Raw genomic sequence first — 67,065 nt, 5'->3', positions numbered from 1 at the left:
TAAGAGGATGGGAGGATTGGAGGGTCCGCTGCTGGAGCCAGGCCTCCCTCCCTCCCTCCCAGAACTGTGCAGCCTTATCTGCCCACAGGGAAACTTGCTCCTGACAATAAAGTTAAAGGGGAAAGAGGGGAGGCAGAGAGGCCATTAAGGAGGCAAAGGTCGGGGCGGGGGGGGGGGGAGTGAGGAGGAGGGAGAGGAGAGCCGGAGGAGGTCTTGAGGAGGTAAGATGAGTGATGGGTGGGGGACAAGGTGCTGTCCAGGAAGTCATGCGAGTTTCTGGCTGGGGGCATTCACAGACAGGACTGGATACACAGCAGATAACGGCGCTGCTGCCCATAGCCGCAAACTCGGCTCCCTTCCCGGCAGGCCACAGCCCACAGCCCACAGGCACGTGGCGGGTGAGGTCATGGATAGCAGAAGATGGCCCAGCCCCAGCCATTCAGCCATCTGGGGAGTAAATCAACAGGAAAAAGTCTCTTTCTCTCTCTCTCTCTCTCTCTCTCCCTCTCTCCTCTCACTCTGCCTTTCGTAAAAGTAAGAAAAAGAATAAAAAAGAAAAAAAAGTAAGTACATAAATAAATAAATAAATAAATAATTTTTTTTAAAAGATGATGAGAATGTTCTCTTTTTTGGTTCACTCCTGGCCCAACAGCCAGGGCTGGGCCAGGCTGAAGCCAGGAGCCAGGAGCTTCTTCCATGTGCCTGACATGGGTGCAGGGGTCCAAGCACTTGGGCTGTCTTTCCCTGCTTTCCCAGGCGCATTAGCAGAGAGCTGGATCAGAAATGTAGCAGCTGGGACACGAACCTTAACCTACTACACTACAGTGCCGGCCCCTCCTCCTCCTCCTTCTTTTTAAGATACAGGGCTGGCGCCGCGGCTCACTAGGCTAATCCTCCGCCTAGCGGCGCCAGCACACCGGGTTCTAGTCCCGATTGGGGCGCCGGATTCTGTCCCGGTTGCCCCCTTCCAGGCCAGCTCCTGCTGTGGCCAGGGAGTGCAGTGGAGGATGGCCCAGGTGCTTGGGCCCTGCACCCCATGGGAGACCAGGAAAAGCACCTGGCTCCTGGCTCCTGCCATCGGATCAGCATGGTATGCCAGCCGCAGCGCACCGGCCACAGCGGCCATTGGAGGGTGAACCAACGGCAAAAGGAAGACCTTTCTCTCTGTCTCTCTCTCTCACTGTCCACTCTGCCTGTCAAAAAAAAAAGATATTTATTTATTTATTTGAAAGGCAGAAATACAGAGAGAGAGAAAGAGGCCTTTGATAAACATGCCCATGGCCCTTGCACATCCGTCTCTGGACTCACCCTAAGTATTCCAACCCAAAGCCCCCCGCAATCTCTGTTATCAGTCCTTCAATCACGCTTCAAGTCTTGCTCATCTGAGTGGAGCCTTCTCGGCTTCCCAGGAGTCACAGAGCAGGAAGTTCTTTCCTCTACGGGCTGTCAGGGCCACCTGGGAAGGGCTGTTCCCAGACAGGGCGGACCCCCCACGCTCCAGCCCCCCAGATGGGACTGTGAACTGAACTGGGAGGTGGGGCCGGACCAGAGCGCAGGTGATAGAGAAAATGGAGAGGAGAAGGCAAAGTCTGCAGGACCCAGAGATGAACTGAACCTGGGGTGGAAGGAGAGGCCACTCTCACAGGTAACTTCAAGCTTTGTCCTTGGATGACCGGGTAACCGCGGGTGTCACCTGTGGATGGAAGGCCATCCCCACCAGCTGACCACGCACCTCACCCGGTGCCCTGCTGAGCGTCACCGAGAGGCGGGAGCTGACACCAGGCAAGCGGACAAGATTGCTCAAGAGGGCTGTGAGGAGCGGGAGAGGAGGGCCAGGAATAGAACTTGGAGGGGCACCAGCAACTCAGGCCGGGGTGGGGGAGGAAGGGCAGTGAAGAGGACCAAGGGGGAGGGTCAGAGACAGAGAGGTCGAATGGGGTCGTCAGAACGCGGTCAGATGATGTCAGGACATGGAGGGGGGACAGTCCGATGGAGGAGGCAGGCAGTCCGATGGAGGAGGCAGGGATCCAGGCACAGGGCTGAAGGCGAGCATCCAGCTGAACCCCAGCAAGAGCCTCCTGCCGGCCCCCTCCCCATCTCTGATGGTTGTAAACTGGGGGCGGAGGAGCAGGGAGCCACGCTGGAGCAGCTGCTGGATGTCCCCTTGCCCCCTCCCCCACCCCAGCCTCTGCCCCTTTATTAGCCCAGGGAAATGGGAGACGTGGGTGACTCATTGCCTGCGGCATCAAGGCCAAGGAAGCAGAAATAGGAAGCCAGGAGAGCTGCGGTGAGAGGCAGCTGCTGCAGGGGGTTTGCTGCCTGCCTGCGTCCGCAGTCCCGTGTCATCACACTGACCTAACCAGGCAACCCCAGTCAGTGCTGTCTTTGTTGGTTTGTTTAAGGTTGAACTTATTTACTTGAAAGGCAGAGTTACAGAGGGGCAGAAGGAGAGGGAGAGAGCGAGCGAGCGAGAGCGAGAGCTATTCCATGTGCTGGTTCACTCCCCAAATGGCCATGACCACCAGAACTGGGCAGATCTGAAGCCAGGAGCTTTTTCCGGGTCTCCCACATGGGTGCAGGGGCCCAAGGACTTGGGCCATCCTCTGCTGTTTTCCCAGGCCATAGCAGAGAGCTGGATCAGAAGTGGAGCAGCCAGGCAAACCAGTGCCCATATGGGATGCCAGCACTGCAGGCGGAGGATTAACCTGCTACGATGGCCCACAGTGCTGTCTTCTAAAGCACCCACACATTCATTGGTGGATTTTTTTTTACCTAGAAAACTTTTATTTAAGGTATATAAATTCCATGCATTTCATATATACAGATTTAGGAAACATAGCATTTCTTCCCATTCTACCCTCCCTCCTGCCTGCACTCCCATCCTTCTTCCTCCCTCTCCTATTCCCATTCTTATTTTTTACAAAGATCTATTTTCAATTAAATTTATACACGTAAGATTAACCCTACACTAAGTAAAGAGATCAATACATAGTATGAAAAAAACACAACTGGTCCTCAACAGTCATAGACAAGGACTGTTCAAAATCATCGCATCTCAAGGTGCCAATCATTTCTATAGATTACCTTTTAGGGACTCTGTTAGTTCCCACATATCAGGCAGAACATCTGGTATTTGTCTTCTGGGAACTGGCTTATTTTACTAAGTATAATGGTTTCCAGGTGCATCTATTTTGTTGCAAATGACAGGATTTTTTTTTTAACCGCTGCTTGTAGCATTCCGTCATCTGTGGACACTTCACTCCCTCGGCCATGGCCTTAGGCAAAGACCCAGAGCCTTTCCCACAGGCTCCTGTGCATTCTCCGGTCTCCGAGGCACCCTTGCTTAAAGCCCTTCTTCCTCCTCCTCATCTTCCTCTTCTTCAAACGTTTCCATCTGCTGGTTCACTCCGCAAATGCCCACAGCAGCTGGGGCTGGGTCAGGCGAAGCCGGGAGCTTGGAACTCCGTCTGAGTCTCTCATGTAAGAAAAGGGACTCAAGCACTTGAGTTGTATCATCTGTTGCCTCCTGCATGTTAGCAGGAAGCTAGATCAGAAGCAGAGTAGCTGGGACTGGAAACAGCCAGGGTCGCAAGCGGTTGTTTAGCCCACAAAACACCGGCCCCTTAAACTGCTTCTCATCTCTCAACTCCTTGTAAGACCAACACAAGGGTCTGGCACTGTGGTGTAGGGTTGAAGCTGCCACCTGCAGCACCGGCAACCCATATGGGCACCGGTTCAAGTCCTGGCTGCTCCATTTCCAATCCAGCTCTCTGCTATGGCCTGGGAAAGCAGTGGAAGATGGTCCAGGTGCTTGGGACCCTGCACCCACGTGGAAGATACTCCTGGCTCCTAGCTTCGGAGAGGCACAGCTCCGGTCATTGTGGCCAACTGAGGAGTAGACCAGTGGATGGAAGACCTCTCTCTCTCTGCCTCCTTCTCTCTCTGTGTGTGTAACTCTGACTTTCAAGTAAATAAATAAATCTTAAAAAAAAAAAAAAAGACCAACACAAGACTCTGGGGTACCAGGGACACCAAGCACCAAGGCCGTCTTCAGGGTCCTGCCTACCTGGAGGTCACCCACCCCCGCTCCCCATATTAACGTGGAGCTTCTTTTAATCCCTTGAGAGGTTCCTGTGGGGCCGGGAAAGCCTTATTATCTAGCTAATTCCCCTAGTAAGTCACAACTAGGTTAAGCATCATGTAAGCTTCCTCTGGCTCCCGAAGTCCCTGCGACCTTGTGACGGGGTAAATGAATAATTTCTTAAAAATCAGATGGGTTGAAGTTCAAGAGGTGTGGAAGGGAATGCAGCCTGCCGTTCTGTCTCTGCTTCTCCCCCTAGTTCCGTCCTGGGAGAAATCCATGCTTCCGGTTTCTCAGGGGCCCTCCCACCCTCTCCCACCCTCTCCCACCCTCTCCCACCCTCTCCCTGTCTCACACCAGTGGTGGCACGCACGTGCTATTTGGATCTTCGGTCGGGATGTCTTTTTGATTTTCCCTGGCTGGATTTCACTTGTATTTCTGCCCACGTGTTGAGCCAATTGCTTGTCATTGACACTGACATAGGTCATTGGTTTAACCGTCAATAGTTCTCATTTTAAAAATCTTCTATTTACTTATTTGAAAGGCAGAGAGACAGAGACAGAGAGATACTATCTGTCCACCAGCTCACTCCCCATATGGCCACAAAGGCACAACAGCCAGGACAGGACTGGTCCAGGCCAAATACAGAGGATAGAACTCCATCCTGGTCTCCCAAGTGGTAGCAGGGGCCCAAGTACTTGGGCCATCTTCCACTGCCTTCCCAGGCTCATTAGCAGGGAGCTGGATTGGAAGCAGAGCAGCTAGGACTTGAATCAGCGCTGTGACGTGGGACGCCAGCGTCGCAAGCAACTTAACACCCTGTGCCACGTCAGCCTCTGTCGTCACGATGTCAGTTTCCTCCAGAGTAGGGAAGCGATCAAGCCTCTTTTTGCTGTGTGATTCCTATACCCAGAACTCGGTTGTTGCTCCAGGACCGGAAGTTAAACGATCTTGTGTTTTATCCCTTACAGGCCAACCGTGCACTGGGCACGTTATATAAATACATGACCTCACCCACAAATGAAAAAACAAAGAGATCAAGAGTGGACAATGCTGGGAAGCCAGCAGATGGGAGAGGCCCGGGGAGATACAGACCTGGCTTCTCAGGGGATCCTGCATGCTAGCACACTGCCCTCTGCTGGTGGTGCTGGTCAGGGACAACCCACCGTCGGTGCTCCCCTTGGAAAACGCCATGCCCAGGGTCCTTTGGCGGGAAGGGATGGCTGGGATTGTTCGGAGGAGAGGGAGAGGTTCACCTCTAAGCTGCTGGAGGCAGAGAGAGAAAGGAGGCATCCGAGAAGCTGGAGTTAGGAGAACAACAACTGGAGAGGGCCATGAGCTATGATCGAGTTTGTAGGCTGTGACTGTCAAGAGCCAATGCCCCCAGCAGCACAAAACCCTTTATTGTGACTCATTTCTATTTCAAAGCCCTAGAAGCCCCTGATGTTCTCCAGGGCCCTGCGGGTTTTCAGTCAGGTTCCAGGGAGAGCAGCAATCACCAGGCACCCACGCCTGGCCAGGCCCTCCTGAGCTTGCCCATAGCCCAGGTGGGTCAGTGTCTGAAGCTCACCGGCTGCTTCGTTTTAATGCTGAGATTTCTGTGGCGGGAGGACCACAACATGCGGGCTATGCTGGGGCATGCTCTGAACCAGGCCTGCATGAACTTGAACCAGCCCTGTAGGCAAGGACAAGAAGGTCCCCTCCTGCAAGTTCATTTCCCTCTAAGCTGAAAGGTACCCATTTCCCCGGGCCTGGGGAATCGCGGCTATGGAAACGGCTTCCCGGCTGTGGAGGTGATTTCCCGCGCTCTCTTATTTCCTGATGATAAATGACTGTGTGTGACAGCACCTTCCACTGCTTTTCTTGGAACCCATCAGGAACCGGGCCCACAATTGTGGGTGGTTAGCAACTTTTATGAAATAAAAATACATAGCAAACATCAGAGTGTACTTTTGTACGTATAAGGGTGAACACTGTTCAACTTTTGTCACATCTTTGCATGTGTGTGTGTATGTGTGCACATGTGTGTAAACTGATCTGGGATATAAAATAAATACCTCACTGAGGGCCTTGGTACAAACGAATCAACAGAAAATGGCAAAAGCCACTGCCAAAATGCTGAAAAGCCCAAGTGAGTCAAGTCCTGAGCTGGGAGTGAGGGTTTGCAGCGGAATCAAATCGCAGGGTGGAGGCTGGGGACCTTGAGAGGGGACCCATCTCCATCTGAGAGCAGAAGTGTTCCGGCTCCCCAACGAGGGTCTCTGAGCCTCCCTGGACGCCGTGGGGGCAGCAGAAGCCCACCTCTCTCAAGCCTGCTGTTGCTGGGATCCTCAGAAGGCTCTAACTTGTCCCCTGAGAAGTCTCCTTCTCCAGACTTCGCACAAAAATGAAGCAGGCAAAAAATGAAGATGGGGTGGAGTGTGGCACAGCAGGCTAGCCTGGTGCGGGGGATGCTGGCATCCCTTCCTGGAGCACTGGTTCAAGTCCTGGCTGCTCCGTTCCTAACCCAGCTCCTACCAATGCTCCTGGGAAGGGAACGAAGATGGGCCACATGCTTGGGCCCCCACCATCCACGTGGGAGACTCTGATGGAGCTCCTGGCTCCTGGCTTTGGCCTGGCCCAGTCCCAGCCACCGTGAGCATTTGAGGAGTGAACCTGCTCGCTCACTCGCTCTCTCACTGAAATAAAACTAAGTAAACTTAAAAAAAATTAAGATCGCTGTCTTGCGCCCTGTTTTTATTTAAAGTGCCAAGGACCAGAAAGAGATGTAAGGACTTTCCGCTTCTGTTTTACTCATTCGCACCACACTGCTGTCCAAAAGGCGCTATTGTTGTCTTTTGCAGAACAGCTGATCTGCTTACCCAGATGCTCCAGCCGTCCTGGGAGGGTGGAATTCATCGCTGTGGGACACCTAGAACTGAAGCTGGCCCTGGGATGCGATTCTGATGGCTCAGATCCTGGATCTTTCTCCTGGCTCCCTCTTTGCAGACAAACTTTTTATCTCAGATTCCTCAACCGGAAGCAGGGCAGAACCCGTCTCAAGATAGGTACTACGTGTGACCTTCTTAACCAAGAAACGCAACTCCCATACGGAGTAATGCATAGTCATAAGTGTACATTTTTTGGGTAAAGATTTATTTATTCACTTCAAAGTCAGAGTTACAGAGAGAGATCGATCTTACATCCACTGGTTCATTCCCCAGATGGTCGCAACGGCCAGGCTAAATAAGTGCCAAGAGCTTCATCTGGGTCTCCTATGTGGGGACAGGGGCCCAAGCACTTGGGTCATCTCCACTGCTTTCCCAGGCTATTAACAGGGAGCTGGATTGGAAGTGCAGCAGGCAGGACTTGAACCGGTACCCATATGGGATGCTGGAGTCACAGGTGCACGCACAGCTGCAGCCACCACTATGCCACAGTGCCAGTCCCGCAGGTGCACATTTTAACTTATTTTTGTAAAGCAAACATCTATGCAGCCGGCACTAAAGACAGAAACAGAAGAGCACAGTACCCCTAGGGGACTGTTGCTGGCCCCCGACCCTACCATGGCCCATTCCCTTCTGAGATATCTGGTGTTTCGATTTACATGCGGACACAGATTCTTTGTTTAGGCACACTTTAGTCAGGTTTCTGAGCCTTCTTCTAAGCTCATCTGTGCACTTCCTTGTAACAACCACTTTCAGGGGCCAGTGTGGGCCACAGCAGGTTGGGTCTCCACCTGTAACGCCAGGTACTGGCTTCCCTTTCATGCACTTCGGAGAGCAGTGAAAGATGGCCCTAGTGTCTGGGCCCCTGCCACCCACATGGGAGACCTGGACGAAGCTCCAGGCTCTTGGCTTCAGCCTGGCCCAGCCCTGGCCCTTGTGACCATTTAGGCCATGAACCAGCAGTTGGAAGATCTCTTTCTCTCCATCTCTCTTATTATTATTATTTTTAAGTTCAGCTTTAGCAGAGAGCCCTGCTAAATCAGTTTAGCAAGAGCCCTTCCTGTGTGACCAGGTCCCCCCAGGCACACTGGTCACCCTCGTCTGTCTTCAGAGAGAATACAGCTGGGTCACATTAGCCAAAGTGCCCCTGACCCCCGAGTTTCCCTCTTTGTGAATTCCCGCCCTCCGACCCCCACCCTCCTCCTTGGCTGTAAGTGCCCCGTTACCCACGCTGTATTCAGAGATGGGCCCGATCTCTCTCACTTGAGCAAGGTCCCTATACCTTCTCCATGGTCCTGAATCAAGCCTTCCTTATGGCACTTCAGCACAGAACGACCTTTTCTTTAATAACAGTAATTATTTCCTCGCTTCGCTTCAGAGTTTTACCAAGTAAGCTGAAGCTCCAAATAACACACAATAGTTCACTTCACCTATTTAGGAACTTTACAGAAATGAAATCATACATTATTTATTCTTTTGTGTGTGTTTCCTTCTGCTCAACACTATTTTGTGTGTGACTGTACTGATTTTATTACTTTTACCAAGCCATTTTATCATCCTCACACTTGACGCCAAGAAATAAAACATCATATGAAAAAAATATGTCCTCATTATTATTCACAATAAAAGAGTGGACTCCATTCTGCAGGCCCAGCCTTATGGCACAACAGGGAGCACTTCAGGGCACAAGTGAATCAACGAACCATTTTGATTCAGATCCCCTGAATAGAATCTCAACTGTATTTGGTGACTGGACTAACTCCACGGGAGCTGTGAGGGACTAAATCATTCCTCCGGTGTCCCCAGATCTCACAAAATAAGACAAGGCCATAACAATTGATCTGTCTATAAATTCATCTATAAGCTCTTTCTTTGGGTAGAAAAAAGGCCCTTTATTGAGTACATGGGCAAAAGCATCATTATGTTCAAAACTGTTGGACTGATTATTACGCTGTTATAATGAAGACAAGATAAACATCGAAACCATTGTCAGATTAAAAAACTTCCACGATTTTTACCAATTCTTCAATAATGGAGCGAGGCCTATTCCTAGGCTGACAATTAGTTCTGTTCAAGGCACTGTTGCTGGCTGTACAACGCACTACCCAATTCACTAAACAATGGCATGGAACCATCTGGCAGGTGTTATAGTAACAAATGATAGCTTAATTGCTTCTTTAATTAAAGATTCACTTATTATCTTAAAGGCAGGGTTACAGAGAGAAAGAGGCAGAGAAAGAGAGAGAGATAGAGAGATCTTCGATCTGCTGGTTCACTCCCCAAATGGCCACAACAGCTAGGGGCTAGGCTAGGCTGAAGCCAGGAGCCTGGAATTCACCCAGGTCTCCCACATGGGTGGTGGCAGGGGCTTAAGGACATGAGGCATCTTCTGCTGCCTTCCCAGGTGCATTAGCAGGGAACTGGATTGGAAGTGGAACATCCAGGACTCGAACTGGTGCTCACATGGGATGCTGGTGCTGCCGCTAACCTGCTGCACCTCAGCGTTGGCCTGATGTTTTTATTGTTTCAAAGTCCCAAGTTTGGGGCTGGCACTGTGGCACAGTGGGTTAAGTGATGCTGGCATCCCACATCAGGGCTCCTATTTGGACCTTAGGTGCTCTGCTTCTGATCCAGCTGCCTGCTAGTGTCCCTGGGAAAAGCAGCAGAGGATGGCCCAGATACCTGGACCCCTGCCACCCATGTGGGAGACCTGGGTAGAATTCCAGGCTCCTGGCTATAGTTTGGTCCAGGAAGATCTTTTCCTTGCTCTCTCTGCCTTTCAAATAAATTATATATATAAAATAAAGTCCAAATTTGCTCCCTGGGTCTGCAACAAGGGCAAAAGTAGGTCAGAAACCAGGTCTCAAATCATGTTCTGGGGGGCCAGCGCTGTGGCGTAGCAGCTAAAGCCACTGCCTGCAGTGCCAGCATCCCATATGGGCATTGGTTCAGGACCTGGCTGCTCCACTTCCTATCCAGCTCTGCTATGGCCTGGGAAAGCAGTGAAAGACAGCCCAAGTCCTTGGGCCCCTGCACCTGCATGGAAGGCCTGGAGGAAGCCCCGGCTCCTGGCTTCGAATCAGCGCAGCTCCAGCCGTGCGGCTAATTGGGGAGTAAACCAGCGGGTGGAAGACCTCTCTCTCTCTCTGCCTCTCCTCTCTGTGTGTAACTCTGACTTTCAAATAAATAAATAATCTTTTTTATTTATTTATTTTTTTTGACAGGCAGAGTGGACAGTGAGAGAGACAGACAGAGAGAAAGGTCTTCCTTTTCCGTTGGTTCAGCCCCCAATGGCCGCTGCGGCCGGCGCGCTGTGCTGATCTGAAGCCAGGAGCCAGGTGCTTCTCCTGGTCTCCCATGGGGTGCAGGGCCCAAGGACTTGAGCCATCCTCCACTGCACTCCCGGGCCACAGCAGAGAGCTTATTGCATACTCTTGTTCAGTGAGCATCGCCAACCGGATGAGTGCTCACTGAGCTTTTAATTTGCATTGTCACCAGGACTGATGACGGTTTGCATTTTTCAAACACACATTGCTTAGTTGGGGTTTCCTTTTTTTAGTGAAGGCCTGTTTTAAGCCACATTTTCCAAATTTTCTGCGCATGTGTATATACTATATAGAGCATATTTTTATTTTTTAAATGTTTCATTTTACTCAAAAGGTAAAGCAACATGGAGAAACAGAGATTGTCCATCCATTAGTTCACTCCCCAAATGCTGGCCAGAGCCAGGGCCAGGCCAGGCTGAAGCCAGGAGCCAGCAGTTCCACCTGTGCCTCCCATGTGGCTGGCAGAGATCCAAGCACTTGAGCCACGACCTGCCGCCTCCCAGGATGTATTGGCAAGAAGCTGCAGGCCAGGAAGTGGAGCAGACAGGGCAGCTGGAAGGGAACCAGGGACTCCAACAGGGGACGTGGGTCCCCCAGAGGGCAGGCTCAACCGAGCCACAACGTCCGCCCCTGTCCAGGTCCCTGTCGATTTTTCGGTTAGGTTGTCCGTCGTTTTCCTTGCTAAAGGCGCATTATTACCTGGATTCAAGTTCTTTGTGAGCTGGACTACAAGCTGCGGCTTCCCTCTCCACTTAGCAGAATCCTTTCCTAAGAACACGGGGTAAGTGATTAACACGGCCAAGCATGCACAGCTTTAAGAACCTCTGTAGCCCCTTTAGGGCAGCTTTCGTTACCCGGAGGACACAGAAATACTCCCCGCGTCGTCTCCCAAAAGCTCATCTTCGCTTTCCCTTTGCACTGAGGTCTCCAGAGCCCGAGGCCTTCGCCGCCGCAATCGGTGCAGGATCTCTGGTTTTTCCAAATCAGTGCAGGATTTCGGGTTGACACGGACAGCACAGCCTCCCGCGCTTTGCGGCTGCAGGGCCAAGTCCTCCCACCTGCCGCGCCGGGTGCTTCGGAGGCCGGGGTCGCTCCCACCCACGCGCCCATGCAGGCGTCCAGGGACAGCGCGGACCCCTGGGGTTTCCCGGGCGTCCTCCCCAGGGCCGGTCACCCTGCGGGGAGGTCGCAAATGCGTCAGCGGGCTCCCTCGGCACTCGGCCCGGAGGGACAGACGCGTCCCAAAGCCCAGACCCCGTTCCGGGAAGACAAGCCCGCACCCACGTCTCCAACACGCCGCGGGGCCAGCACCCTAAACACGGAGCCCGCACCGAGCCGCCCGCCCGACGCCCCTCCGCTCGGGAGAAAGGCCCGAGACACCCGGCCCCGGCCCCAGGCTGAAAAACACCGACAACCGCACCGGCCGGCACTGGCCCAGCAAGGCGGCACCCTCCCCTGTGGAACCCCAGCCGGATATTGTTTGTGACCAATAGGGGCCCCGCGGACGCCGTTTTCCCGCCCCCTCGGCCCCGCCGGGCCACTTCATTCGCGGCTCACAGAGCAGTCACAAAGCGCGCTCCGCTCTGTAGCCAATAGGAGAAGGGGTGCCGGCAACTCTAGGGGAGGATGGACCGCCGAGACTCGCGGAGTGAAGTGGCGTTGCGCCCGGAGCAGCAGCCGCCTCGGGAACTCTCGGGTGCTGTCGGCCGTTTTCCTCTAGGGAGAAAGTCAGGTTCAGTCTCCCATCACAACGTTTCCTTTCCCGCCCGACCCTTGCGCGTGCGCACTTGAAGCCCCAGGGTGCCCCGAAACGAAAGCCTCTTGAGAGAGGCGGAGGGATCCCAAACCGCGATTGGAGAGGTCAGCGGGCCACAGCTCAGCTCGCGGTGGCGGCGACTGCCCGCGGTCCCCAAAACAGGAATTGTAAGGCCAAAAGGTTTAGAGAGGTCCCACCGAGATTTGAACTCGGATCGCTGGATTCAAAGTCCAGAGTGCTAACCATTACACCATGGGACCTGCTAGCTGCTACGAACGGCCGGGAGCTTCCTCAAGCCACGTGCGGGGCTGGGCAGCCTCCGACACCGCCGCAGGGTGTGCAGCCCGCGCTCCGGGGCCTCCGGCGCCCGGACGCGGGGCCGGCCAGGCGGCAGAAGCCTAGCGGCCGTTCCAGACGTTCCGGGGTTCCGGGGGGTGTCTGCCCCTCCGGGGTTAGGATAGCGCCCCGGGAGGTCGGGCGAGCGGCGGGCAGGCGATGCGAGGCCAGCTGCTGATCCGGAGCAAGCCGCTCGGGGCACGCGGCCGGGGCGTTCATCTCCACAAAGGGTCCCGCGAACGGGAGGTCTCGGCCAAGCCGGGAGGGAAGCGGGCCCCGCACGCGGGGAGTGTGGCGGGTCAAACTGGGGGGCGCGAGTTCCGGCGCCTCACGCACACGCACACGCCGGGCCGCTCCCGCCAGCGCCAGCCACCACCTGGGGTTAACGCCGCCTCCGCGCGCACCCTCGCCAAAGTTTTGCTTGCCGTTCGTCCCGGCGATTCCACTTCTGCTACTTTGCCCTCGCCTGTACGAGGGGTGGTGCTCACGCAGGCTGGCGAGTAAAGACTGCTTAAATCCTGAAACCGTTCGTGCAATCAATGCCGGGCTAGTGTATAAGGAATCAGTGTTGGTGTGGACTTGGGAACTTCTGCAGGCCTAAACAGAAGCAAGACCTACTCACCAATCGGTGTACACAGTGGCATCCCACCTCTATGAAACAGAACTGCTCTGCACAGGGCTGATGGACGTGAGTCACAGGACGTCTCCCTCCATTCTGGAGTGATGCAGCATTGTCCGGCAGCCAGGGCGAACGTGCGTGTCCCTCGCTTGACCGTTGGACTTAAAATCCAGAGAGACTCGTGCCCAGAAGTAGGGGTGTTCAGAACTTGCTGCGCATCCCCGGGGACAGTAAGGACAGCCAAGCCATATCCTCCCATAGCAGAAGGGCCGCCACCCTAACCAGTCGCCCTGGACCTTGACTTTGGCTGGGTTCCTGGCTACATCCTTCCCTAAGGCCAGAGACACGCAGAGAGAGAGACAGAGAGAGAAGAGAGAGAGAGATGGATGTTCTGTCCACTGAATCTGTTCCCAAATGCCTACAACATCCGGGCTGGGGCAGAACAGGAAGCTGGGACTGGAAGCAGAGGGGGGCACTCCACCCCAGGCACTCGGAGGTGGGAGTCAGGCGTCTCAATCAGCCGTCCCAATCTCCCAATCGGGTGCCAAAGCCCCGCCCCTCCCCAGCCCCCATCTTGCCCATTTCCCTAAGTTTGTGCCTTCAGCCCCCGTGTCCTGAGCCAACAGGTCCCCTTTCTGCCTCTGGCCCCAAGGCCTTTTCTGTGGCGTGCAGGCCAGAATCTCATTAACCCGATCTGAAAACCTCTATTGGTGACAGCTGTTTCAAGGAAGCACCTTCATAAGGGCCTGTTTCCCCCTATTACTCAAAAGCATTTTTATAACTCTTGTACATTGACAGAAAAAAATTAATATTCAAGATGGTGGTGACAAGCTGTGGCAAAGCAGGTTAAGCTGCAGCCTGGGACATGGGCATCCCAGCTGCTCCACTTCCTATCCGGCCTCCTGCTAATGTGCTGGCAAAGCAGAGGAAGATGGCCCAAGGCCCTGGTTCCCTGCCACCCATGTGGAAAACCCCATGAAGTTCCTGGCTGTCGCTCCCCCATTCGCGGAGGAACGACACAGGACCCTGCGCTGTTCTTTTGTCTGCTCGGCCCTACCCGGGTTTGCTGCTGGTCCTTCCCGGGTTGGCTGCCGTCCCTCTACCTCCGTGGAGGGGCGGTTCCCCCTGCCACTTTCCCCACTTCTGCGGGGGAGCGGCACACCGCCGGCCGGCTCTCTCGGGGGCTGCACAGGTGTTCCTTCAGATGTTCCTGGTGCATGTTGGCTCTCTCCTCCTTTATAGTCCTCTTCCACCAATCCCAACTCTGCTACCCATACGCCGAGCACGCTGCTCTCCTCCAATCAGGAGCAGGATCAGCTCCTGCAGCTTGTCAAACTGATGAGGCAGCTGCGTAGAGGTTGTTTGGTCTCTCTCTCTCAGCGCCATATTGTGGGAGAGCAGATGCATAGAATAAGTCTTAATTCCAGTAACTCAGTCTAGTCTCAGTTGCTCCCCACACCTGGCTTCGGCCTGGTCCAGCCCTGGCCTTTGTGGCTGTTTAGGGAGTGAACCAGTGGATGGAAGATCTTTCTTTTTCTTTTCTTCCCTTCCTCCCTTCCTCCCTTCCTCCCTCCCTTCCTTCCTTCTATTCCCGGTGAATGGCAGGGTTCTTGTCTTCGCGCAAGAAAGAATTCAGGCATGAGACAGAGTAGTGAAAGTAAAGTAACAAAGTTTATTAGGGAAAAGGACATCTGTAGAACCGATGGGCACCTCTCCAAACAGGACCTGAGAGAGTGCTCAGTCGCTTGGATTGGGGGGAGGAGCAAGGTCACATGGTTGAGTGGAGAGATTACACCTGGGCGGGCAGAAGGGCAGCTCAGCATAGAGGCAGAGGGCTGAGCACACAGTCCGGTTGAGGCCAGGGGGTTTTAAGGAGATGGGTCTTTGTCTTCACACATCTCCTCCTGAAACAAAGGATTTTATGGATGTAAATATGAAGAAGCTTCTATCTGAGTTTTCCCCTGAAGGCATCAGACAGGAGGGAGGCTAGCTGGTGCCATCCTCAGTTTAGAGGAAGGGTGAGCAAGACCCCCTGGAGAATCGGGATCCGGAGCAGGGTATCTGAAATGCAGATACTGGGCTGTACCTGGGAGATTGTGGAAGATTGCCAGGCAGAAGGGGCGGGGACCCCCACCTGGCAGGTTATCCGGTAGAAGGGGGCAGGGCAGGATGCAAACACTGGGCTGCCCCTGAAACATTATTGGGATGACTTTGAGATGCAGATGCAGATGCTGGACATAGATGTCTTTTCTTTTAGGCCTTTATGTCACACACACATAAGCTCAGATCTAACTTCCTACCTAACCCTTCCTTCCTTCCTTCCTTCCTTCCTTTTCTTTCTTTCGATCTTACTGATTTATTTCAGAGGTAGAGCCACAGACAGTAAGAGGGAGAGACAGATAGAAAGGTCTTCCATCTGCTGGTTCACTCCCCAAATGGCCACAGTGGCCGGAGCTGGGCTGATCTGAAGCCAGGAGCCAGGTGCTTCCTCCAGGTCTCCCACGTGGGCACAGGGCCCCAAGGACTTGGGCTGTCTTTCACTGCTTTCCCAGGCCACAGCAGGGAGCTGGATCGGAAATGGAGCAGCCAGAACTTGAACTGGCACCCATATGGGATGCTGGCGCTGCAGGCCGAGGATTAACCTGCACCACAGCACCGGCCCCAGAAGATCTTAATCTCCCTCTCTCTCTCCCCAACTCTGCCCTTCAAATAAAGAAAGAAATCTGAAAGAAAGTAAGAGAGACAAAGAGAGAGACAAACCCAGTTGCTTCAAAAGAAAAAGAAACATTTCCATCTTGAGGAACACACTGGTCTCCCGTTAAGCACCTGCAGGCGGTTGAGGGTTGAATGACTTCTGTGTCTCCTCACCTCAGCTTCCTGTTTCTTACAGGGACTCAATGAATGCTGGGAGAGTACATTGAATTACCTTCTCAAAAGCTACTGTGGAAATCCCAAAGGGTCATGGTTATGTCCTTTGACAATGTACAAGAGAGATTCTGTGCGGTACCAGGTACTTCAACCAGCTCATAGAAAAATGAAAAAGTAAATTTGTAAGTAAGGTGCACAACCGAGAGCAGGACCTATTGAAAGACAGAGTGAGAATACACGTGAGTGTGGGCAGCCCGGCCTGCAGTCGCCTGCCACGAAAGGACCACAGCGCTGCTTCAAGGGGACAGCACATGGGAGAAGACAAGGGTGGGACTGAAAGGAAGGGCCAGAAACCAAGGACCACTGCCACGTGCGACAGTCCCCTATATGTGGCAGGGGTGGTCCCCTGATTGAATATGCAGACAAGGTGGAGTTTGGGCGAGATTTCTTTTTGAGTGTGTGAGAGAGAGAGGTTTTCTGGGAGTTCCATGGCGCCTCCAAGTGGAGCTTAGCTTCCACGTGTTCATCATGCGTCTCCTCCTTCCTGGTGTCCTGTAAGCCGCAATGCACCCCGGGAAAGTGGCCGTAGCGGATTGACACGCAAGGGGGTGGGGTCACAGTGCAGAGCTGCGAGAGACAGAGGTGCATTCTCCCAGCTCATGAATTCCTGTTGAACTTTCTGCCCGGTTTCCCCCATATCTCCCAACCTTCTGAGTGTAAGAAAAATGTACTGCCAGCTCCAGTGAGACCCTCAGTGGAATCCCGCGGGGGCATAAAGAGCCTCCCCCTTCGAGCGTTGGTTGTGAGGGCTGCGATGGCAGGGGACCGTGTGCAGGGCTTAGCCTCGCTCACGCATCCTCCCTGTGCTCTGTCGGGCCAGGAATTGCTTCGGGACAGGCTCCAGGGCTTGTTTATCTGCGACCGTGATCAGAGCCTGAGCAGCCCGGGTCCCTGAGTCACTGCTGGCGACCTCTGCGTGATGAAACGTGTTCTGCTTTGTCTTCACCGACCCTTCGGCATCATATTTATTGATTTTTTTTTATTTTAAAGATTTATTTATTTACTTGAAAGTCAGAGTTACACAGAAAAGGAGAGGCAGAGAGAGAGAGAGAGAGAGGTCTTCTAGCCGCTGGTTCACTCCCCAAATGGCCGCAATGGCTGGAGCTAGCCCGATCCAAAGCCAGGAGTCAGGAGCTTCTTCCGGGTCTTCCCACGTGGGTGCAGGGGCCCAAGCACTTGGGCCATCTTCTACTGCTTTCCCAGGCCACAGCAGAGCTGGATTGGAAGTGGAGCTGCCGGGACTGGAACTGGCGCCCATTTGGGATGTTGGCACTGCAGGCTGCGGCTTCACCCGCTATGCCACAGTGCCGGCCCCTATTGATTTCTTAGAACAGCACAGAGCATAGGGAGATAAGAGGTAGTTTCCCACACGTGTAGCAGGGACTCAAATACTTGAGCCTTCTCCTGCTGCCATCCCAGCACGTGAGCAGGAAGCTGGCTATGAAACGCAGTGGCCAGGACTGGAGCCGGGCGTTGTCAGAGGGGGTGTCAGCCTCCTGAGCCACAGTTTAACCAGCTACACGGCCACACCCATCCCGCCTGTTATTTTCAACAAAAATCCTTGGTGATGACTTCCTGAAGATGACATCTTAGGACAGAAAAGGCCAAAGTACAGGATTGGTGACTTTAAAGATTTAGTTATTTATTTGAAAAGCAGAGCAACAGAGAGAAAGAGACCCTCCATCCACTGGTCCATTCCCCAAATGACCACAGTGACTGGGGCTGGGTCAAGTGGAAGCCAGGAGCCAGGAACTCCATCCTGGTCTCCCACATGGGTGGCAGGGGCCCAAGTGCGTGGACCATGCTCCACCGCCTTCCCAGGCACATTGGCAGTTTGCTAGATCAGAAGCGGAGTAGCTAGGACTTGACCCGGCACTCACAGAGCCAGCCCCTCTCTCAAGTTTCTTATAAGCTCATGAATGGGTAGCAGATAGAGTAAGAGGTACAATAACGCTTTGAACACTTAAAACAGAAAGTTGGGGCCAGTGCCATGGCGCACTAGGTTTATCTTCCGCTTGTGGCGCCGGCACCCCATATGGGCGCCGGTTCTGGTCCCGATTGCTTCCAGTCCGGCTCTCTGCTATGGCCTGGGAAAGTAATGAAGGATGGCCCAGGTGCTTGAGCCCTGCGCCCACGTGGGAGACAAGGGGGAGGCTCCTGGCTCCTGGCTTCGGATCAGCGCAGGGCTGGCCATGGCGGCCATCTGGGGAGTGAACCAATGGAAGGAAGACCTTTCTCTGTCTCTCTCTCACTGTCTATAACTCTACCTGTCAAATAAATTAAAAAAAAAAAAAAGTCCTCATGTCTGCTTTGCTATCAAGGCCATGTTCAGTTGGTCTCCTTTGTCGAATCTGAAGGGGCTCACAGGTGGCTGGAACAGAGCTTGTCTTGCTGCGCCCTCACCTGCCAGGGTAGGTGGCACAAGCCACAAATCCCCTGCTTTGCCTGCGGTGTCCTGAGGCAGAAGGGCTGACAGCGCCCCCTTGTGGCCCCCTTGTATAGGGTGAGAGACAGGTGCCCCACCCATGGCTTGCTGCCCCGCCCAGTTCTGACCCTGGTGTCCCCGGGGTCTGTTGGGGAAATCTGCCCCCTTACTTTTTCTGAACAAAGCAAACATTCATGAACTCATCTGTTCTTGAACAGTATCACTTTATCATTTTAATTGTTTTGCCTTCTTCGAGGATGAAGGTAAAACATTAATTGTGCTAAATGAAGAAAATGCAGGCAGGAACAAACACACGCTCTGCCTGTGGTGAGGGCAGTGGGATAGGAGGGGGCACACACAGTCCTACAGGTCACTCAGTTACGTAACCAAAGTCTTGATGATCTCCTGGCAAAAGCGGGAGATGAGGGGATTAGAATTTCAGTGGGGGACTTGAAACTGGAGCAGGAAGAGGGGGGCACGAAGGGAGGCTGGAGCATCCGGGCAAAGGATTAAGGAAGAGCGAAGCTGTCTGCACACTGGGACTCTGTGAAGGCTGCCGGGCAGATGCAGGGTGGAGCGGAAGAGGTGGGGTGCAGGGCGACCACCTCCTGGAACTCCACCTGGAACACGGGGTGCCTCTGCAGCCTATGGGACTGTGGGAAATGGCAGGAAACATCCCGAGTGACAGCATGTGTCCATGGTCCCGTGCTGTCTTTGGGGTGGTCCTCCAAGAAAGCCTGCAATCCTGGTGTACCAGAAGGCCTGTGTCATGGAGTCTTGCAGGCCTGGAAAAGGCCAAATTCCCTACTCCCGGAGAAAGTCAGCACCAGCCACACAGGGAACGCCCCGCTGCTCTGCAATGATTTACACGTCTTCTGCCCACTGGGACAACGTGCAGACTGCCAGTGCTCCCTCTGTCCCTTGGGTGAGTGCTCCGAGCGGCCCCACGGCAGAGGGCAGCCGCCGTGTGGCAGAGGCGCGAGGCTGTGAGCAGAAGGATGCACTTGCTGGTCTCAGACCCTGTGCCTAACCTCTGTCTGGAGCTCACAAGAAATGGCAGGAACCGGCAATGAGATCTCCTTGGCAGTTAGGTCGCCTTCCTAAACCTGCTAATGGTCACTTCTTGCTCCAACAGCCCCCTCTAGGCCTGTGAAGTGGGCGGTCAGAGCTGTGCCGGCCTCAGAGAGGTGACTGTGCCCAGCGCCCACAAGGTGTGGATCTGGAAGGTAGAGGACAGGGGAGCTCCTCCGAGACAGAGAGTCTGGAACCGCCGAAGGAGCCACCATGCCACCCCCTCCACTGCCAAGGCTTGGACTTCCTGCTGTTCCCACTACCTAGGGACACCTGTAGTCTGTCCCGCCTGTGGGCTTCACCAAATGAGAGTCTGGGTCAAGTGCGTGGTATCTGTAGGCAAAACCAGTCTCAAAGACACACAGTGGTATTATGTATTTTTGGCTATCAAAAATTTTAAAATGGGGCAGGCAGTGGGCCTATGGATTAAGATGCTGGTTAAGGGGCTGGACAGCAGGCTAAGCTGCCACTTGTGATGTGGCACACCATATCAGGTTGCTGGTTCTAGTCCTGGCTACACCATTTCTGATTTGGCTCCCTGGTAATGTGCCCAGGAAACCAGCAGATATGACGGCCCAATTACTTAGGCCCCTGACACCCTCGTGGGAAATCCAGATGGAGCGCCCAGTTCCTGGCTACAACCTGACACAGCTGCAGCTAATGCAGCCATTTGGGGAGTGAGCCAGTGGATGGAAGATCTTGTTCTCTGTGCCTCTCTCTCTCTCTCTGTAGCTCTGCCTTTCAAATAGATAAATATGTTTATAAAGAGGACCTATGTTCAAGTCCACCCCTGATTCCAGCTTCCTGCTAATGCAGATTCTGGTAGATAGCAACGATGACTCAAGTAGTTGGATCCCTGCCATCCACACGGGAAACAGTCCGTGGGAATAAGCGGAGGGGAAGCAGCGCAGGCTAGAGCGCCCCCTGGAGGCTCACACAGTTATCTGGACATCTCCCTGGGTTTTGGAATTCATCCACGGTTCTGCAAGGATGTCTTTGCCAATGGTCTGGTCCAAGCTGTCGTCTGCAGTGAAAGTCAAGGCTGGAGGAAACCCTCTGTGGCTGTTACTGTCCGTGACCTGATTTTGCTTCCAAACCACCCAAGCAGAAAACCTCTCATTTCTGCTTGTCTGTTTTGGAAACAAGCAAGATGTACAGAATGCTTGCATGATTCAGCACCCTCTGGGTGGCAGTAACAGAAATAACTCAACCTAGGCTAAGCACAGAGGAAGAGGGGAGCGACGATGAGGTTTCCCAAAATGCCAGGGCAAGGCTGCAGCACCTCTTGGCAGAGAGGCTGAAGACTTTCCTCGTTGTAGAGTGACCTTCAACGACCTTGACCTCCAACGACCTTCTCTGCTCCCCCAAGGCCCTTGAGTATCCGACCTTGACCTCCAACGACCTTCTCTGCTCCCCCAAGGCCCTTGAGTATCGGCTCGCAAATCCAGCCACCCCAGGTTTGATGTTTTTCAGACTCAACTTAATTCAAATGCCAAGATAATCAGGTGGGCCCCTGGGCCAGGGGTCTGCCTCTCTGGGTCCAAGAGACACGGATCAGTTCCCAAAGGAGAGGGGCTACTGGCTCGCAATGTAGGCCAGCACCCCGCCAGAGCTCCTCTGTGATGGCTCCTCTCAGCGGGAGTGGAGTTCCAGATCAGGTCAATGCGGGGTTATTGGAGAACCCAGGATGGCCTGAAGGGTGCGCTGTGTCCCTGGAAGTCACGACCGCGAGTCAGGAAGTGGAACCCGGCCTGGGATGGAAGCCCACATGGTTACATCTAAATATTCCAGGCTGTGAAACAGCAAGGCTACCGAACTGTTCACACTGCTCCACCCTGTGATCTTTGTGACAACATTTAAAAAACCAGAAAGCAGTGGTTTTCATAGGACTAAAAGTAGGCAACATGTGAGTGCAATGGAATTTAATTAGCATTGTGCGTCTGGTTGAGTTGGTTGGTTATTTTATATACATACCACATGCAATTTATAAATTAGCACATACTTGTCCCACATAATTTAATTTTCTTGCGTTCATTTCAGGAAACTCACTAATTCTGGTTCTATAATCAAGACTTTCCCCACAATTTGTGTTCTAAAAACAGCTCTAATCTAACACAGCAAACAGCAGCTCACAGGCCACGTGCAGCTGCCTATTGTTCTGAGCTCCCAGACTGGCTGAAGAGCTACATTTTACGATATGTATTTATTTAAATGCAGAATAACAGGGAGAAAGCGGGGCAGGAGGGCAGATCTTCCATACACTGGTTCACTCCCCAGATGCCCACAACAGCCAAAGCCAAGAGCCAGGAAGTCTATCCAAGTCTCCCTCCTTGAGTGGCAGGAACCCAAACACTGGAGCCATCATCTGCTCCCTCCCAGGCACATGAACAGGAAGCTGAATCGGAAGCACAGAGTAGCCGGGGCTCAAACCAGACACTCCGAGATCAGGTGCCTGCATGCCAAGCTGGGGGCAGGGCCAGGCGGCTTCATTTCCTGTGTCACAACACCTGCCCCAGAGTTAGATTTTAAAAAGAATAGGTGGGGCCGGTGCTGTGGTATAGCAGGTAAAACCACCATCTGCAGTGCCAGCATCCCCTATGGGTGCCTATTTAAATTCAGGCTGCTCCACTTCTGATCCAGCTTCTTGCTAGTGTGCCTGGGAGGGCAGCCAGAAGATAGCCTAAGTGCTTGTGTCCCTGCACCCATGTGGGAGACCCAGAGGAAGCTCCTGGCTCCTGGCTTCGGCCTGGCCTGGCTCTGGCCATTGCAACCTTTTGGGGATTAAACCAGCAGATGTGAACACCTCTCTCTTTCCCTCTCTCCCTCTCTCTGTAACTCTGCCCTTCAAATAAATAAAATAGTCTTTAAAAAAAAAAAAGAAAGAAAGAAAAGAAAAGTTTGCTGACTCCTAATTTAAAACAATGCTGAGGCCTGGTCTGTGAGTTATTCGCAACAAGTCTACTGGAGATAGGAGCTTGCGCCAGCGTCAAAGGCAGCTCCATCCCCAGGCACATTGTTTCAACTCGGCTGATGCTCTTTCATGGCAAGACTTTGCTGAAGAAGGAAATTGTATGAGTTGGTTCTCTGTATGTCTGAGAGTCCCCCAGTTGTAGATTCAACCAACCATGGATCAAGCACTTAAAAAAAAAATTGTTTATTTGAGAGACAGAGTTAGAGAGAGAGAGCGAGAGAGAGCGAGAGAGAGCGCTATAGCAATCTTCTGTCCAATGGTTCACTCCCCAGATGGCCTCATCGGCCGGAGCTGCGCTGATCCAAAGCCAGGAGCCAGGAGCCTCTTCCGGGTCTCCCATGCACATGCAGGGGCCCAAGGACTTGGGCCATCTTCTACTGCTTTCCCAGGCCATAGCAGAGAGCTGGATCGGAAGTGGAGCAGCCAGGACTCAAACCGGTGCCCATATGGGATGCTGGAGCCACAGGCAGAGGCTTAACTTACTATGCCACAGCACTGGCCCACATTAAATATTTTTTAAAGATTTGTTTATTGGGGCCGGCGCCGTGGCTCGCTTGGTTGGTCCTCCGCCTGTGGTGCAGGTATCCCATGTGGGCACTGGGTTCTGGTCCCGGTTGGTCCTTTTCCGGTCTGGCTCTCTGCTGTGGCCCAGGAGGGCGGTGGAGGGTGGCCTGGGTGCTTGGGCCCCTGCGCCGCATTGGGGGCCAGGGGGAGGCACCTGGCTCCTGGCTGGCTGTGGTGGCCATTTTGGGAGTGGACCGCTGAAGGGAGGACCTTTCTCTCTCTCTCTCTCTTGCTGTCTGACTCTATCTGTCAAATAAATAAATTAAAAAAATAAAGATTTGTTTATTTGTTTTGTTTTGTTGTTGTTTATTTGAAAAGCAGAGTTACAAAAAAAGGGAGAGACAGAGAAAGAGGTGTTCCGTCTACTGGTTCACTCCTCAGATGGCCACAACCACCAGGCTGAAGCCAGGAGCCAGGAGCTTCTTCTGGGTCTCCCACTCTGGTGCAGGGGCCCAAGCACTTGGACCATCTTCTGCTGCTTTCCCAGGTCATTTAACAGGGAGCTGGATCGGAAGTGGAGCAGCCAGGATACCAGCATTGCAAGTGGCAGCTTTACCTGCTATGCCACAATGCTGGCATCCCTACTAAATATTTTTATAAAAATAAAATCCCTGGGGCCAGCACTGTGGCATAGTGAGTAAAGTCACTGCCTGCAGTGCTGGCATCCCATACAGGTGCCGGTTCAAGACCCAGAAGAAGCTTCTGGCTCCTGGCTTCGGATTGGCCCAGCTCCAGCCATTGAGGCTATTTGGGGAGTAAGTCAGCAGATGGAAGACCTCTCTCTCTCTGTCCCTCTGCATCTCTAACTCTGCCTTTCAAATAAATAAATAAATCTTTAAAAAATAATTGTGTTTTTAGCATTATAGAGGAAAAATCTGAGGCACAATAACATTTTCATAAGATTTATTTATTTAATTATTTGTAAGGCAGAATTACAGAGAAGCAGAGGCAGAGAGAGAAGTCTTCTATCCACTGGCTCACTCCCCAGATGGATGCAACAGCTAGAGCCTAGCTGATCTGAAGCCAGGGGCTTCTTCTGGGTCTCCCATGTGGGTACAGGAGCCCAAGCACTTGGGCCATCTTCTACTGCCTTCCCAAGCCATCAGCAGAGAGCTAGATGGAAAGTGGAGCAGCTGGGAATTGAACTGGCGCCCATACGGGAAGCTGGCACCGTAGGCAGCAGCTTTATCCCCCATTCCACAGTGCTAGTCCCACACAATATTTTAAAGAGTTTATTGGAGGGGACTGGCGCTGTGGCATAGCAGGTAATAGTTATTTGGATTTTTTGGAAAGATTTATTTATTTATTTGAAAGGCAGAGTTACAGAGAGGCAGAGGCAGAGAGAGAGAGGGAGAGGGAGAGATCTCCATCCGCTGGTTCACTCCCCAGATGGATGCAACACCAGAGCTGGGCCAGACTGAAGCCAGGAGCTTCTTCTGGGTCTCTCATGTGGGTGCATCTTCTCTGCTTTCCCAGGCCAAAGCAGAGAGCTGGATCGGAAGTGGAGCATCCGGGACTTGAACCTGCACCCATATGGGATGCCGGCACTGCAGGTGGCAGCCTTACCTGCTACACCATAGCACAAGTCCCCAAATTGTTTATTACAAATTGTGCTTAAACCTCCATCAGCCATTGTTATGAATGCCATGTGAATTTTCTAGTAGTTTTAGAACTATAAATTGAAACAGTAAGAAAGGCAAGGAACGGCAATAATGTAATAAGCAAGACTCTAATGTTATTAACACCACCTGAGAGGGTGAATTTGACAAATTAAAAACTTTTTCATTTTCAGGGGGCTGATGCCATGGCATAGCAAGTAAAGCCGCTGCCTGCAGTGCTGGCATTGCATATGGGTGCTGTTTGTGCCCAGCTGCTGCACTTCTGATCCAGCTCCCTGCTAATGCACCTGGGCAAGCAGCAGAAGATGGCTCAAGTCCTTGGGCCCCTGCACCCACATGGGAAACCTGTGTGGTGCTCCTGGCTCCTGGTTTCAGCCTGGCCCAGCCCTGCTCATTGCAGCCATCTGAGGAGGGAACCAGCAAAGGGAAGATTCTCTCTCTCTTTCTGTAACTCTGCCTTTAAAATAAATAAACCTTTGTAAGAAATACATGTTAGCTTAAGCTGTAGAAACTTCTACAATAGAATCTTTATGGCACAGAGAACAGAATGAGGTATCCTCAGTCCTCTTCTGGGACAATAGAAAATGATGGCTAGTCCATGTCGACATCCAGGAAATGCTGCTTCAAGGACGTTAAGCAGGATTCTCATTTACCTGAGAGGCAGAGGGAGAAAACACGCTCCCCCTCCGCTGGTTCACCTCTCACATCCCTGTAACGGCTGGGGCTGGCACTGGACCAGGCGGAAGCCGGGAGCCGGGACCTCCATCCACGGCTCCCATTGGGGTGACAGGAAACACAATTACTTGAGTCATCAGCACTGTCTCCCAGGGTCTGCATGGTGGGGAGCTGCAGTCAGGAGCCAGAGCCGGGAATTGAACCCTGGCACCTTAACAGGCAGCACAGCCACTATGCTAAATACCCACTCCTACGGAGTTCCTCCCTGCAGGACTTCTCAGAGCCTTCAGTGCCCTACTACCAGCTCTGACTTACAAGAGGGAGACGCGGCATGCAGTGTTTTCCAAATTATTTAAACACCAAAACATGCATCATACATTTGTATTAATATGGCACATGACATATTTTTTTTTTAATTTATTTGACAGGTAGAGTTATAGACAGTGAGAGAGAGAGACAGAAAGGTCTTCCTTCCATTGATTCACTCCCCAAACGGCTGCTATGGCCGGAGCTGCGCTGATCTGAAGCCAGGAGCCAGGTGCCTCCTCCTGGTCTCCCATGTGGGTGCAGGGCCCAAGCACCTGAGCCATCCTCCACTGCACTCCCAGGCCACAGCGGAGAGCTGGACTGCAAGAGGAGCAACCAGGACAGAATCCAGCGCCCATATGGGATGCTGGCGCCACAGGCGGAGGATCAACCAAGTGAGCCATGGCGCCGCCCCCCACATGATATTTTTTTAATGAGCCCACATTACCCTAGGCCATCCTCTGGGGAAGTTGAACCCGTGCAGGCAGGGCGGCTGACTCCATGATGACAACCCCACGCAATGCACAGGTCTCGAGGGGCCTCATGTCCCTGGAATCCTGTGGCTTGTCATGGCACTTACACCATCCATTCACGACAGCTGAGCCTGGGCTACACGTCCAGTCCCAGGCGCTCTGGAACATGTCTCTGGGGCAGCGAGGCTGATGCCAGTAGACACAGAATGGCTCCCAGTGCCCAAGTCCCGTCGTCCTCCAGCCTCCCGACGGGCTCACTGCACAGAACCTTCCTCGGCTGCCTGGGCCTGGTCACGCCTCCCTCCTCTGAGCCTCTGGCCCTGGCTGCCCAGCTCTGTTCCTGGGCTGAGCCAAACCAAGCTACAAACTCATCAAGGCAAGAACTCTGGGTTATTCATGATGTTTTGATAAAAATTTATTTTTAGGTATTTTGAATATTGATTTATGAACACTCATTTATTTTAAAAATAATTCATTTATTCATTCTTTTTTTTTTTTTTTTTTTTTTTGACAGGCAGAGTGGACAGTGAGAGAGAGAGACAGAGAGAAAGGTCTTCCTTTGCCGTTGGTTCACCCTCCAATGGCCGCCGCGGCCAGCGCGCTGCGGCCGGCGCACCGCGCTGGTCCGATGGCAGGAGCCAGGAGCCAGGTGCTTCTCCTGGTCTCCCATGGGGTGCAGGGCCCAAGCACCTGGGCCATCCTCCACTGCACTCCCTGGCCACAGCAGAGAGCTGGCCTGGAAGAGGGGCAACCGGGACAGAATCCGGCGCCCCGACTGGGACTAGAACCTGGTGTGCTGGCGCCGCAGCCGGAGGATTAGCCTAGTGAGCCGCAGCGCCGGCTATTTATTCATTCATTTTAAAGGCAGCATGACAGAGAAAGAGAGAGAATCTTCCATTCATTAATTCATTCCCTAAATGCAGACAACAGGCAGAGCTGGGCCAGTCAAAAGTCAGGAGCCAGGAGTTCCATTCAAGACTTCCACGCGCATGGCAGGAATCCAAGCATTTTGGCCATCATCTGCTGCCTCCCCAAAGCACCAGCCAGAAGCTGCATCCGAAGAGCAGAGAAGCCAGGACTTGAACCAGGCACTCCAGTGTGGGGTGCAGGTGCCCCAAACCGCGGCCCAACCCATGCCTGCTCCTATCCGTGCCTTTTCCTCTTCCAGGAGACTGAACCAAACAGAAGAGTGGCGGCGGCGGCGGCGGCAGCGCTGGAGATGCTGTTTCTGACCGCAGTACAATCTCCACCCCTGGCCCGCGGCCTTTCTCTGGACTGAGGGTGCCCGCCAACATACTGTTAGGCACAAGATCTGCTAAGATGATGTGAGACGCTGTACGTGCGAATGCTTCATAAAAGAAAAGGCATCGTACAAACAGCAATTATTACGAGGGTCTTTCATTGTCCTGCGTAGTGAATGGTCCATTTCTAATGCTCCTTGACTTCTGACTGGTACTTCCGGTAACCAAGCCATCCCCATTGTCCTACCCGTCCGATGTCCATCTTGGCAATCAGAAGTCCAGTTTCTGGCAGCCCTCACCGCTGGTCCTCCTGTCCCAGATGCCGACGGCCAGTCAGCCTGCGGCTTTTCCTGTGCCACGGCGCAGCTACATGGCACACTGCAGGTGGTTCTTGAAGTACTGGAGGGCCAGCTTGAACCGGACCTCGTCGCCGGTGTTAGTCCGGTACTTGCTGTAGACGCTCTCCAGGGCAGCCATCTCCGAGTCCAGCGCTGGAGTCCGGGGCTGGTGACCCACAATCACCTTCGGGCATGAGCCCACACGCAGGCTCCCCAGCCCATCAACAAAGAATTCTGCAGAGAGAGAGGGGCAGCAGGACAATGGGGACAGCAGTCAGAGACCGAGGGTCCAGCCGCCCCAGTCTGGGAAGATAGGCTTGGGGAGAGGACACAGTGTATAGCTCCCTGCGCTGGGGGAGCGCTCAGCCGGCACGAGCGCCAATGGAGACGCGGAAGCAAAAGAGAGGTGAAGTGGGGCTCGGGAGGCCGTGGGCTCCCCAGGTTGCGGCGAGAGGGAAGGAGAGCAGCTGTTGCTGGGCCGGTAGGCGTGGTCAGCGGGGCGTGGTCCTTGGAGAGAGGGAACCCCACCCCGAGGCTCCTCTACTGCCCTGCTCCCGCCCCGGTGCCCCACCCTGCCCACCTGAGTGAGCCACGCGCCTCAGGCGCGGGTCGAAGCCGACTCTCCGGAGCCGCTCCGTGTGGGCCAGGAAGAAGTTGACCACGCCGCTGGTCACCACGCAGCCGGGGAAGCCGTGCAGCGGCCGGAAAGATCCCGGCCTCCGGTGAAGACAGGCCCCGTTCTCAGTCTGCTCCCAAAACAGCATGAACTGGAACACGTTCCCCATCACGCTGCCGCCCACCTGGCCAAGGACAGGGAGAGCCATGTCAGTGAGCACAAACTTGACACTCAGCCCGCCTCCTCCAGGAAGCCTTGCTGGACTGCACCTCCGTCACAAGAATCACACCTCCTCTGTACCTGCAAATCCAAGGGGCAGAGGACCACTGTGCACAATCAGTTCTTGGATGTGCACACTCTGAAAAAATACACACGGATTTCAAAATGTCCTTTGCTCTAAAATAAACTTAATTCTTTTTTTTTAATTTTTTTACTTGACAGGCAGAGTTAGACAGTGAGAGAGAGACAGAGACAGAGAGAAAGGTCTTCCTTTTCCGTTGATTTACCCCTCAAATGGCCGCTACGGCTGACACTGTGCCGATCCGAAGCCAGGAGTCAGGTGCTTCCTCCTGGTCTCCCATGCAGGTGCAGGGTCCAACCACTTGGGCCATCCTCCACTGCACTCCCAGGCCACAGCAGAAAGCTGGACTGGAAGAGGAGCAACCGGGACTAGAACCCAGTGCCTATATGGGATGCCAGTGCCGCAGGAGGGGGATTAACCAAGTGAGCCATGGCGCCGGCCCAATAAACTTAATTCTTAGCTCCATGTTCCCATGAGCCTTTGAAGCCCCTCATGTTCACAGGATGGCAAGAGGCAGCCCCTGTGTTCGTGGAGGGTCTGTCTGTCTCAGGCTGTCTCCCTCCCCGCCTCTGCCCCTGGCCGGCCTCTCTGAGCACCTGTGCAGGCACCCAGGGGACAGAAGGGCATCTGTGGGTGAGCAAGCTCGGGTCTTCCTGCGACAGCGGCCACGACTCAGTCAGGTCTGCTCTTGCCCCCCACACCTGCGGGCTTCCACAGGAGGGGCGCTGCACCTTCCAGCTCTCGGCTAAGCTACAGTGACTTGTTCTCCGTGAGTAGCCGAGGGACGTCCTGGTTCATCCACCTGCGGTGTGTTAACTGTGGCCTGGGCACCGCTGCCCTCCACCCGTGTTCCTTCTTCCTTCCCTCTCCCGTAGCGAACTGGCCTGTGATGTTGTCACTCTTCCCTTCTCCTTCCTTCCTAACGTGTGTGCTTCTCCAACTCTGCACCTTTTCATGGTCTCCTGATGTGCACTGCTCGGGGAGGGAGCTGGAAGTGAGGCCTGGACACCACTTGAATGGTAGAACAGTTGTGAGTTCCTTTAGGGTGTGTGTGTGTGTGTGTGTGTGCACGTGCGTGTGTGATTCGCTCAAAGGAAGCAGCTGCGGAGGCAGAAGCCGAACTCGCGTGTCTCCTGAGTCCCAGCGCGATGCTCTCGACGCCACAGCTGCACCGGCTCATCCAGCTCCGCGCCAGCCCTCCCTCCCCCTCCTCCTCCTCATCTGTTTGACACCCCACCCCCCACCCCCGTGCTCCTCGTCTCAGCAGATGGCACAGGGGATGATGGCGGCCACTGGCCCTTACCACATCCAGCTCGGATCTCTCCAGGACGTCCACCAGCACCTCGATCTTGGTGTTGTTGTTGAAGAGGAAGTCATCGTCCACCCAGAGCACGTATTTGGTGGTGACCTGAGATATGGCCAGGTTCCTGCCAGCAAACCAGCCCTGCAGGTGGCGAGAGGTTAGCGCAGCCTGTCCCGGCGCACAGCAGAGTCACCCGGAGCTTCCTCTGTCCCTGAGAGCCACAGTCCGAGGGGCTGAATCCAACGTCCGGCCAAGCTGAGAACCACAGAGTGGAGGGAGCCCAGGGCCCAGAGAAACATGGGAAGGGTCAGCGACTCTGGGTCAGAGAGTGGGGCGAGGAAAGGCCAGGCCTTCTGGGACCCCTGTCGCCCGGCAGAGCCCCTGGAGCTCTCCTCCTAGCTCCTGCAAGACGTTGAGTTGAGGGGGTGTATGTCTAATAGCCACGTCCTCTGTTCCTGCAGGAGGGATGTGGGGGACAGTGAAGGGCGGAGGGAGGAGAAGGGAGTGGAGGGGAGAAAAGGGGAGAGAGAGAGAGAGCCAAGTTTGGGGCATAATCTTGGGGGAGACTGATGGCTCTACTGTCTGAGCCACTGCCAGGGATCTTGGGGACGCCAGACACCCCAAGTCACTTCTAAGCACCCCATCACTTCCCTATTAAACATGAGGAAGGGTGGCACAGCCATCCCATCGATGTGGAAGTGCGGGGGGACCCAATTTCTCCTGCACCTGCCCTCCCAGGGTCTCCGAGGACGGCCCTCACACCCCTCCCACTCCGGAACACTGCTCCTTTGGGAGGACCCTGGCGGCAGCCCCGTCCTGGGCCCTCCTGTCCGGGAGGACCCTACCTTCCCAAAGGGCATGGTGTAGTACTCCACGTGCTTGTCACGGATCTCCAGGGGCCTCTTGCTGTCGTCAGCCACGATCACGGTCAAGTCTGGGTAATAGTCCCGAATACTCCGGAGCAGGGTCATGAGCTTGTGGGGGCGGAGGAAGGTCTTGGTGGCAATGGTCACCAGGTCTCTGAGCTTCCTCTCTGGACACAGAAGGGTGGGCGTCAGAGCTAGGCCCTACAGGGGGCCTCCCTGTCTCTGGCCCCAGCCTGTCAGCAGCTGTGGGCCTCATGGCTCTTACACACTGTGGGGGCCTGATTAGGGTTTGCTACTTGGGTTGGAAAATAAAATGCATTTCCGATGTACTCAGTTTATTGAAATCTTGTGTATTTTTCCTACCCTGGTTTTGTTGGCACCACGACGCCATTTTTCTGCTTCCAAATTAAATGCTTCGTTTTCCCTTGTTGCTAGAGCTTTACTTGCAAGCTGTTGCATCTTTTTTAAAAAATTAATTACTTTTTATTTGAAAGGCAGAGAAACAGAGAGATAATGCATCACTGGTTCATGCCCCCATATGCCTACCACAACCAAGGTTGGGCCAGGCCAAAGCCAGGAGCCTGGAACTCAATCCAGGTCTCCTGTGTGTGTGGCAGGGACTCAGATACTTGAGCCGTCACCTGCTGCCTCCCAGGGTGCACGTTAGCAGGAAGCTGGAATTGGAAGTGGAGCCAGGACTGGACCCAGACACTCAGGTATGTACGGGTGTCCCACGTGGCGTCTAGATCACTGTGCCAAATGTCTGCCTTCAGCTTTCATCGTAATCCCAGACACTGAGATGCATGGAGCTGGGGCCAGCGCTGTGGCATAGTGGGTAAAGCTACCACCTGCAATGCCAGCATCCTATATGGGCACTGGTTTGAGTCCCGGCTGTTCCACTTCTGACCCAGCTCCCTGCTAATGTGCCTGGGAAAAGCAGTGGAAGATGGCCCAAGTGCTTGGGCCCCTGCACCCATCTGGAGACCCAAATGAAGCTCCTGGTTTCAAACTGGCCCAGCCCTGGCCATCTGGGGAGTGAGCCAGCCAATAGAAAATTTCTCTTTCTCTCTCTGTACTGACCTTTTTTTTTTTTTTTTTAAAGATTTATTTATTTATTTGAAAGGCAGAGTTACAGAGGCAGAGAGAGAGAGAGAGAGAGAGAGAGAGAGAGAGGTCTTCCATCTGCTATTCACTCCCCAAATGGCTGCAATGGCTGGAGCTGGGCCGATCTGAAACCAGGAGCCAGGAGCCAGGGTGGAGATGGGGTCGGCCAGAAGCAAAGCTGAAGGCCACAGCCCTGCCTTGGCCCCAGTGAGAGCCACTTCCTGAGAGCGACACAGTCAGGCATTCCACCAGGTGCTCCAATACACATTGCACCTACTTCTGGACTTCTGATTTTTTTTTTTTTTTTTTTCCCCAAAATAAGCACAAACCACGTAAGCAGTTCAGTATAGTGAAGCAATACTACGGGAGCATGGCCTAGACATTTTTTCCTGAAGACAAAGCTTGTTGTTGGGAGTCCTGTCTGAGCTGTAACTGTGACCCATGCCCCTCCCCCATCTCGGCTGCTCTCCCCTCTGAATGTCACCAGGAGCTCAGCAGGTGCACCACGTGCCCTCACCTGGTCCAGGGTCATACAACTTGGGCATGATGGGATGGCGGATGCTCACTGGAAACCTGGCCACTGAGGACTTCCACTCCAGACTCACTGTGGGGAGAAGCAGGTCAGGTCCCGGGTGTCTACTCAGCCTCCACGCTCTTCCGGGGAAGCCCACAGGAGGGCGGTGCGAAGGTTTGCTGAGGACACACTTGGCAGGCGTGAGAGCGGGCCCACAGAGGCTGTGGTATCCAGGCTCGCTCCCCACTTGCCGTGTGTTGCTGGGGCAACCTGCCAAACGCCTCCTCGGCTCATCTCCCTCCCTGGGCCAGTGTGTGCTGGGGATGGGCTTGGGATCAGGGGTCTGGATTCAGTTTGACTTTGCCTGGAACTCTCTGGAATAGCTTGGATAAATCAAATCTCCCCCTCGGGCTACAAAATCCAGGATAATAGCGCCTGCCCGATTTTACTTCCCACGGCCATTTTCTGAAGGGAAGTATTGGGGAATCTACTGGCAGGGGGAACTGTCCCTTTAGCTAGTGGTCATGGCTACACCGACCCACGTTTCTTTTCTGCTGTGGCTGTCACGGCCACGCTTCTTGTGCCTGGGGACTCCAAAGACAGGAGGGTGCTTTTGGCTCCCCGAGAAAGGAACGGAGGCTGCTATGAGGGTGGTAAGAACTGTTCTCCCAGGGATTCTGGGAATAGGGTGGGGGGAGACAAAGGCTCTCCCTTGGGGCTGGGGGTCTCTCCAGGGACCCTCGTTGTGCCCAGGACCGGCTCCCTACAGGACCACAGCTGGAGCCCAGGCTTTGACGGCTTTCGAGAACAGCACAGCAGGGCTCTCCGGGCTGGAGCTGATCACGAGTAAGGTAAGCAGTGGGAACAATCCTCATGTCCCTCTGGGGGTCAAGGGCAACCCCACAGAGGTCACGTTAGGTGCTGTGATGGGGAAGTTTAGTGGGGTGAGAAACAGGAGCAAAGGTGGAATCTTTTTTTTTCCGGCGCACCGCGCTGATCCGATGGCAGGAGCCAGGAGCCAGGTGCTTTTCCTGGTCTCCCATGGGGTGCAGGGCCCAAGCACCTGGGCCATCCTCCACTGCACTCCCTGGCCACAGCAGAGAGCTGGCCTGGAAGAGGGGCAACCAGGACAGAATCCGGCGCCCTGACCGGGACTAGAACCCGGTGTGCCGGCGCCGCAAGGTGGAGGATTAGCCTAGTGAGCCGCGGCGCCGGCCCAAAGGTGGAATCTTAAACGCAAGCAGGCTTCCTGGAGGAAGAAGGCCTCGAGAGGCCCCCATTTTCTGGCTTCCTAAGTATTCAGCCATGCTCTCACCCATGTCCACCTTGGGGTGCTGGTACCCCGTGCTGGTGTAGGTCACGTGCTGCAGGATGAACTTCAAAAGCCTCCGGTCGCTGGTCGCAATGGTCAGCTGCTTCTGGCCTCTTCCCTGCACTGCGCTGTCTGGGACGTCAGCAAGGGTGTTCAGGGTCCCCAGAGAAGCTCTCAGGGTGATCTAGTGGGCAGGTGAGGGAAGAAGCTAGAAGCAGTGGTTGGGAAATACCCCAGATGGCCAGCAGGGGGCAGAGCACACCAAGGGCAATGCCCATGAAAGAGCAGGGCTGGCTCTGAAGAGGTCCCCGCCCCTAAGCCCTGGACCCCCTGGGTTCAAGGGCATTTTCTCTAAACGGTGCCATCTCCTGGCTTCACAGGTACCATTCTTCTTGATCTCTTCTTACTCCCTCCACTCAACTTTTTTTTTTTAAAGATAGATAGATAGATAGATAGATAGATAGATTTATTTATTTATTTGGAAAGCAGAGTTAGAGGCAGAGGCAGAGGGGGAGAGAGGAGGACAGAGGAGGAGAGAGGGGGAGAGAGGGGGAGGGGGGAGAGAGAGAGAGAGAGAGAGGAGAGGAGAGGAGAGGAGAGGAGAGGAGAGGAGAGGAGAGGAGAGGAGAGGTGTTCCATCCTCTGGTTCACTCCCCAATTGGTTGCAATGGCTTGAGCTGCACCAATCTGAAGCCAGGAGCCTGGAGCTTCCTCCAGCTCTCCCACATGGGTGCAGGGGCCTAAGCACTTGGGCCATCTTCCAGTGCTTTCCCAGGCCATAGCAGAGAGCTGGATCAGAAGTGGAGCAGCCAGGTCTTGAACCAGTGCCCATCTGGGATGCCAGCACTGCAGGTGGTGGTTTTACCCGCTATGCCACAGCACTGCCCCCCTTTTCTTTTGGTGATACTTCTCCTTACCAACTCCTCCTCTCTCTCTCTCTTTCTCTCTGTCTCTCTCTGACCCCCAAATGGAGTTTTCAGGACTCTACTCTGGATCCTTCCCCCTTGCTCTGCACTGTACCTCTAGAGCCTGTCATCCACGTTTCGTGGCTGTACATGCCACTGGTCTGCGGGTGGTTTTAAAATGCGGGTCTCCAGTTCAGCTCTGAGATCCAGCGGCCTGGTTGGTCAGTTTACTGGGAAGTTTCATTAACAACTCAAATCGGACATCTTCAAAGCAGAACATTAGGGGTCGGCATTTAGCCTCCGTGGCTGAGATGTCGTATCCCACATCAGCGCACCTGGGTTGGTGTGCTCCTCGCTACTGTGAACCCTGGAAGATCATGGTGATGGCTCAAGTACGTGGGTCCCTGCCACCCCACACGGGAGACCTGGGTGGAGCTTCCAGCTCCTGGCTGTGGCCTGCCCCAGGCCTGGCTGTTGCAGGAATGAACCAGCAGGTGAGAGATCTACGTCTGTCTATCTAATCACCTATCATCTATCTCTCCATAAACTGTTGCCCTTCCTCACCCTGACCCTCCCTGTCTGCACGTGGCACCTTCATCCACTCAACTGTGCAAGCCCCGGAGGGAAGCCACTCTTGCCCCGCTCCCTCCCTCACACCTCACAGCCCATCTGGTAGCAAGTCCTGGTCGGCTTCACCTTCAAAATGCAGCTGGAAGCAGGCCCCTTCGCTCCATCCCCCTTGCTACCCGCTAAGGCTCCTCGCCTCCCTTGTCCTCAGAATATCCAGCTGCCTCCGTGAGCACCAACTGGATTACGTCCTGGCTGCCGAAGGCACACAGGTCAGCCCACAGATACCTTCTGAGAGCCCAGTTAGGGGTCCCAGGAGAAGAGCAGTGCAGAGGGCAGCCTCTCCCTGCCTTTGAGAGCAGGCATCCCAGCCCTCGGCTCAGGTACTGCAGGTGCACATGAGCAACGGGGATGGGGCGAGGGAGGGGGTGCTTGGGCGTCAGAGAGACCTCAGGAGGACGGGACAGCTGGGTTCATGTCCTCACTAGTCCTGCATTCCAGTCTCGGCCCCGCACTCAGAGGCAAGCAAACCAGCACCCCATTTGGGGGAATGAGTGACATCTGCCATCAGATGCGCATCACGTGACCTTGATTTGGAGCTCCCTCCCATGGGGAGAGAAAGGCGGGGTCCAGAGCACCCCCGCCCTGCCTGACCCCAAGGGAGGCAGCAGCCCCTGGCCATGTCCAGCTGGCCCAGTCCCCCCCGACCCTTCCACATCTCGGAATCTCCCCTGGACCTCCCGCCAACCGCGTGCCTGGAAAGCCGTGCCTTCTACACATACCCTCCCCCTGGCCCGCCTCATCCGGACAGGTGCTCTGTCACACCCGGGGAATGAGGACAGGGTGCTCCAGGCAACAGGGGCTGGGCAGGGGGCGTTTACCTCGTAGACGGGAGCATCTGGCCCTTCAAACTGGAGACCTGGAGGACACAGGGAAAGAATAACACAAGCATGGGAGGGGGCGCCAAGGCTCCCCACTGCTGGCTGCTGCCCGGGTGACTCCTGCCACTACCGCACCGCCCACCCAGCTCTGTGAGGCGGTGTGACACGGCCTTGCCTCAGGGCCGCCGGCCCAGTCCTCAGCTGTGACAGACTCAGTCCTCTCCCGGTGTCTGCTCCTTTAGGGAACAACAGGTGGGCTGACGGGCGGGCGTGGACAAACTGCACCGCGCAGGGGAGCTGTCCTAAACACACTCTCTGCACATGGGCGCGTGCTTTGCTGTTCCCATGACACCAGAGGGCACCGGAACACCCGCTCCGTCCTCAGTCTCTTCCATGCTATGTCCGAGCCCCCAGGGAGCTCTCTGGGGCACAATGAGGCTGACATGAGAGAATCACAGAACTCGGCAGGTGTCCAATAATAACTGTTTGCTGCTACCTCATCCTTTGGCCTCAGAAGCCAAAGCAGGGTGCCCAGGTGCTCTCAGGGTGAGGGGTACCTACCTGGGATGAGAATGGTGTGCAGGGGCATCACCTCCACTCCATGGACCGGGTACCCAAAAGGGAGGTTGGGCTGAGCCAGCAGCGGCGGTGGGCGGGGCAGCCCCTCCCTGCAGGAGAACAGCAGGGCCCTGGTTGGTTCTGAGCAGTGCCTGTGCACACAGCCTTGGCCCGCCTATGTGCACAATCTGAAAGCAGGCTCCGTCTGCCCCCGTCTCTACTTCTACCCCTCCTCTTAGCCCCTAATTCCATGGAAGTGTGCAGAAAAATAAAAAACAGGGGGCCGGCACTGTCGTGCAGCGGGTTAATGCCCTGGCTTGAAGCGCTGGCATCCCATATGGGCGCCAGTTCGAGACCCCGCTACTCTACTTCTGATACAGCTCTCTGCTATGGCCTGGGATAGCAGTAGAAGATGGCCCAAGTTCTTGGGCCTCTGCACTCATGTGGGAGACCCAGAAGAAGCTCCTGACTCCTGGCTTCAGATTGGCACAGCTCCAGCCTTTGCAGCCAATTAGGGAGTGAACCATCAGATGGAAGACCTCTCTCTCTCTCTCTCTGCCTCTCCTCTCTCTGTGTAACTCTGACTTTCAAATAAAAATAAATAAATCTTAAAAAAAAAAGAAAGAAAAATAAGAAATGAACCAATCAGACCATAAGGGCCAACCGACCTGTGGCAGGTGAGCACCCAAGGCACCTCTGGACTTCCTGGTGGTCAGAGGGTACATGACTGGCCCTCATTGTACTGGCCTTGCTATCAAAAGGAGAAGCAGGCCGATTCTCAAAGAGAAGTTAAACTTTCCCCGGCACAAACTCAACACCAAACTCTGGAGCGGTCATCTGGCAGAGTGGTTAGGACACCTGCACCCCACATCACAGTGCCCAGGTCTGGGTCTCAGTTTCACTCCCAACTCCAGCTTCCTGCTGACGTGGACCTAGGAGGCAGCAGGTGACGGCTCAAGTACTTGGGTTCCTGTCATCCACGGGGGAGACCCAGACTGAGTTCCCAGCTCCTGGCTTCAGCCTCGCCCAGCCCTGGCCATTGTGGGCATTTGGGGAGTGAGTCAGTGGATGAAACTCTGTCTGTCTGCCAGCCTGTCTCTCTCTCCCCCTCCCCTTCTGTCTTAAATAAATAAAGATTTGAAAAAATCACTGAAAAGCAGGAAGTTTCTGCCTAGTTTTTTCTATCATATACATTTCCAATGAAACTTCTGAAGATTCCTCCTATGCATAAATTTCAGAATTGCACAAACAAATTTTCCTTAACACCCTCTCCCAGGAACTTTTTGAGGACCTCCACATCCTGGAGCACTGTGTGATAACCAGGGGCGTGCACACCAGGTGTGATGACCTAATGTTGAACTTGGAACGCAACTCCTGAGTTCCCCCACAATTTGCTGGATACATCCTGTGGGCCAGTGACAGCCCACGTGGACTCGTCCATTCCACACTGGCCCCGGCCCTGCATGGAATCAGGGCTGCACACACGGGGTGTTCTGGCTCTGGGGGACGACGCTCCGGCAGGATCTGCTCTGTTACACCTGCCGCAGGCTCTCCATTGGGGCGGCTCCCTGCCCCGCTCCGTCCCCACGGGCACGAAACCCGGGACATCAGTCATGACGACTGAGCTCTGTTTGCTTTCCTTCCTGCCTGAAGCATTGCCTGCTGTCATCCCAGGAAAGCGGGGTCTCCCCATGCCTGAAGGAGGCACAGGGGAGGACGAGTCCCTGTACAATCAGTTCCCTCGTGGGATTCCGTCTACCCCCACCTTCCAGGCAGTGCCCTCCCCACCTCAGCCTCTCCGCCTCTTCCAAACCCTTTCCCTGCCCTTCCACCACCTCTGCGCCTCCCGCACCCTGCACACCCAGGCACCGCAGTGGCTGCCTTCTCCCAGCTGTCCCCGTACCCACTTGCACCATCCACCCTGTGCCTGCCCTTACACCATTCACTTTTCTACATACATTTATGGAGCCTTGCTCTGGGTCAGCCACTGTCCCGGCTGCTTCAAAGCCCCAGCTACAGGGGCCGCCCAGAACAGCGGCGACAGACAGAGTGCCCGACAGCAGGAACGTCCAGCAGAGAGGCAGGCAGGCACAGGGTGTCATGGGCACGATGCCCGTTTGTCAGGGCCGCTGCAAACCTGATGTGGTTCTCACGACTTTTCGTTTATCAGCTCGTTATGTCTCCCCCCCACCCCCCACTCCGAAGCTCTAAGACGCTCATGCCGTTCTCACACCCATTCTACAGAACTGGCTCAGCAGCTCCCCAAGGCCTCCTGGCTGGGGGCGGGCACGGCCAGCCCGCCTCCCTGCTAACTCCTGCCTCTCACAGCCAGGCGCGCCGCTTCCCAATCCATGCCAGGTCTAGCCTCCTGATTGGCTGCACCCCCATCTCTCTTCTGTAGTTTGGGAGGTCGTGGCTGACTTCACAAATCAAACCCAGAGGGGTCTGCAGCTGCCGCTCTCCCAGCCCGCTGAGCTCCGGCTGAAGTAGAAAGAGGGCGGGTAGGGAGATCTCCACCTCAGGGCTCCTGCAGAGCACACTGCACGCCATTGGCTGGTGGGGAAGCGCCCACTGCATGCCATTGCTGGTGGAAAAGTGCCTGCTGCATGCCATTGGCTGGTGGGAAAGTGCCTGCTGCATGCCATTGGCTGGTGGGAAAGCGCCCGGGGAAGCATCTGCCTCTAGGAGTGTGCCCTCTGCTGGGACGTGAAGAACCTCATGGCGGCAGGCCTGGTCCCGTGGCTCTCAGCTTCTGATTCACCCCCATGTCTGGTGCAAGAACTCGCTCAGGAATTCAAAGCAGAGTTGCATTTGCACATGCAGCTACGGGCGCTGTGCAGGAGGCGAGTGGGGGCGAGCTGGTCGGCCTTTTTGAAGACACCAACTTGTGTGCTATCCACGCCATGTGCACACCCAAGACAAGGGGCCAGCACTGTGGCACAGTGGGTTAAGCAGCCACTTGTAACTCAGTCATCTCATATCAGACTGCCAGGGTCAAGTCCAAACTGCTCTGCTTCCAGTCCTGCTTCCTACTAATGCGCCTGGGAGACAGCAGATGATGGCTGGTACTTGGGTCCCTGCCACCCACATGGGAGACCTGGATGCAGTTCCAGGTTCTTGACTTCATCCTGGCCCAGCCCCGGCCATTGCAGCTATTAGGGAAGTGAACCAGCAGATGGAAGATCTCTCTCTCTCTCTCCCCCTTTGCCTTTCAGATAAATAATACTAAAAATACCTCTTGTAAGTGGAGAAAGTACGTAAGAATCCAGTGAGTCAGTGTTGATTCATCAAATGTAACAAGAGCACCGAGTTAAAAACATATTAATCACACAGAAATTATTTGCACAAGATCACAGGGGACTTCAGTATTTCCCATGAACCTAAAAAACTGCTCTAAAAATAAAAGTATGTTAGTTAAAAACAAATCCATATAAATAACCCGCTATGATGAGAAACATTATTTTACACTCAAAATAAAATTTTCCTCTTCATCCAGATATTGGTAACTCTGAGCATTAGTTTTTTTTGTTTGTTTGGTTTTGGTTTTGGTTTTGGTTTTGGTTTTGGTTTTGGTTTTGGTTTTGGTTTTGGTTGGGGCAAGAGGTACTCAAGTAATAACTGCAAGGGGAGACGAGAGGACAGAAATCAGACGTCAGAAGTTTTTCATTTTCACTTCCATGTGAATTTTTAAATCCAAATATAGCCGGCGCCATGGCTCAATAGGCTAATCCTCCGCCTAGCGGCGCCAGCACACCAGGTTCTAGTCCTGGTCGGGGCGCCGGATTCTTTCCCGCTTGCCCCTCTTCCAGGCCAGCTCTCTGCTGTGGCCAGGGAGTGCAGTGGAGGATGGTCCAGTGCTTGGACCCTGCACCCCATGGGAGACCAGGAGAAGCACCTGGCTCCTGCCTTCGGATCAGTGCGGTGCGCTGGCCACAGCGCGCTGGCCGCGGCGGCCACTGGAGGGTGAACCAACGGCAAAAGGAAGACCTTTCTCTCTGTCTCTCTCTCTCTCACTGTCCACTCTGCCTGTCCAAAAAAAAAAAAAAAATCCAAAAATAGGGATGTAAAGTATTAGAGCAAATAAAAATGTTCAGTGACTGCATTTCAGCAGCTCAACTTTATAACAACAGTAAATACACCTGTTGAAATTTTCTGGGCAAAGCCAGCATCGGAATTAAAAAACAAACAAACAAGTAAAGTTCTTGTTGAGGCAGAGGCAACTTCTGCCTCCTGGTTCACTCCCCAGAAGCCCAGGAGCCTGGAACTCAGTGTGGGTCTTCCTCCTGGGTGCCAAGGACACAGCTTCTTAAACCATCACCTGCTGCCTCCCAGGTGCGCATCAGCAGGAAGCTGGAACCGGAACCGGAGCTGGGGCTGGGACCCAGGCACTCCCACATGGGCTGTGGGCGTCCCCAGGAGGCCCTGCACCCCACGCCCACCCCTATTTTACCCTCTTTATTTATTTGCTATGAAATGTTTTACTCATGTGGCGCTCTGTAATTGGAGCACACCCCCAGTTCCCACTCCCTGTTGAGTCCTGACAGCTCCCCGCAGGGATGCCTGTAAGGCGGGGGGGGGGGGGGGGACGGGGGGGCTGCCATTTGTCCAGGTCCTCAGGACACCGCGGAGCTGTGGCTGTCTCTCCAGATCCAAGCATTACCTCCTCTGAAAGTGTTCAAATTCCGCCTGTCTCCTGGCATTCACGGCCGGGAGGTCGCGCTGGTTGTAGGCGTCCTGGAGGTTGTAACTCCTCTGCCCCTGGGAGGCTTCACATCTGCACTGGTTCTTGGGGAAGAGCCTGAAACAAGCAGGAGGGCTGGCGACACGCCTGGGGCAGGGGGGACCCGAGGACCAACTCCAACTCCGTGTGGCCTTCACCCAGCTGTCCTGATGGGCGGGGCCCCTGGCAGAGACACAGGCTGAGGGGTAGGGATATGAAGCCTCAGACCCCTCCCTGCACTTGAATCACCCCCTGCCAGGCTAGTGTCCAAGCTGGAAGGCAGGGGACCGAAGGCCAGCGCCTTTCTTTTCTTCCCCAAGGAGCCATACCATCCCCGGAGGGAGGGTGGAGCCTGCTCCCATTCCATCTCCCTGCTCCGAAAATCCATTTACGGTATTGTTCTTGGATGGAGGGCGTAGTAAATATGCAGTTCACTAAGAACAGATACTGCACTTGGTCTTGGCCCAAAGGCTGAGCGACTATAAAAGGCAGGGCGTCTTTGCCGGAGCTGGGGTCTCACGAGCTCCCCCACCCCCACCAGGCTGTCAGGGGTTTTACGGGCCGGCGGGGAGGGCAGAGACCGAGCCCTTCCCCTGCAAGCCCTCCGCTGGTCCGGCAGTTGGGAATCACCTTAGCAATCAGGGCAAGTTCAGGAAGACAGGGGCACCGTAGGTAAAACGGGCGCGAGAGGGCTCCGTGCAGCCCAGCAGGGCTTGGCAGGGGTCAGGACGGAGGCGGAAGAGAGAAGCCTCCAGATCTCACCAGATCCCGCTGTAGGCAAAGAGGTTCCTGAGACGCTGCTCGGGGAGCAGCTTCAGCGGCTGGCCCTCGGGCGCGGGGCGCGAGAACTCCAGCTTGAGCCCCCCAAATTCTGTTTGCAGGGACACGCTTCTGAATATAAAAAAGGCAAGGCCGAGTCCTAAGATTAAGACTGACATCTTGAGGAGCCACAGAAACCGACAGCTGTTGGGATACAAAAGAGTAAATTCTGTTAAGGTTTTTTTTTTTCCCTGACTGCATAACAAATGGCTTGCGCGTGCAATACGCCCGGAGTGGGGTGGGGGTGGGGGGGTAGCAGCTTGGGCACAGGTGTAAGCTGAACCTCTGTCTCACTCGTCACAGCTGCTTTCTGAAATGTAGAACCAGCTGCAGCAAAGGGACTCAGAACACAGCAAATTAAAAAAAACAGGGACTGGCTTGGGATGCCCACACCGCCTATGGGAGCGCTGGGGCTTGAGTTCCGGCTCTGCTCCCAGGTCCAGCTTCCTGCCAGTGTTCACCCTGGCTGGCTGCAGGGGATGGGTCAAGTTCTTAGGTCACTTCCACCCGCATGGGACACACAGATTGAGGTCCCAGCTCCTCACCGCAGTTGAATCCAGCCCTGGTTGCAGGCATTTGGGGAGTAAATACACCAGCAGATGGGAGATCTCTGTCTCTTCACCTTCCAAATCGAATTTTTTTATTTTTTTGACAGGCAGAGTGGACAGTGAGAGAGAGAGACAGAGAGAAAGGTCTTCCTTTGCTGTTGGTTCACCCTCCAATGGCCGCTGCGGCCGGCACACCGCGCTGATCCGATGGCAGGAGCCAGGTACTTATCCTGGTCTCCCATGGGGTGCGGGGCCCAAGGACTTGGGCCATCCTCCACTGCACTCCCTGGCCACAGCAGAGAGCTGGCCTGGAAGAGGGGCAACTGGGACAGAATCCGGCACCCCGACCGGGACTAGAACCTGGTGTGCCGGCGCCACAAAGCGGAGGATTAGCCTAGTGAGCCGCGGCACCGGCGAATTTGGGATTTGCAATCAAAGAAGTAAATAAAACATTTTTATTTATTTTATTTGAAAGGCAGAGTTACAGAGAGAGAGGAAGAGACAGAAGATTTCTCCCTCTCTTTCTGTGTAACTCTGCCTAAATAAATAGATAGAAATAAATAAATCTGAGAAAAAGAAAATTCTGTATAAAATTTTTGTTCACACTCACTACCTATTCCTGGACTTTGGTTGGTTCTGTTGGCTTATTTGCTTCTTGCTGTGTTGGTACTGTGCTTTGTGCCTTGGCCTCGTGTAACAGTCCTCCTCCTCTGTGGGAACACAGCCTAGAAGCACAGCCATCTCTCCGAGTTGCACCTTCCTTACCATTCTCGTGTGTTACTTCCACCGAGAGTCGTTCTGGTGAAGAGCTACCCCAGCTGCAGCTTCCTTCATGTGGTTATTATACTGAATTGCTAGGTGAGCATGGACAGTCATAGCTCTCCAAAATGAGGCATTCTAGTCAAGAAGAATGCTGACTTTTGGGCTAAAATGAAAATCTTTAGTGTTGTTCAGAAAATATCCACCTATTCCTATTTTACTTGAAGAATTTTTATTTATGGAGCTGGCGCTGTGGTGCAGTGGGTAAAGGTGCCACCTACAGTGCTGGCATCCCATATGGGCTCTGATATGGGATGCCTGCATTGCAAGCAGTGGCTTAACCTGCTGTGCCACAATGCCAGCCCTTTTCCCGTTTTTGTGATCTTTTGATTCTATAAGCTGATCTCACTGCCTTGGTTAACACTTCTATGACAATATCACCACAGCAGTGGGCATTCTTATCTTGTTCCTGGCTAGGACGGAATTTTCTGGTGTTTCACTATTGAACTTCCATCTGCTGGTTCACTTCCCAAATGCCCAAAACAGCCAGAGCTGGGCCAGGCGTAAGCAAGGAGCCGGGAGCTTCCTCTGGGTCTCCTACGTGGGTGCAGGGGCCCAAGCATGTGGCCCATCTTCTGTTACTTTCCCAGGCGCATTAGCAGGGAGCTGGATCAGAAGTGGAGCAGCTGGGATTCGAACCGGCGCCCATATGAGATGCTGGCATTTGCAGGCAGCAGCTTTACCCGCTACACCACAGCACTGGCCCCATGGAATTTTCACTCCATTTGTTATCCATTTCTGTAACATCTGAATTTTCTAAAATGGTATCAAATATAGATACATTGAAATTCAATCAAGGTACAGAAAAACTGGCAGGAAATAGACTTTTTTTTTTTTTTTTTTTTAACAGGCAGAGTGGACAGTGAGAGAGAGAGAGAGAAAGGTCTTCCTTTTGCCGTTGGTTCACCCTCCAATGGCCGCCGCGGCCGGCGCGCTGCGCTGATCCGATGGCAGAAGCCAGGTGCTTCTCCTGGTCTCCCATGGGGTGCAGGGCCCAAGCACTTGGGCCATCCTCCACTGCCTTCCCGGGCCACAGCAGAGAGCTGGCCTGGAAGAGGGGCAACCGGGAAAGAATCTGGCGCCCCGAATGGGACTAGAACCCGGTGTGCTGGCGCCGCTAGGTGGAGGATTAGCCTAGTGAGCCACGGCGCCGGCCAGAAAATAGACCTTTACTTCCCCCTGGGCAACTTCTTGGGGTTCTGACTCACGAAATCAGATTCTGGCCCGGGACAGCATTTTGAGGCAGTCATTAACAGGAACCGTTGTGGTAGGAGATCACTTATAAATGTTGTTTTTATCAGATAGCTACAAAGCTTGTACGCTGTTAAAACTGCGAACCGAAATGCACACTATTTAAAATTGTAATTGCAAGAGTCTTTGACCCTGGTCGGACCACAGTGAAGAACAATTCAAGAAAGGGCCACAACACAATCGAGAGAGCTAACAGCAAGTAAGAAGTGAGTCTCTCATCCGTATCGCTAGTGGCAACATGTCCCTTCTCATCCCGACAGGCAGGTCTCCTGCTCCAGCACACAGCTTGGGGTTGGAGCAGTGAGCCCCCCCCCCCCCCCCCCGGCTGTCGCTGCCTCGGCCTGGATGGCCCCCCCCGCAGCCCTGCCTTCCCTCGCCTCTGTGTACAACAATGGAAACCAGACAGACAAGCTTTTCTTCTTGCCCTAGAAAGTAGTCCCAGGAATTCTGTGTGCTTTATCACCAGAATCTCCTTGAGATGCTTGGCTTTTCCACAACACAAAAGTGTGTATGAAGGCAAAGCTTGAAAGATTTACATGTACACCAGAACTATTTTTACAAGTCTACACACTGGAAAACTGCACTGCACAGGGCTGGCGTTGTGGCGCAGCAGATTAAACCAGGGCTTGTGATGCCACCATCCCATAATGGAGCAGTGTTCGAGGCCTGGCTGCTCTGCATCTGATCCAGCTTCTTGCTAACGTGGCTGGGAGTGCAGGGATAACAGCCCCTGCCACCCATGCCCCAGACCGGGCACCCCCAGTGGTTTGGACTGTGAACCCCCGGAATGGTGAGCCAAAATAAACCTCTTTCCTTCATAAGTAGTTTCGTATCAGGTATTTTGTTGTAGTAATGCTGAGCTAATACACCACACGCAAAGAGGAAACTTCAAAGTGATACAATATCTATCTCATAGGAAGATATGATTTCTATTTGACAACAAAATCTCAAAACATATAAAGCGGAGCTGGCACTGTAGCAAAGAGGGTTAAGCCTCCACCTGTGGCACTGGCATCCCATATGGGCTTCAGTTTGAATCCCTGCTGCTCCACTTCCAAGCCAGCTCCCTGCTAATGGCCTGGGAAAGCAGTGGAAGATAACCCTAGTCCTTGGGCTCCTGCACTCAATTGAAAGACTTGGAGGAAGCTCCTGGCTACTGGCTTGGGATCGACCCAGCTCTGGCCATTACAGCCATCTGGAGTGAACCACTGGTTGGAAGACTTCCCTCTGTCTCTCCTCTCTGTGTAACTCTGCCTCTCAAATAAATAAGTGAATCTTTTTTTTTTTTTTTTTTTTTTTTGACAGGCAGAATGGACAGTGAGAGAGAGAGACAGAGAGAAAGGTCTTCCTTTGCCATTGGTTCACCCTCCAATGGCCGCCGCTGCAGCCGGCGCACCGCGCTGATCCGATGGCAGGAGCCAGGATCCAGGTGCTTTTCCTGGTCTCCCATGGGGTGCAGGGCCCAAGCACCTGGGCCATCCTCCACTGCACTCCCTGGCCATAGCAGAGAGCTGGCCTGGAAGAGGGGCAACCGGGACAGAATCCGGCGCCCCGACCGGGACTAGAACCCGGTGTGCCGGCGCCGCAAGGTGGAGGATTAGCCTATTGAGCCACGGCGCCGGCCTTTTTTTTTTTTTTTTTTTTTTTTGACAGGCAGAGTGGACAGTGAGAGAGAGAGAGAGAGACAGAGAGAAAGGTCTTCCTTTTGCCGTTGGTTCACCCTCCAATGGCCACCATGGTCGGCACATCGCACTGATCCGAAGGCAGGAGCCAGGTGCTTCTCCTGGTCTCCCATGGGGTGCAGGGCCCAAGCACTTGGGCCATCCTCCACTGCACTCCTGGGCCATAGCAGAGAGCTGGCCTGGAAGGGGGGCAACCGAGACAGAATCCAGCGCCCTGACCGGGACTAGAACCCGGTGTGCTGGCACCGCAGGCAGAGGATTAGCCTATTGAGCCACAGCGCCGGCCAATAAGTGAATCTTTAAAAATAAATATATATAAAGCATAATATTGAAAGAATTATAAGGAGAAACAAATCCACAGTCATTGTGAGAGATTTTAACACACAACCCTCTCCATGACCAACAGAGCAAACAAAAATGTAGTAAGTACCTAGATGATTTGAACCACACACAGCAAATCTGATAGACTAGATAGGCAATGAAGTATGCATGTAATGATTTGCAGAATACACATTCCTTCCAAACATACAAGAATGTTTTCAAAACAGAGCAAACTGGGTCATTACACAAGTGTCCAAAACTTCAGTATATTTTCTTTTTTTTTTTTTCATGATTTATTTATTTATTTGAAAGGCAGAATTACAGAGAGGCAAAGGCAGAGAGAGAGAGAGAGAGAGAGAATGAGTCTTCCATCTGCTGGTTCACTCCTCAGATGACCACAACGGCCAGAGCTGCGCCTATCCAAAGCCAGGAGCAGGTACTTCTTCCGGGTCTCCCATGTGGGTGCAGGGGCCCAAGGACTCGGGCCATCTTCCACTGCTTTCCCAGGCCACAGCAGAGAGCTGAATCGGAAGTAGAACAGCCAGGACTCGAATCACATGGGATGCCGGCTACAGGCGGCCACTTTACCTGCTATGCCACAGCACTGGCCCTCAGATTATTTTCTGACCTCAGTACAACTGAACTGGAAGTGAACAACAAAAAGATAACTAAAAAATCCTCACATGTTTGAAGAATCACAAAGATATCTCCGTAACCATGAGTCAAAGAGGAGATCGTGGTAGAAATTAGACAACAGTTGGACTGAATAGTAATGACTAGGCCATATACCAACAATGCTGGGCACAGCTAAAACAATACCTAGAAATGTACAGCTTTGAATACTTACATTAGAAAAGAAAGTCTGAAAGACAGCATGCAAAAGCTGGCCTCAAAATAGAAACAGATCAGCAAATTAGACCTAAGTACAGTAAAGGAAAGAAACATAAAAATGAGAGTAGAATTTGACAGTCAGGAAACAAACACTAGAGAGGATCCTCAAAGCCCAAGTTGTTTGATTAAAAAAAAAAAGAATAAACTCATTGAAGAGATCAAGAAAAAGCAAGGACAGAGCTGGCACTGTGGTGTAGTAGGTTAAGCATCTGCCTGCAGTACCAGCGTCCCACATGGACACCGGAGTTCAAGTCCCAGCTGCTCCACTTTTGATCCAGCTCTCTTCTATGGCCTGGGAAAGCAGTGGAAGATGGCCCAGGTCCTTGGGCCCCTGCACCCACGTGGGAGACCTGGAAGAAGCTCCTGGCTCTTGGCTTCCAACCGGTCCAGCTCCAGCCGTTGTGGCCACTTGGGAAGTGAACCAGAATGGAAAACACCTCTCTCTCTCTCTCTCTCCTCGCACTTTCGCTCTCGCTCTCTCTCTGCCTCTAACTCTGTCTTTAAATAAATAAATAAGTCATTAAAAAGAAAAAGCAAGCGCAAACACAAATCACCAATGTCAGGAGGCATCACTTGGACCCTACAGCAAGTGAAGAAATAACGAGGTGCAGGCTTCCAGCAGCAGCTTGCGACATCCGCATCCCATCACACAGAGCCTGGACTGGAGTCCGGCTCTCCAACAGCATGCACCCCGGGAGGCAGTGGGCACGATGGTTCCAGTGGCTGGTTCCCTACCACCTGCCACAGGAGACACCAGATTGGAGTTCTAGGCTCCTGTTTCCAGCCTGACTCAGCCCTCACTTTTGCAGGCATATGGGGAGTGATCCAATGGATGGAAGATCTCTCTGTCTTTCAAATAAACATGATGATAAACAATTTTAAAAAAGAACTAATGAGAGGGGTCAGCACTGAGGCGTAGTAGGCTGTAGCACCAGCATCCCATGTGGGTACCGGTTTGTGTCCCGGCTGCTCCTCTTCCGATCCAGCTCTCTGCTGATGGCCTGAGAAAGCTGTAGAAGATGGCGCAAGTGCCCGGGACCCTGCACCCAGGTGGGAGACTCAGAAGAGGCTCCTGGCTTCGGATCAGCTCAGCTCCTGCCATTTTGGCCATTTGGGGATTAGACCAGCAGATAGAGGATCTTTCAGTCTGTCTCTCCCTCTCTGTGTGTAATACTACCTCTCAAATAAATAAATCAATCTTTAGAAAAAAGAATATGAATGAATGATTTTATGCCAATAAACTTGGAGATGCAAGGGAAATAAGCAAGTTCTCAGAGTACAATACAACTTACAAAAATAGATTCAGGCAGAAAAAGAAAACTCCAAATAACCCCGTAAGTATTAAATAATTTGAATATGAAAATAATGCCCCACCCACCACCCCAACACAGTGGATTCCCTAGCATATTCGACTATATTTAAGACATGCAAAAAATTGCTAATTTTCACTTTTTAAAAAAAGATTTATTTCATTTATTTGAAAGGCAGAATGACAAAGAGGGAGAGAGAGACAGAAAGAAAGAGACCTTCTGTCTACCAGCTTAATTCTCCAAATGGTGGTAATGGTGGGACCTGGCCAAAACCAGCTGAAGCCAGGAGCCAGCAGCTTCTCCCGGGTCTCCCACATGGGTGCAGGGACCCAAGGACTTGTGTTATCCTTCACTGCTTTCCCGGGCGCATTAGCAGAGAGCTGGATGGGAAGTGGAGCAGCCGGGACTTGAACCGGTGCCCATATGGTATACTGGCACTGCAGAAGCGGAACATAATCTATTATACTACAACACCAGCCCCAACTTTCACTTTCATTTCATTACCTATACTTCCAAAGAGCAGGAAAAAAAGGGAATATACTCCTGCTTATTTTGTGAAGTAGCAAAAACATTTTAACAAAACGTGACAAAGAAAAACCACAATCAGTTTCATTCCCAAAAATAGATGGGTGCAGGTGTTTGTCCCAGAAGTTAAGAAGCTGGTTGGAAGGGGTCAGCTTTGCCTGGGTCAGCTGTCTGCCACCTCTGACCCGGCTCCCTGCTAATGTGCCTGGACATCTGGCCCAAATGCCTGAGTTCTGCCACCCAAGTAGGAGACCTGGATGGAGTTCCTGGCTCCTAGCTACAGCCTTGTCGAGTCCAGGCTCGCTTGCTCTCTCTCTCTCTCTCTCATTGCCTTTTTTTTTTTTTTTTTTTTTTTGACAGGCAGAGTGGACAGTGAGAGAGAGAGAAAGGTCTTCCTTTGCTGTTGGTTCACCCTCCGATGGCCGGCGCGCTGTGCCTGGCGCACCACGCTGATCCCATGGCAGGAGCCAGGTACTTCTCCTGGTCTCCCATGGGGTGCAGGGCCCAAGTACCTGGGCCATCCTCTACTGCACTCCCTGGCCACAGCAGAGAGCTGGCCTGGAAAAGGGGCAACCGGGACAGAATCCGGCACCCCGACCGGGACTAGAACCCGGTGTGCCGGCACCACAAGGCAGAGGATTAGCCTAGTGAGCCGCGGCGCCGGCCCCATTGCCTTTCTAATACTAACATTAATACTAACACTGACATTAATACTAACATTAACACTAATACAGATGCTGGTTAGGATGCCCCTGTCTCATGTCAGAGTACCTGGGTTAATCACCCAGCTGCGCTCCCAATTCTAGCTTGTCACTAATGACAACCTAGGAGGCAGTGATGGCTCATGCTGCTGAATTCCTGCCACCTGCCTGGGAGACCCAGGCTGAATTCCCTGGTCCTAGCTTTAGCCCCAGGTGGGGATCACTGCAGGCATTTGGGGAGCTGACCAGCAGATGGGAGCTATCTCTGTCTCTCTTCCTCTCTGCCTCTCAAATAAAGAAATACTTTAAAAAAGAAGTAACTGCAAAAGCCCTAATATAGCCAGTCTCCAAGTGCCCCCAAAGTCCTCTGCCTCCAGGTATTCACACCTTTCTGTAGCTTTTTCCCACAGGGACCTGCAGACCAATCTCTATACAGAGATTAGATGACAAAGGACACTGTGTCTTCCAACGGGGTGGCGTCCTCTCTGAGGTACTTTGCTGCCATGTGAGCTGCGCGTGGACAGCCACCTGGGAAAGAACCAAAGGCTCTGGCCAACAGGCACACAGCGGATCCTCAGGCCCACCCACCCTGCAACAGTTTCTTTTTCATGAAATTGTGTCATATAAGTTAACATTTAGTAGGTTTATGATTTTTTACATTTACTTAAGGGGGACAAGGGTCATGGTGCAGCAGGCTAAGGTGCCATTGGGGATACCTGCAACCCATATCAGAGTGAGGGGCAGCAGGTGAGGGCGCACATGCTCGGGCCCCTGCCACCCACGTGGGAGACCCAAGAGTCCCTGATTCCTCCGACTTCAGCCTGACCCAGCCCTGCCTTTTGCTGGCATTTGGGAAGTGAACTAGTGGATGGAAGATCTCGGCCCCGCCTCCCCAGTTACTCCGCCTCTTAGATAAATAAATATTTTCTGGAACTGGCACTGTGCTATGGCAGGTTCAGCATCCCATATGGGCAAAGATTTGAGTCCCAGTTGCTCCTCTTCCCATCCAGCTCTCTGCTAATGGCCTGAGAAAACAGCAGAAGATGGCTCTAGTTCTTGGGCCCCGCACCCTCCTGGGAGACCAGGAAGAAGCTCCTGGCTCTTGGCTTTGACCTGGCCCAGCCCTGGCAGTTGGGGCCGTTTGGGGAGTAAACCAGCGATGGAAGATTGATCTCTCTCTCTCTCTGACTTTCAAATAAATAATAAATCTTTAAAAACACAAATCTCTCTTAAAAATGACATCTCACAAACTCCTCTTTTGCCTTTTCACAAAGTGCCTTCCTTCTCCGTGTTTAATGATTGTCCTAGAGTTTTCATAAATACAAAGAAAACAAACTTGGAGGATAAAAAGGCACAAAATACAGCCTGAGCCTTCTTCGTAGTTTGCAAGAATTAACTTAGACTTCTAAGCCTGCTTTCCTAGTCAGCCGCTCTGTCACTCCTCACAAGCTCTTTCGCGCTCGGGGACCTGGGACCGACGCTCCCCGGGGCCTCGCGTCTGTGCTCGGGGACCGAAAGCCGAAACCCCGGGGCTCTGTGCGCGCGGTGTCGGAAGCCGGCGAGGGGACCCGCTGCCGCTCCCCAGCTGCGCTGCCCGCGGTCCCGCGCCAGGGGACCCACAGACCTCGCGGCTTGGTCATGGGCACGGGAAAGAGACCAGGTGAGTCCCCCAACTCCGAACCCAGAGCTCGAAAAGCCACATCCCCGCTCGGGACGCGCCCACCATGCATTTCCGGCACATCCCCGACCCAGGCAACCACTAAGTCAAGGGTTTCCCCAGGGGCTTGGGGTGGGGGGAGCAGCGCTCGAGGACTCGCTGGCGCTCCCACAGCTCCGCGCGCGCTGTCCCCGCGCCCCGGCCACCACCCACGCGGAGGCACCGCTGACTCAAAGTTAAACGGGGCTCCCACGGCCTCCGCACCTGCCTGCTCTGGAGCCCGCGGAAGGCTCGGACGGCTTGAGGGGAGCACAAAGTTGGCCTCGCATTCTCCTGTGCTCCGGGGACGCTCACTGGCCCGAAGTCATCGCCAGTCCCGCCGCCGCCGACCGCCCAGCACCAGCCGGGCAGGTGGAGGACGCTGCGAGCGTGTGGGGCGGTCCCCTCCCACGTCACCCACTCCCCGCGCCCGCCCAGCCCCGCGCCAGGGCGCTCAGAGATGTTTATGGCCTTGGGGTTCCTGGGTACGGACCCGCCTCAGGCCAGAATCCAGAACGCCAGAGAGCGACACTTAGGACCTCGGCCCTGCCGTGTGGTTTGGCGGTGAACGCCTTAGCCACCTCGTGTCGTTTATTCAAAGCAATAGCCCCCAAACGGAAGAACGACTCTTGGCCCCCCTATTCAAAGAAACTGAGGCAGCCAGCTGGTAAATGGAGAAGCCGGCCTTGAGACCGAGTCTGGCCGACCTGAAGCCCCCTAACCGAGTATCCCCCCACCACGATCCCTCTGCTCTCCAGCGGCTGGCGGGACGCCCTCGCTGCGGTGGGGTCCGAGCGGACAGCTGGGAGCCGCCGCGGGCACCGCAGATCCCACGTCTTGTCCCAGCCTCGGCGCGGAAAGCGTCTGAATGCGGAGCGCGGTCCGATTCCCGGCTCCGAGACCAGCGGCGAGCGCAGCACCGCCCCACCCCCGCCCCGCCTCCTCTTCTCTTCCTCCGGAGTCCCCGGAGAGCGCTCCAGGCTCTGCCGCCCGCGGCTAAGCTCTGTACCTGTGCCCACCAGCATAGCAACCTGGCTCGCAGCTCTCACCTGGCCTCGAATTCGGCCTTTGGCCCGCCCCCAACCCCATTTGGGTCCCGCTCCTCACTCCACCCGCGCTGCCCTGGGGAAAGACTCACTGCCAGTGTCCCTGTGTTAGGTAGGAAGCCAGGAATTGAGCCCATGTGTGTATGAGAAGGCCTGAAGACCAGCACCCACTGCGGAAGCTCCAGAAGCCCAGCATCTTGCACTTCAAAGTCCTGCCGGGATCCTGATGACCTCCCAGGTGGCCCCAGCCCTTCCCCCTAAGGAAAGCTCCCAGGAGAATTCTCTCTCCTCAGGACCAAAGGGGTTACCTGATAACCTGGGCAGTAAGACCTTCTCAGACACGCCCTAAGGGAAGCCCCCCTGCTCTGCCTGGGCGCCAGCAAATCTGGGGAGGAATTTGCTAATTTCCACCCAACAGACCTTTCTGCCAGGACTCTCCATCCTTTGCCCTGGAGGAGAGGGGGAGGTGGGTGAACAGACTCCCTTAAAAACCCAGGGAGTCCAACCTGACTGCGGGCTCAGCCCTCTGCCTCTCTGCTGAGCCGCCTGCCTGGCCTGCCCAGGTGTGCTTTCTCCACTCAACCATGTAACCTCGCTCTCCCCCAGTCTGAGCCACTGGGCGCTCTCTCTGTCCTGTCTGTTCTGATGGATGCCCTGTTCTCAATAAAGCCTTATCACTCCGCTGTCTCACGCTTGAATTCTTTCTTGTGTGAAGACAAGAACCCCATGGCTTCCACGGATTCCGCGGCCTTCCCCCCCAGAAACACCTGGAAGGAACCTGATGGATTTCAGATGCACTGAGCATTTACGGAATGCCTTTCAAAAGGCCATAGTGTACTGTGACCTAGCTAAGTGCAAGCCTAAGAATTTTTTTAAGAGGCCTAATAGCAAAAATGCTTGCGAAGGGGGTGGGCTTGTTACCTAATGTTTAGGACCTGGACTTCCCATTATCAGAGTGTCGGGGATGGAGTCTGGGCTCCAGTTCCAGATTCCAGATTCCTGCTGATGAACGCCCTGGGTGATTGGTTCCCTGATGCCCACATGGCAGATCAGGATGGAGTTCCTGACTCCTGGGGAAGCCTGACCCAGACCCAGCCCCCTCTCCCCTCTCAAATAAGCAAATATTTTAAATGTTTGTAAAACGGGCAGCGTTTATGTATATACAGTATTACTTAATTACATCCTGCCGTGTCCTAAAAAGGATTTAAGGATACAAGGTAGTGTAAATAGAAGAGAAAAAGGACAACCCCATGAATCGACCAAGTGCCTATGGGAAGGGAGCAGGAGGAGGCACCAGCGATCCACAGCCTTGTGCAGCTGAGTCCAAAATTCAGCTTCCCAGCAGCCAGCAGAAGGCAGAAACTGCTGGTCCCATCCAGGGAGGTCCCCCCATTGTGCCGCAGCCGGTTAAATCGCCGCCTGCGTTGCTGTTGTCCCATCTGGGAGCCCCAGTTCAAGTCACAGCTGCTCAGTGTCCAATCCAGCTCCCACTAATGCCCCTGGGAAGACAGCAGAGGATGGCTCCCAAGTGCTTGGTCCCCTGCCACCCACATGGGAGAAGCACATGGCTTTTGGCTCCCAGCTCTGGCTTGGTCCAACCCCAGCTGCCACGTGGGGAGTAAACCAGCAGATGGAAGATCTGTGTGTGTCTCTCCCTCTCTCTCTGTCACTCTGCTTTCAAATATATACAATGAGTCTGAAGAAGGAGAGGCGTCTGCGGTTCCAAGGTGGGCTCTCTGTGGTTGCTAAGGGTCCCTGCCTGCTCTGGGGATGACTGGCTAGAAGTGAGGGTTGGCCAAGGGAGGGTGCATTTGTCCGTCTTCCACCTGATCAGGAATTCCACACAGCTCTACACAGGAGAGCCAGGCTGTGGCTCTGGGTGTCCAGACTTGTGGCCACACAGTGTCCACTGCCACCTGAGAGCTACGGAAGAAATGGCTGTGCACCCCACCTGCAGCTGTCTGCGGTCAGCCCAAGGGTAGCCGCTCCCGGTGGGGCCCCCAAGCTTCAGCACTGTGGCTGGCGCTATTTTGCCACTGTGACAGGACTGCCACTTCTCCGTGGCTGTGGTCCCATTTCTGGCTGTTACCTTAGATGAACTGGCAAATCCTTGTCTGATCTGAATCCCTGCTACTCTGGAACATTCCAGTCACTCCCAGTGTCCATGGGGTACACACACCTCTAGTACAGGTCTCTCTGGGCCAAAGGCCAAACTCCGTCTTTCACAATCAGATCTCTGTCATCTTGAGCCTCATAGGAGAAGCTTCACTTGGCACCCTGGGAGCTAAGATCCACCCAACAGATCCTAGTGCCATCGGTAGGACCTGCTGAAGGTGTTCTGAGAAGACCCAGTAAGCCAGTGTTGCCTCCCAGTCCACTTGCAACCGTGCTTCCTACCAGGAGAAGTGCTTGGGGAAGAAGGAGCCCCAGTGGTTTTGTTAGGTAGGATGTCATATATGAGCTAATGTGTGTGTGACAAAGGTCTAAAGAGAAGACATCTGTGTCCAGCATCTGCATCTCAAAGTCATCCCAATGACGTTTTAGGGGCAGCCTAGTGTTCGCATGCTGTCCTACCCTCTCCTACCCGATAATTTGCCAGGTGGGGGTCCCCACCCCTTCTGCCTGATAACCTTCCAGGTGCAGCCCAGTATCTATCGGCACTTCAAATGGCCCTCCCTGCCTTTCCCCACCCACGGGGTGGCGCCAGCCAGACTTCCTCCTGTCTGATTACTTCAGAGAGAAAACTCAGATAGGAGTTTTTCTATTTACATCCAAAAAGTCCTTTGTTCCAAGAGGAGCAGAGGCAGGAGGGCAAGGCCCATCCCCTTAAAAGCCCCCGGCCTCAACCGGACTGCGCGCTCAGCCCTCGGCCTCTCTGCTGAGCCGCCCGCCTAGCCTGGCCAGGTGTACTCTCCACTCAACCAAGTAACCTCGCTCTTCCCCCAGTCCAACCAACTGGGCACTCTCTCTCAGGTTCTGTCTGGAGAGGTGCCCATCCGTTCTTACGGATGTCCCTTCCCTAATAAACCTTGCTATTTTACTTTCCACTACTCTCTGTCTCACCCCTGAATTCTTTCTTGCACGAAGAACCCTGCCATTCTCCGGTAACAGTTTCTGCCACCCCACGAGAGCAGCAAGTTCACAGCCTCAGAAGAATGGAACAGCATGCTGGACCTAGATGTCAACTCCTTAGGCCTTTGTCACACACATAAGCTCATTTCTGACTTCCTACCTAACAGAACCATGTCTCATGTCTTCATTCCCGGAGCCTCACAGGGGCTTAGCTCAGAACGGGCGCAGTTCACTGGCAGAGTAAGCAATGGCCAAGAGTGATAGGAGTGTTTTCTCACCTACAGGGTCACTGCTCTTTCTCTTGCCCACATCCAGTCTTTGCTGGTGCTTGACAAATCATGTTGAAAGAAAGAAAGTGAGGTGCCGGCGCTGTGGCGTAGCGGGTAAAGCTGCCACCTGCAGTGCCAGCATCCCATATAGGTTGCCGGTTCAGGTCCTGGCTGCTGTACTTCCGACCAAGCTCCCTGCTATGGCCTAGGAAAGCAGAGACCTAGAAGAAGCTCCTGGCTGCTGGCTTCAGATAGGCGGAGCTCTGGCCATTGCAGCATCTGGGGAGTGAACCAGCAGATGGAAGACCTCTCTTCTCTCTCTCTCTCTCTCTCTCCCTCTCTTTGCCTCTGCCTCTCTGTAACTCTGCCATTCAAATAAATAAATAAATCTTTTTAAATTTTTTTATTTTTTATTTATTTATTTTTTTTTCACAGGCAGAGTGGACAGTGAGAGAGAGAGACAGAGAGAAAGGTCTTCCTTTTGCCGTTGGTTCACCCTCCAATGGCCGCTGCACCGCGCTGATCCGATGGCAGGAGCCAGGTACTTATCCTGGTCTCCCATGGGGTGCAGGGCCCAAGCACTTGGGCCATCCTCCACTCCCTGGCCACAGCAGAGAGCTGGCCTGGAAAAGGGGCAACCGGGACAGAATCCGGAGTCCTGACCGGGACTAGAACCCGTTGTGCCGGCACCGCAAGGCAGAGGATTAGCCTAGTGAGCCGCGGCGCTGGCAAATAAATAAATAAATCTTTAATAAAAAATAAAAAAAGGAATAAGGGAGGAGTCCCAGCTGAATGATTTTCAAGAAAGAAAGAAAGAAGGAGAAGGAAAGAGAGGAAGGTGAGTCAACTCTTCAGAGGATGCAGTGAGAAGGACTGTACACTCTGGCTATCCATCACATCAAGGAAGAAGGAAGTGCTGTAACTCACTCAGGGGTAGGGCTCAGATGAGCAGTCTGTGGCATTGGTGGTGTAACAGGTGTAGACACGTGCTTTCTCCCACAGTTCCTGGATCCGGATTCCCTTCCCAGGACAGCTCATGGACTGGAATTTCTCTCCCCCAAGGCAGGTCATAGAAACTCCCATCTCCCCTGCCTGCCTGGTCCACTTTGTCTGATGGTGGGTGATAAGTGCCCCTGTTCAGCAGGGGTCCTGAGTCAGCCTGCAGCCCCCAGGGAGGAAGGAACGCTGCAGGGAAACCAAGAAGAATCTGAACGGACAGGAAAGGCCGTGCTGAGCGCTGCCTTTCTTCCCCACCAGGCTACTAACGTTAGTGACGTATTCAAAACACATGGAAGATAGGGCTCGGGGCTTCCTGAGAGCCAAACGCACGCATGGAGGTTTCTGGAGGGCGGCCCTGGGAGAGGTTGGGGGCGAGGGGGGCGGCTGCGCACCTCTTCCCCTCCGTCCGCTCCCTGGCCGTCACTGCCCCTGTATCCTTTGTAGTATTCTGCATAAGGAGCCAGTGAGTGGAAGTGAAGTGTGGCCCTGAGTCCTTCCAGCAACCAGAGCGAGGTAACTGAGCTCCAAGTGGGAACCAACTCGGCAGCTTGGTGGTCGAAGCACAGGTGAAAACCACCTGGGGCTGGCACCTGGCCCTGAACTGGGGAGCGGGGGCCCAGTGGGGAGCGAGTCCCCGGCCTGTGGGATCTGATGTCACCTCCAGGTAGATTGCATCAGCACGGAAGTGGATGAGAGGACGGCAGCTGCTCTCCGCTGCTCTCCGCTGCCTCCCGGCCAGCTGCTGGGGAGAAATCCCTGCACCTTCCCAGCCCACGGAAGTCCTTTGTGTTGACTGTGGGGCGAGAGCAGAGGGAAATGTTTGGCCAACACATTATATGTCATTTGCATTATATGTCATTTGCTCAAGCATGAGGATTAAGCTGTGAGTGTGTGGGGTTAGGCTATGGGTATGTGCAGTGAGGCCCTCAAAGTGGGCAAAAATCCTTCAGAAATGGTGCTGGAGTGTGGGGAGCCACGAAGCTTGTCAGGCTCCCATATGCCAGCCCTCTCCAGGAAGACTCCTCCTCCCACCCATGCTGCTTTCCTCTGACCTGTACCTGCAGTCTCATGTTAAATGTCACTTCCTTGGGCTCAGCATTGTGGCATAGCAGATTAGGCCACGGCCTGCCACTTTGGCGTCTCACATGGGCACTGGTCCTTGTCCTGGCTTCTTCACTTCTGATCCAGCTCCCTGTGAACATGCCTGGGTAAAACAGAGGAGGATGGCCCAAGTCCTTGGGCTCCTGCACCTTTGTGGGAGGCCAGGAAGAAACTCCTGGCTCCTGGCTTTGACCTGGCCCAGCCCTGGTTGTTGTGGCCATCTAGTGAGTGAACCAGTGGATGGAAGACCTCTCTCTCTCTCTCTCTCCCTCCCCCCTCCCTTCTCTTTGTCTCTCCCTTTATCTCTGTAATTTTTTTTTTTTTTTTAAGATTTATTTATTTGTTTGAAAGAGTTACACAGAGAGAGAAGGAGAAAGAGAGAGAGAGAGAGAGAGAGGTCTTCCATCCGCTGGTTCACTCCCCAATTTGCCGCAAGGGCTGGGGCTGTGCCGATCTGAAGCCAGGAGTCTTGAGTCTCCCACGTGGGTGCAGGGGCCCAAGGACTTGGGCCATCTTCTACTGCTTTCCCAGGCCATAGCAGAGAGCTGGATGGGAAGTGGAGCAGCTGGGACTCGAACCAGTGCCCATATAGGATGCCAGCACTGCAGGCGGCAGTTTTACCTGCTACACCACAGTGCCAGCCCCTATTTCTGAAACTCTTTCAAATAAATAAATCTTAAAAAGAAAGATCTCGGGCCAGCGCCGTGGCTCACTTGGTTAATTCTTCGCCTGCAGCGCCAGCAGCCCATATGGGCGCCGGGTTCTGCTGTGGCCCAAGAATGCAGTGGAGGATGGCCCAAGTGCTTGGGCCCTGCACCCGCACAGGAGACCAAGAAGCACCTGGCTCCTGGCTTCGGATTGGTGCAGCACCGGCTGCAGCAGCCATTTGGGGAGTGAACCAGTGGATGGAAGACTCTCTCTCTCTCTCTCTCTCACTCTCTGTAACTCTACCTATCAAATAAATTAAAAAAAAAAGAAAGAAAGAAAGATCTCTTTGTAATTACTTGAGTATAAGTTAACATTAAATATAGCAAAATCCTAAGTAAAAACTCTGCATTCAGTGACTAGATCTTTTTATTTGTCATGGAATGGATTATTGGTTCCAGTTCTTCATTTTCCTGTGAAAGTTATTTACTGCACCCTGTAGTGGCCTTGGAGTGGGCCATGCCCTCAGCTGTGGGCTTGACCACAATAGTTGCTTTTAGCTAAACAGATATTAGCAGATGGGGATTCACACAAAAGCTGTAATTGGCTTTGTCTCCTTGACTCCCAGTGATCTACTGATGCAGGAACTTGTCCAAGGTGGCTGCTGTCCTTTTCACCTTGGCCCCAAGAGAAAACCCAAGAAGCAGATCCAGACTGAACCTACAGCCAAGGCAGGCAGAGCAGCAGTCCACAGCAGGGGCCACCCAGCTATGCCCAGCCTAGACCAACCGAACCGTAATTAATCTTTGTATCTGACCGCATGAGAATGAATAGTTGCTTATATTGTGTGGGTGGTTTGTTGTATAGCACTTTTGTAAAAAAAAAAAAAAAAAAGCTAAGACAAAGACAACAGTCACTTTTAACATAACATGGGAGGGAACCCTTGATTCAGAGAGTCAAGGTCAATTTTGCAGGAGAACACATCAGGTCCACTCGAAGAGTGCTCCCTGCAGGGTCCCCCCCAGAGAACAGAGTAGGGTGAAGGAAACCAACGAGGGGTAGTGAAGCACTCAGGGGTAGCAGCAGCAGGAAGTTGCAACCAAGCACCTTAGACGTGAGGGTGCTATGGGCAACAAGGAGGATAACTGAAGCTGGCAAGGGCTGCAGCCACTGCCACACCACTGGCTGGAGGAGGACAAAGGAGTGGGAGAGCTGCAGGCAAGAGAGGGCTTCCAGGGGCACAGAGCAGGACACAGGGGCACAGGGTGGAGGAACCGAGAACAGAGAACACACGGCACCATTCACAACTGGAATGGCTGGCGTTGGATAACGGCTAATGAGGAACAATCTCCCATCTTAGGAGGGTAACACAGTAAAGGCTTATCGATTGCTCATGTAAAGAGTGCTGTGCTGTTCCTTGGTGGGTGGCTCTGTTGGTGCCTTTCCTTCAGAGGTTAATGCAGGGACTCAGCTCTCCTATCTGTGGAGGCTTCATCCTCACCATGTGGCCTCCACAGAATGGAGAATTCATGGGAAAGGCAGCTGGGTGCCCAACCTGATCACCCAGAAGGACACACTCACCTCTTCCTCCTTCCCACTGACCATGGCTGGTCGCTGCATCCACTGGAGGTCAGGAAGGTCGTCCTGGGGCTGGTGCTGTGGTACAGTGGGTAAAGCCACCACCTGCAGTACCGGCATCCCATATGGGTAGCGATTCAAGACCTGGCTGCTCCAATTCTGATCCAGCTCTCTGCTATGGCCTGGGAAGGCAGTGGAAGATGGCCCAAGCACTTGGGCCCCTGCACCCATAAGGGAGACCCAGAAGCAGCTCCTGGTTCCTGGCTTCGGATCAGCCCAACTCCGGCTGTTGTGGCCATTTGGGGAGTGAACTAGTGGATGAAAGATCTCACTCTCTGTCTATTTGAAAAGCAGTTACAGAGAGAAAGAGATAAAGTCTTCCATCCTCTGGTCCACTCCCCAAATGGCCGCAACAGCCGGAGCTGGACTGATCGGAATCCAGGAACCAGGAGGTTCTTTCAGGTCTCCCATGCGGGTGCAGGGGCCCAAGGACTTGGGTCATCTTCCACTGCTTTCCCAGGCCATAGCAGAGAGCTGAATCAGAAGTGGAGCAGCAGGGACTCAAACTGGCACCCAAATGGGATGCTAGTGCCACAGGCAGAGGCTTAGCCCACTGCACCACAGTGCCAGCCCCAATAAATAAATCTTTTTTTATTTTATTTTTTATTTTTATTTTTTGACAGGCAGAGTGGACAGCGAGAGAGAGAGACAGAAAGAAAGGTCTTCCTTTGTCGTTGGTTCACCCTCCAATGGCTGCCGCGGCCAGCGCGCTGCAGCCGGCGCACCGCGCTGATCCAATGGCAGGAGCCAGGTGCTTCTCCTGGTCTCCCATGGGGTGCAGGGCCCAAGCACTTGCGCCATCCTCCACTGCACTCCCTGGCCACAGCAGAGAGCTGGCCTGGAAGAGGGGCAACAGGGACAGAATCCGGCACCCCGACCGGGACTAGAACCCGGTGTGCCGGCGCCGCAAGGCGGAGGATTAGCCTAGTGAGCCGCGGCGCCGGCCCCCAATAAATAAATCTTTTAAAAAATGTTTTTGAAAATACCACACTGGGCCATTTGATTGGTCAATAATCAGTGTTTTCCTTTCCTTTCGACAGAGCTCAGCCATCTCCAGCCCCTGCTGCAGTAAGAAGCCACACAAACTCTAAGAAGGGTTTATCCATGCACCCTCTTCTCTCTGGCTCTGCATGTCACCCATTCCGACTGATTCATCACAGTGTGTCTCCAGGCCTCCTGCCTGATCTAAATGTTTATTAAATATCCATCTCGGCCGGCGCCGCGGCTCACTAGGCTAATCCTCCGCCTTGCGGCGCCAGCACACCGGGTTCTAGTCCTGGTCGGGGCGCCGGATTCTTTCCCGGTTGCCCCTCTTCCAGGCCAGCTCTCTGCTGTGGCCAGGGAGTGCAGTGGAGGATGGCCCAGGTGCTTGGGCCCTGCACCCCATGGGAGAGCAGGAAAAGCACCTGGCTCCTGGCTCCTGCCATCGGATCAGCGCGGTGCGCCGGCTGCAGCGCACCAGCCGCGGCGGCCATTGGGGGGTGAATCAACGGCAAAAGGAGGACCTTTCTCTCTGTCTCTCTCTCTCACTGTCCACTCTGCCTGTCAAAAAATTATTAAAAAAATTCCATCCCATCCTTAAAAACTCAACTCTCCGTATGCCACTGTGTCTAGGTCCCACACAGAGCCCCTTGGTGGGGAAGGCACTTGGAGCATTTGGAGCAGGTTTTTGTTTGTTTTGGTTTTGGGTTTTTGTTTGTTTGTTTGTTTGTTTTGACAGGCAGAGTTAGACAGTAAGAGAGAGAGAGAGACAGAGAGAAAGGTCTTCCTTCTGCTGGTTTACCCCCCAAATGGCCACTACAGCCGGCGTGTTGCAATGATCCAAAGCCAGGAGCCAGGTGCCTCCTCCTAGTCTCCCACACGGGTGCAGGGCCCAAGCAGTCTGGCCATCTGGAGCAGCTTTTGCTTCGGACACCCACAGCCCAAGCAGAAGTGCCTGGGTTTGAGTCCTGATTTATATATATATATATATATATATATATATATATATATATATATACACATATATATATATATAGCTATATATTTATAACTTATTTATTTATTTGAAAGTCAGAGTTACACAGAGAGAGAGAGGGAGAGGCAAAGAGACTGAGAGAGAGGTCCTCCATCTGATGGTTCACTCCCCAAATGGCCACAACGGCCAGAGCTGCGCCGATCCAAAGCCAGGAGCTTCTTCAGGTCCTCCCATGTGGGTGCAGGGGCCCAAGGACATGGGCCATCTTCTGCTTTCCCAGGCCATAGCAGAGAGCTGGGTTGGAAGTGTTAAGGGGTCCCTGTCCTGGGAACAGCAGGAGAACCACGTGAGAGTAGTGACTGCAACTGGCGCTTTGCACGGCTTCAGATTTACCTGTAGGAAAAGCTCTTGCCCACACTCCCCTCTTGGGACAGCTCAGCAAGCCAGGGCTCTTCTGTCCCGTTATTCAGTGTCCTGCACACAGCCCTGGATGGTAGGGCCCCAACCGCTTGAGCCATCCATCACCTGCTGCTTCCCTGGATGTATATTAGCAGAAAGCTGGATCAAAAGCAACTGCTCCACTTCCAATTCAGCTCCCTGCTATGGCCTGGAAAAGCAGTAGAAGATGCTTAAGTCCTTGGGCCCCTGCACCTGTGTGGGAGACTGGGAAGAAGGTCCTGGCTCAGTTCTAGCTGTTGCGGCCATTTGGGGAGTGAACCAGCAGATGGAAGATGTTTCTCTCTGTCTCTCCCTCTCTCTCTCTATAACTCTGCCTCACAAATAAATTAAATCTTAAAAAACATTTTTTAATAAATAAAAAAAACCAACCAAACAAACAAAAAAGCCGGGGTTGGCGCGGTGGTGCGGTAGGTTAATCCTCCACCTGCAGTGCTGGCATCCCATATGGGCGCTGGTTCAAGTCCTGGCTGCTCCACTTCCCATCCAGCTCCCTGCTATGGCCTGGGAAAGCAGTGAAGATGGCCCAAGTGCTTGGGCCCCTGTACCTGTGTGGGAGACCCAGAGGAAGCTGCTGGCTCCAGGTTTGGATTGGCACAGGTCCAGCCGTTGTGGCTGTTTAGGGAATGAACCAGTGGATAGAAGCTCCCGCTCTCTCTCTCTCTCCCTCCCTCCCTCTCTCCCGCTCTGTAACTCTGCCTTTCAAATAAAATAAATAAATATTTTTTAAAAAATGGCTGGACATGGCAAAAATAATTTAAAAAAACAATAAGCTACAGCCCACAAGGTCTGGTGTTCTCCCTTTGATCCGACCTTGAGCCAGCAGAGGAAGACACTCCCGGGACATGTTTGGGAATCAAGGACTATGTGTGTGTGTGTGGGGGGGTGTCCTAGGAGTTTCAGTCCCTCCCCCATATCCTTGCCTTTTAGGAAGTGTCCCATATGAATGCATCAAGTGTGTGGCAGGACTGGGAGTGGCAGCTGGTCATTTTGTTAGCGTGTTGTAATCTACAGGTGAGGTGGGGACACAGCTGGCAGCCACGTTGCGCACGTCAGCCAGTGCTGTCCCCTGCTGGAGGCCTTCAGGCGGGTCTGTCCTCCAAGCCTCAGCCGGCATCAGTCTGCAGGAGCTGCCCTGACAAGGCCACATGAGTTCTTCTCTTCCGGTTCAGAAGATCCAGGTGTCAGCCTGGCTTCCCCCTTGGCTTGCTCACGGCCACCTTCTCCCCGTAGCCTCACGTGGGCCGTCCTCTGTGTGCAAACATACCTGGTGTTTGTGTGTCCAAATTCCCTCTTCTTTTTAAAATTGAGGGGGGGGGGGGCATGATCTTCCACCCACTGGTCCAGTCTCCAAAAGCCTGCCATAGCTAGGGCTATGCCAAGCAGAAGCCGGGAGCCCAGAACTCAGCCCAGGTCTCTCACGTGAATGGCAGGGACCCAGGTCCCAGGTATTTGAGGCATCTTCTCCTGACTTTAGGGCGCACATTAGCAGGAAGCTGGCTCAGAGGTAGAGGTACTGGGACTCATATCAGGCACTCTGACACGGGATGCAGGACGCAAGTTTCCCAAGAAGCTTTATTATAAACAGATTTATTTGTTTGAAAGGCAGCTAGAGGCCGGTGCCGTGGCTCACTAGGCTAATCCTCCACCTTGCGGCGCTGGCACACCTGGTTCTAGTCCCGGTCGGGGCGCCGGATTCTGTGCCGGTTGCCCCCTTCCAGGCCAGCTCTCTGCTGTGGCCAGGGAGTGCAGTGGAGGATGGCCTAAGTGCTTGGGCTCTGCACCCCATGGGAGACCAGGAGAAGTACCTGGCGGCGGCGGCCATTGGAGGGTGAACCCGCTCCCCCACGAACCCCCCAGCCTGGTCTTCCTATGTTCTGAGGTCGAGAAGGCATCTAGCAGACTGGGGAGGAGTTTATGAGACTGGAGCGGAAAGGCCAAACAAGCATACAAACAAACCAAGCATTTAGCCCCGTGGTTAGCGCACCCAGCTCACACTTCAAAATGCCTGGGCTGGGCCAGCTCTCTGCTGTGGCCAGGGAGTGCAGTGGAGGATGGCCCAGGTGCTTGGGCCCTGCACCCCATGGGAGACCAGGATAAGTACCTGGCTCCTGCCATCGGATCAGCACCGTGCGCCAGTCGCAGCGGCCATTGGAGGGTGAACCAACGGCAAAGGAAGACCTTTGTCTCTCTCTCTCAGTCTACTCTGCCTGTCCAAAAAAAAAAAAAAAAAAAAAAAAAGGCAATTAGAGAAGACAGATAATTTTCCATCCACTAGTTCACTCCCCAAATCGCTGCAAGGGCTGGGCCAGGCTGATGCCAAGAGCCTGGAACTCCATCCGGGTCTCCCACGTGGGTGGCAGGGGCCCAAGCTCTTGGATCATCTTCCACTGCTTTTCCAGGTGCATCAGCAGGGAGCTGGACTAGAATGGGAGCAGCTGGGATTTGAACCAGCGCCCATATGGGATGCTGGTGTTGCAGGCTGCAGCTTAACCTGCTACACAACGCCGGCCCCAAGAAAACTGTATTTATGACACTAGTTGAAGACTAGGTAAGGCAAAGTTCATCCCAGGAGGCCATGATGACAAGCGTAGGGCCCACTGCACTGGGAGAAAGACTGATGCATTTACATCCACATAGGGGGCCTGTGGATAGAAAATGACTGATACCCAGTGTAGGGTTTCCTCTAAACTTACTCGGAGGAGCCAGGCTAGAGGTGGTCAGAGCCACGGTCATTGGCACAGGCAAGGTTCACCAGGACCACTGTGGTATCAGAATCACAGGCATGAGAAAAGCTTGCCACAGAGTGTGGGGGGCCCCCGGTGCCAGCCAAGTGCCCTTGGCTCTCTTCACCAGCTACAGAGGCTAGTACAAGGTGACTACTTCTTTTTATATACTATTTTTTATTTACTAGACAAAGAGAGGCAAACAACTATCTCCCACCTACTGGTATATTCCCCTTAAATGTCCGCAACAGCCATTTGCCTGGTTGGGCCAGGCAAAAGCCAGGAGCCTGGAACCCAGTGCAAGGGTCCCTCATGAGTACCAAGGACCCAAACTCCAGAGCCATCAACCACTGCCTCTGAGTGTGCACTAGCAGAAAGCTGGAACTGGGAACAGAGCCTTGACTTGAACCTGGCACCATATGGAATGCAGGTAGCCCAAGCAGTCTTTTTTTTTTTTTTTTTTCCTTAAGATTTATTGAAAGGCAGAGTTACAGAGAAAGGGAGACAGGGGGAAAAAAATCCTATCTGCTGGCTTACTCCCTAAATGGCCACAATGGCAAGGAGCCCTGAACTCCATCCGTCTCCCAGATGAGCGGCAGGGGCCCAAGCACTTAGGCCATCTTCCACTTTCTCCAATGCATGGGAGGGTGGGGGGAGTGGATCGGCCAGGACTCAAACTGGTGCTCATACAGGAGGGATGCTGGCTTCATAAGCAGCAGCTGAATCCTCTCTCCCACATTGGCCCCAAATTCCTTGTTGGAACGAAGTGAAGGCTTTGAGTACTGGGCAGCCCCACTGTCCAGCGCCCCCTTCAGGTCATCTTTGGAAAGATGTGTTGGTGGAAAGCGTTGGGCCAAGATGGAGTCAAGCTGGAATCCCAGTTGTTTCCCATTCTCTCCCTCCACCAATTTGACCTTAAAAACAAACAAGGAGTGTGAAGGGTCGCGAGCCCCTCATTCATCTGCAGGTTTTTTTAGGAAGTGTCAGGTGTCCACTAACTCATCAATTCCCATCTTCTTTTTTTTTTTATTAAAGATTTATTTATTTGAAAGAGTTACACAGAGGAGAGGCAGAGAGAGATCTTCCATCCCTGGTTCACTCCCCAAATAGCCAGAACAGCAGGAGCTGCACCGAGCCTCTTTTGGGTTGCAGGGTCTTAGTACACCCATACAGGATGGACTGGGCCCAAAAAAACTAAGTGCGCCTCTCACCCGTTCCCCAGCCTCCGGATCCTGGAGACAGTCAGACGCAGCGGGGAGCCAAGTCTAGCAAGAACTCATTTAGCACGTT

At 53.7% G+C, this 67,065-nt stretch overlaps 1 protein-coding gene, 1 long non-coding RNA gene, 1 other non-coding gene and 1 pseudogene across 3 annotated transcripts; all 4 read right to left on the bottom strand.

The window, feature by feature from the left end:
• Positions 1 to 10,617: 10,617 nt before the first annotated feature.
• On the bottom strand, positions 10,618 to 12,472 carry LOC138846108 (uncharacterized). The gene is made up of 2 exons (XR_011383499.1): positions 12,334 to 12,472; positions 10,618 to 12,050 (listed from the first exon to the last, which is right to left on the bottom strand). It is a non-coding gene; the product is annotated as an uncharacterized lncRNA (long non-coding RNA).
• TRNAQ-UUG (transfer RNA glutamine (anticodon UUG)) lies at positions 12,279 to 12,350 on the bottom strand. Its single transcript has one exon. It is a non-coding gene; the product is annotated as a tRNA-Gln (tRNA).
• Positions 12,473 to 26,467: 13,995 nt separating the features above from the next.
• Positions 26,468 to 52,723, bottom strand: B4GALNT2 (beta-1,4-N-acetyl-galactosaminyltransferase 2 (SID blood group)). The gene is made up of 11 exons (XM_008271332.4): positions 52,092 to 52,723; positions 42,066 to 42,266; positions 41,244 to 41,381; positions 36,587 to 36,693; positions 36,026 to 36,063; positions 33,676 to 33,856; positions 32,364 to 32,450; positions 30,722 to 30,909; positions 29,877 to 30,017; positions 28,237 to 28,456; positions 26,468 to 27,890 (listed from the first exon to the last, which is right to left on the bottom strand). Exons 1-11 carry the CDS (start codon positions 52,154 to 52,156, stop codon positions 27,685 to 27,687), a joined length of 1,572 nt encoding a protein of 523 aa, XP_008269554.2. The 5' UTR covers positions 52,157 to 52,723; the 3' UTR covers positions 26,468 to 27,684.
• On the bottom strand, positions 41,610 to 41,786 carry LOC127484571 (U2 spliceosomal RNA; annotated as a pseudogene).
• Positions 52,724 to 67,065: the final 14,342 nt, after the last annotated feature.

The sequence above is a fragment of the Oryctolagus cuniculus genome, chromosome 17 (genome assembly GCF_964237555.1).
Source record: "Oryctolagus cuniculus chromosome 17, mOryCun1.1, whole genome shotgun sequence".
Lineage (NCBI taxonomy): Eukaryota > Metazoa > Chordata > Mammalia > Lagomorpha > Leporidae > Oryctolagus > Oryctolagus cuniculus.
The sequence above is the reverse complement of the archived record's forward strand: the minus strand, read 5'-3'. Positions and strand labels throughout refer to the sequence as shown.

Excerpts from the sequence above, each read along its gene's own strand:
- B4GALNT2 (XM_008271332.4), bottom strand. The coding sequence starts at position 52,156 with ATGCGAGGCCAACTTTGTGCTCCCCTCAAGCCGTCCGAGCCTTCCGCG. Across the intron at positions 36,064-36,586 it reads GCACACCATTCTCATCCCAG|GTCTCCAGTTTGAAGGGCCA; the intron begins GTAGGTACCCCT and ends TGTGTCCTCCAG. Across the intron at positions 30,910-32,363 it reads GTTGTATGACCCTGGACCAG|AGAGGAAGCTCAGAGACCTG; the intron begins GTGAGGGCACGT and ends TTCTGTGTCCAG.